This window comes from Molossus molossus, unplaced genomic scaffold (genome assembly GCF_014108415.1).
Source record: "Molossus molossus isolate mMolMol1 unplaced genomic scaffold, mMolMol1.p scaffold_m16_p_15, whole genome shotgun sequence".
Taxonomy (NCBI): domain Eukaryota; kingdom Metazoa; phylum Chordata; class Mammalia; order Chiroptera; family Molossidae; genus Molossus; species Molossus molossus.
The window spans coordinates 69,355,102-69,427,190 of record NW_023425350.1 but is presented as its reverse complement, the minus strand read 5'-3'; the positions used below and the strand labels follow the sequence as shown (position 1 = coordinate 69,427,190).

The 72,089-nt window shown below is 41.4% G+C and overlaps 1 protein-coding gene across 2 annotated transcripts; it reads left to right on the top strand.

The window, feature by feature from the left end:
• The first annotated feature begins 24,709 nt into the window (after nucleotides 1-24,709).
• On the top strand, nucleotides 24,710-71,786 carry TMEM87B (transmembrane protein 87B). Of its 2 annotated transcripts, XM_036263178.1 has the most exons (19): nucleotides 24,710-24,841; nucleotides 28,153-28,213; nucleotides 32,749-32,840; nucleotides 36,461-36,583; nucleotides 37,401-37,454; nucleotides 40,176-40,266; nucleotides 41,882-41,943; nucleotides 42,166-42,349; nucleotides 45,612-45,711; nucleotides 48,353-48,446; nucleotides 49,954-50,025; nucleotides 55,417-55,525; nucleotides 55,608-55,666; nucleotides 57,397-57,500; nucleotides 58,562-58,635; nucleotides 60,382-60,455; nucleotides 69,012-69,064; nucleotides 69,789-69,819; nucleotides 70,887-71,786. In XM_036263178.1, exons 1-19 carry the CDS (start codon nucleotides 24,710-24,712, stop codon nucleotides 70,944-70,946), a joined length of 1,629 nt encoding a protein of 542 aa, XP_036119071.1. In that variant the 3' UTR covers nucleotides 70,947-71,786. The 2 variants fall into 2 exon arrangements, with proteins under 2 accessions (XP_036119071.1, XP_036119072.1); XM_036263179.1 differs by lacking the exons at nucleotides 24,710-24,841; nucleotides 49,954-50,025 and adding an exon at nucleotides 53,395-53,466 and having other exon boundaries at nucleotides 70,887-71,782.
• Nucleotides 71,787-72,089: the final 303 nt, after the last annotated feature.

Sequence of the window (72,089 nt, the reverse complement as noted above, 5' to 3'; positions counted from 1 at the left end):
TATTCTACAAAATAACTGGCCTAAAGTCATCAAAAATGTCAAGGTAAAAAACAAAAACAAGCCCTGGCCGGTTTGGCTCAGCGGTTAGAGCATCGGCCTGCGGTCCTGAGAGACCCAGATTCGGTTCCCATTAAGGGCATGTACCTCGGCTGCAGTTTGTCCCCGGCCCTGGTTGGTTGTGTGGGTGGCAGCCGCTCGATGTGTCCCTTTCACATCGATGTTTCTCTCTCTTTTCCTCTCTCCCCCTGCCACTCTACCTGAACAAAAAATAGAAAAATGTCCTCGGGTAAGGATAAAAAACAAAAACAAATAAAGCTGAAGGGCTGCTTCAGATTAAAGGAGAAAAGAAACATAACTATATACAATGTGTGATCTTGGATTGAAACCTGGAACAAGAAACATTAATTACATCGATGTTCAATTTTGCCAGGTTTTTTTTGTTTGTTTGTTTTTTTATTTTTATTCCTCACCCAAGGATACTTTTCTATTTATCATCAGATAGAGTGGGAAGGAGGGAGAGAGAGAGAGACAGAGAGAAACATCAATGTGATAGAGCCACATCCACTGGTTGCCTCCCACATGACCCGAACAGGGCTGGGGATGAACTGCAACCGAAGTATGTGCCCTTGATTGGACTCAAACCCACAACTTATTGGTCCATGAGCCGATGCTCTAACTGCTGAGACAAACCGGCCAGGGCCAATTTTGCCAGTTTTGATCATTGTATACAATATGGTTAAGAGAATTTCTGTGTTCTTCCATAATACATACTAACATATTTAGCAATAGTAACATATTTAGGAATAATAGGCACAATGTCTCCAACTTATTTCAAATGGTTCAGGAAAAAAATGCAGATATATATTTATACATATATACATATGCATATATACATATATACACATACACACGATACATAGAATGGTAAAGCAAATTAAGAAAAATTATAAACAATTGGTGAATCTGAGTAAAGGGTATACAGGAAATATTGGTCCTATTGCAACTTTTTATCAATTGGAAATATCAAAATAAAAATTTACAAAGTAAAAAAATTCAAAAACTAAAAAACCTCTTAATCTACTTATCGAAATATATGTCAAATGCAATACATTTCAATATACTGAAAGCAAACAAGTGATATCTGCCATACTGTTGAATGAGGGCACCAGTTTCTGTACTATCACCCAGGAAGCTTAATTTCTTATTTTGATGTTAAAAGTTGAAACAGAAGTTTTAACATTTTCTTCCTGTACCCCAGTATTGTTTTTTATAAGCTCAACCCAAAATCCACTTTGGCCATCACTATTCTACAATCGTACAGTAACAAAGATAGGAACTCTTGTTGCTTACTAAGCATTAGGAACTGATTCAAGTCCTTTACATATGATTCCTTCAATGACAATTCTATGAGGTAGGTGACAGTACTACTCCACTGGGAAGACCGAGGCACAGAGATACTCAGTAAATTATTCTTATTCATGAACTAGTAAGTGCTAGAAACAGAAGTTGGAAAGTCAGTACTTTCGGCCATCATAACACCTTGTTTCTTCAATGTTCTGTTCTGTACACCAGGGCAGACCCGATGCCATTCATCTTTGCATCCTCAGCCTTCAGCACGCCGTGTAACACAAAGTCGTCGCAACAAATATTTGTGGCACTTAACTACCACTCATTTTATGTCCTATGACCTTATGTCTTATGACCTTTTATTGTTATTTACAACAATAGTGTGTGGTATGTACCATTACATATACAAATCTCATCCCCCAACTGTGTCTGTTTCCTCAGTGGGAGTCCTGAACTAGAGAAGTAACCCTGAGATCATTCTGGAGAATAACCTTCTGTCTTTCTACAACCTTCATTGTTGACCTTGCATCCATCTTCGGCCAATGAATCCTGATTGCCCGCGGACCGCTGCCTCGACAGACATGGCCCTCGCCTCCCTCTGCCTTGGCCCTCGGAACCATAGCCTTCTACCCATCAGCAGTCTGAGAAGTCTATTCAGAGCACACACGTCTTTAATATCATAAAAACAACTTGACAAATAATATCTATGTACAGAGTATGTCCTCAAAGAAACAGTTCACATTGTTCACTGGTAATACTTTCAAGTCCTGATTTGATTTCAAACATATTTCATTCAACAACACTGCAGCAATATACTAAATACTATTTCAAAGTCTGGCTGTTAAAAAAAAAAAAAAAAGATTGATTACTTTCTAGATAAGAACTTGCTTATTATCCTTACTATTCAGATGTGATGTGCTAAGAAAGCCTATTCTCTCTAAACAGTACTGGATATTTATGTATGGTAGTAATGATCATCAATATGAATGAGAAAACCAATGAGTTTCCTTCTAAATTAAAATCGGAGAAGTTTAGCCCTTCAGTGCAAACCAAAAAATCAAAAATTATGCATGGAAGTAAGCAAAGAGCCTCGTCCTGTCATACAACTTTCAGTGTTTTTCTTATTTTGCCAATATGTACACATTTTTTAATTTAAAAAGCTAAAACAAAAAGTATTAAGGATCAGATTCAGTCAGGGAAATACAGTAATTCTTTTATTTCAGAAGACCATGCTGTTACAGTGCATTTTCTGAAGCATTTTGCCCCTGGAGATGCTTAAAATCAAACATAATAAACAAATGTTAGTCATCCTGTCTGAAGTAGGAGACGTTAAGTCCTGCCCGGAGGAACTTTGCAATTGAAAACGACTAGCTGGAAGTGTACTCATACATATGCATTTCTTTCATAAGTGATTTGAGGTCAGTGTCACTCTTAGAACTAGGGTCTGAGCAGGTAGACACAGTCCCTACCCACAGAAATGTGTAGATCTAGCCAAGAGTCTGACAAAAAGTTAGACCTAGACTAAAGGTTACAATTAGAGACATGAAAAAAAATGTTATTCTTAGGCTGAGAAATCCATCTGAAAGCAGCAGCAGAATAAAAGGACTTGCAGCCCTGGCCGGTTTGGCTCAGCGGTTAGAGCGTCGGCCTGCGGTCCTGAGAGACCCGGGTTCGGTTCCCGCTAAGGGCGTGTACCTCGGTTGCAGTTTGTCCCTGGCCCTGGTCGGTCGTGCGGGTGGCAGCCACTCGATGTGTTCCTTTCACATCGATGTTTCTCTCTCTCTCTCTCCCTCCCACTCTATCTGAGCAAAAAAATGGAAAAATGTCCTCGGGTGAGGATAAAAAAAGAAAAAAAAGGACTTGCAGAACAGGCTCTGCCAAGTTCGTGAGGCAGGGCGTCCCTCCAAGCTGGAAAGGAGCTTGAGATGAAATGTGCCCCAGGGCCAAGTTTCAGGCAGGTCTGTGGTTCGCACAAGGAAGAGTAAACAGCAGTTTCTGGTGGCCTGTTCCTAGACTGTCCTAGGGACAGGACATGCTATTCCAGAGAAACACACATTCAAGGCAAGGGCGCCTTTGCTGGGACCAAGGTATGACCCACACACTGAAGAACTGTCACGAAGGATAGAGGCTGGAGCCCAGTTCCCATGGAACTATGTCACCAGCACAGCATGATGAGGGGCAAGTCAGGGCTAAGTGAGTTATGGGCAGCACTGCAGTTAGACTGACTAACCAGGTTGATGTGACCTCAGCCAGGAGTGTTCAGGAACCATGAGACAGACAGAAGAGCTCAGCAATTAACCCTACAGCCATGTCTGAGGGACACTGATGGCCCAAACGGCAGGGCAGTAGCAGCCTCCCTTTCTCTCTCGCTCCCCTTCCCAGGCTGGAATTGGCTCTTACTGTAGCCCTCATTCCTCCAATATTAAAATATGATTTCTGTCCATTTTACCCAGCAGACTGTAAGCTTAGTAAGAGCTGGGTCAATGTCTATTATGCCAAGTATTGAATCTTAAACATCAGGTGCATGAATCAATAGATGAGTGAACTTCATCCTGGCCGGTCACACAGGAGCGCTGTTCCCTGCACTAATAAGGAAGACAGGGAAGCCCTTGGTTGAGGCCAAATGGTTCAGAAAGATGCCCTTGCCTACTGCTGGTGCTCTGAACACATGTCTGGTCTCCTTATCTGGATTCCTGACCCTCCTACCTTAAATTAGTTGGGTTGATTCCTGGCCTTTGGAGCCCAACAGGCCATTCAAAGCTTGTTTGAAGCCCTGGAGTCTGCTCCTATGGATTTCTCCAGCATTCCATTCGTCCCTGAAGTGCCCCTGCCACACAGATGTGCACCTACTGATTTACTAATCTAGATATGTCCAACTGCAGACACCTCATGTCCTTCCCGGGCAGTAGCAGTTCAGCCACCGGTTTGAGACAATATCAAAAGTTCTGGCCCTATCCAGTGTCTATCCAGTCCTTATCTACTGTCCTATTCCAGCAGCCACCAGTATGTCAACTAGGCAGGTTGATAGTCAACAGATGTGATCAAGGCTACCGTTAAGAACTTTCTCACTGCTGTTAAAACACTTTGTTCTTCTAGGTACCAAAATAAAAAGCAAACACTGGAACACCTAGAGTTAATATTTTAGTAAATGGATAGTATATATGTACACATAGCCACATGCACACATATAAACATACAGTATATGTTAATGAAAACCTTAAAGTGTAAATGTTTCTACACAATGTTTCTTAACTGCATTTGAGATCCTCAGCCAAATGATTTGGAAGTGGTCAAATGTTTAGCTGCCATTTGCAGCAATTTGGAGGTCCAAAATTCTATGCCGCCACACTTTAGGGGAATTTTATGCTGGTATCTTGGGGCTATTCAAGGTAACATAACCGTACAATTCTTCAGCACACATTTACCCATAATGATGGAGGCACCCTGAGCAGTTACATGTGGGCACTGGCATGCTCGGTGTACAGGAGATCTTACCCAGTGTAGGGAGAACAGACCACAGGAGACAGCTTGCAAACTTGTTCACGTTGCTGTAGAAAGACTGTGTTGGCAGGACACAGAACCATGAAAGGAATACCTGCACCACGCACATCTATAACTGAAGTTCTATCAATTGCACACTCACCCGGATCATTCTCCATCATCTTAAAGGAGAAGCAGCTCCTAGAATGCAGGTCAGCCAATGTGAACAAGAGTGACTATATTGCTCATGCCCTGACCCATGGAAGCAATGTTGGAGCTCTCCCAAGAGGATACAGTCACAGAGCAGAGATGCTGGTGCACTAGGATCGAATTGCTCAGCCATTGCTTACAGTATGAGTCACGTGCACACCTTCACTTGGTAAAATCGAATTAGATCCTCTCAACTCTCAGCCTGCCTGCTATCATAGTTGAGTCCCAGCATTGTTGTCCCAGTTCTCCAAAAGAGATCTTTCAGGCCACAGTTGCAGTGGCAGCTATTGTTGCTGTAGCTCCAACATGCACCATTGGCACCAGGTTTTCCCATCTGTCCAGCACTGCTGTTCCATCTAAAGCAGAATCTCATTTGCCCAGCTCACTGCCAAAGCCACTGTCGTCCACTTGGAACGGAGCAGCCCTGCAGATGGCTGCACTTTCTTCATGGAGAGGCCCTTGCACAGACTCTCAAGGCAACTATACTTAGGGTGCGGCTCTTCCAGGCCCCCATGGCAGGCCCACCTTCAGAGCACGGCCTCCTGGGGCTCAGGAACTTGTCCTCCCCTCATCCTCAGCCTCCAGTCTCAGCCTTAATTACATGATGACTGGACTGCCCTTTTCTTTTCTTTTCTTTTTTTTTTTATCCTCACCCGAGGACATTTTCCCATTTTTTTGTTCCGGTAGAGTGGGAGGGAGAGAGAGGAACAGAGAGAGAGAGAGAAACATCGATGTGAAAGGAACACATCGAGTGGCTGCCACCCGCACGACCGACCAGGGCCGGGGACAAACTGCAACCAAGGAACATGCCCTTAGCGGGAACTGAACCCAGGTCTCTCAGGACTGCAGGTCAATGCTCTAACCGCTGAGCCAAACCGGCCATGGACTGCCCTTTTCTTCAACCCCAATCACAATGTCTCCCTTTCCCTCTCCCTCAGACTATCCAGTTTAATTGCTCCAGAGGACTTTTATTTTGGGGCCTCTTTAACTTGACCTCTCAACAGCTTTTAACTGAAACTGGTCACATCCTCTTGATTACATCACATTTGCTTTCAGCTCCACTGGTGCCACTCTCTTGGTTTTCCTTCTGCCTCAGTGGCTCCTCTTTCTCGGTCTCCATTGCCCCCTCTCTAAGTGTTGGGATTCATATTTATTTAGTCACTTTAATAAACACTTAAAGAGCATGCATCATTAATACTAGCTAAATAACATTTGTTCTAAGGGACTTGAAGATGTACTTTTCCAAGTCTCAGTTTTTAACTTTCTAGGTTCTCTCTCCCAATCTCATGGCCTTAAATACCATCTACTCACTGACATCTCCCAATTTATGTCTCTGGCCCTAGTCTTTCCCTGAATTCCAGAACTCCCTGCTCAACATTTCCACTTGCACATCTGATAGGAATGGCCAACAACTTGTTTTGTCCCAAATGAAACTGTTCCCCGGCCCAGATATTCCACCGCCCCACCGTCACTAAGTCTCCTACAAAGGCAAATGGCAAATCCATTCATTCTAAGTTGCTTAAGCCAAAATACTGCAGTCATGTTTGATTCCTTTCTCTCTTAACCCAGAACTAAGTCATCATCATATGCTTTTGGATCTATCTTTGTCCAGGAGTGTACTCTGACTTCTTCTCACCTCTGCCATTTTAGTCTAAACCAACATCTCTCATGTGGATAAACGGAAGAGTCTTCCAGTTGTCCATTCTCCACACAGAAGCCAGGGGGATCAAAAAGCTTTCACTGGCTCCTCATCATACATTAATATACCCAAAGCCTTTCCACAGCTTAACGGCCATCAGGGATTTAACACCAATGATCTCCCTGGCCTCGTCCTCTACTTCTCTCCACCCCTCCCCAGTCCCTCTGACCTACCTTCTACTCCCCAAGTAGGCCTTGGCTCATGTCCTTCCCTCTGCTTAGAATGTTCTTTTCCAAGACCTTCGCATGGTTCCCTCCATTTCATTCAGTCACTGCTTGATTATTTCCTCAGAGGCTCATTGACACCTAAGACGGCAGCTCCCTTCACACTACTTACTTTCCCCCTTCACTCGCTGTTCCCTGATTTCAGCTTTCTTTGCCTCAGTACCTCAGATACAGGTACTGATCCTACCTATGTGTTGTGTATGAATCATCTTGATTCTCCCAGTGGGTTATATGACATTCTACCTTATTTACTGTCTTATCCTCAGTGTCCAGAAGAGATCTTGGTATCTAGAAGTAAGTTACTATTTACTGATGAATTCATTTCCCTTTTTGGCTTAAGCCAGTTGGAATTAAATTTCTGTTACCAGAAACAATAGATTTGACCTAGAAAATAAATATATGCTAGTTTTTGTTATTTATGTTGCTTAACCTCATGAAGAACAAGAATCCTTACCCGGTTATAACTCCAGTAACACACAGGGACCATGCTAGGGAGTCTCTTCCCAACAGATAGTACTTTATTGAATCATAAATTGACGCATAAAACAAAAATTCAAGTATAGTGGGTCCTCAAATAACGTCTTTTTGTTCAACGTCATTTCATTATAACATTGATAAGAAGCCATAGGAACTTAATTCTTGTTTATATCAATTAACCTATGGTAACCTTGCTTTCATTACAATTGTTTTGCTTAAAGTCTCAGATCCTATTGATCATGTCAAATGAGAACTTATATAATTTTGGGGGGGAAAAATGAAACCATGTAAGTGACTTCCAATTCAGAACTCTCCCTCCAATACAGTAATTGGTTACTATTTCTCAACATGAAGTTCCAGTTTTTCCAACATTTTTACTTTTGATTTTATGATTACAAAAGGGACAGGGAGACAGATTGCAGTTCACCACGAGTTGAAATGGGCCACTTCTATTATGTGATTCTCTAGGATACCAGATTGTCAAGAAACTATCATTCATTTATTTGACACATATTTAATACCTTGGAGTTGGTGTTCAACTCATCCTAGTTTGCCTGAGACTTTCCTGTTTTAGCACTGAATGCCCTGTCTTGCGGAAACTCTCCATCAAACCCTAGAATAATTACTCTTAGGATTTGGGCCTGAACAACAAGATATATGTTAGAGTCATTCACTGAGATAGAAATAATCAGGGGAGGAACAGGTAGAACAATGTAATTAAGGTTTCATTTCTGAAGACTATAATTTCAGAGATCATTCTATAGTTTGTTACTAGAGAGGTTTCTTTGTATAGAGCATGCAAAATGACGAGGAGACATAAAAAAAAAAAAATTCTTTTTTGATATCCAAGTAGTAGGTGGTTAAATTAGGCCAAACTTGAGAATAGGTCAGCTACAGAGTTGTAATTTTTGGACCCATTATATTGGGTCCAAAGAAAGACAGCTCTTTTAAGGAATTTTGTTATAAAAGAAATTCTCAAAAAAGTAGCTGCCTGAGCACACTCACTGAATAGCTGTTACATGTGATGACCTGGATAATTGAAATAGGCTTCAGGTGGTGGGAAAAGCCATTTTATAAAATGTGGTAAAGGCTTTTTCTCTTAAGAAATATCATATCCAAGCCAGCATCCCCAATTCTAGTTTTTAACCCAGTCAAGTCCAATTTTCTAAATAAACGCCATGGTTCTGGTTCAAAATGGTCTCTGACTAGAAAATTCAATATAATCTCAATCAATCAATCACTAAGATATCTGACTTCCGGTCAAGATGGCGGCGTAGGTAAACGCGGTATCGCGTCCTCCCACAACCACATCAAAGTTACAACTAAACTACAGAACAACCATCATTCAAAACCACCTGAAATCAAGCTGAATGGAAGTCGTACAACTACGGAACTAAGAAAAAAAAAGCATCCAGACTGGTAGGACAGGCGGCAGCGCGAGGGGGGGCGGGCGGTGGCGCAGCGGCAAGACGGGCTGGTCCCACACCCAAGCTTGGTGGATAAAAATCAGGAGGCTCCCGTGGCTGGGAAGGTCCTTCCTGAGGACTGAGGGGTCCCTGTCCCACACCAGGTGCCCCGTTCAGGGTTCCAGTGCCAGGAAGAGAAGTCCCCATAACTTCTGGCTGGAAAAACCAGCGGAAACTGAGGCTCAGGAAAGCTGACGCGGCTGGAGCCCCAGGCAGCTCCTTAAAGGGCCCGCGCACGGACTTATCAGACTCTCTCCCTCTAAGCTCGGAGGGGAGGCAGCTCGAGGGGCGCCAGAGACATACAGGGAAGAACTGAGCTGTTTAGCACTGGAGCGAGCGCTGGAGAGGGGGCTTCCCCAGGGACAAACGTGCTGTCAGAGGCCTTTGTTCCTTTGGTGAGCCCTTCCCGGGGGCGGCAGACAGAAGCCATATCTGGGACTCCAGCAACCTGGCTCACACTGGTAGCCCCGCCCTGGTGACTCCCTGAGGCCCTGCCCCGCCCCACACAACTTTCAAGCCCACCCAAGCTGTTGCCACTTGCTTAACCATAGGATTGGCCTGTCTTGGATCCTGCTTCAGGTTTTTCCTAAATTCTTTCAAACGAACAGCACTGGGTCTCAGTGAGCCCCATACCTCTCATTAAGTAATACACAGAAACAAACACAGGGAGGCAGCCAAAATGAGGATACAAAGAAACAGGTCCCAAATGAAAGAACAGAACAAAACCCCAATAAAAGGACTAAGCGAAAGGGAGATAAGCAACCTAACAGATACTGAGTTCAAAATACTGCTTATAAGGATGCTCAATGAACTTAGTGAGAACCTCAGTGAACTTAGGGAGGGCCTCAAGAGCATAAAAAAGGACCAGTTAGAAATCATGGATACACAGTTAGAATTAAAGGAGGCATTAACTGAAATAAAGAATAATTTACACAGCTTCAATAATAGAGTATGTAAATCCAAGGAGCAAACCATCGATTTGGTATATAAGGAAGCAAAAAATCCCCAATCAGAACAGCAAAAAGAAAAAAGAATCCAAAAAAATGAGGATAGTGTAAGGAGCCTCTGGGACAACTTCAAGCGTGCCAACATTCGCATCTTGGGGGTGCCCGAAGGAGAAGAGAGAGAACAAGAAATCGAAAACCTGTTTGAAACAATAATGGCAGAAAACTTTCCTAACTTGGTGAAGGAAACAGACATACAAGTCCAGGAAGCACAGAGAGTCCCAAACAAGATGAACCCCAAGAGGCACACACCAAGACACATCATCATCAAAATGCAAAAGGTTCAAGACAAAGAGAGAATCTTAAAAGCAGCAAGAGAAAGGCAGCTAGTTACCTACAAGGGAGTTCCCATTAGGCTGTCAGCTGATTTCTCAAAAGAAACTCTGCAGGCCAGAAGGGAGTGGCAAGAAATATTCAGAGTGATGAAAACCAAGAACCGACAACCAAAATTACTCTATCCTGCAAAGCTGTCATTTAGAATCGATGGCCATATAAAAACTTTCCCAGACAAGAAAAAGTTAAAGGAGTTCATCACTACCAAACCGTTATTATATGAAATGATGAAGGGTCTTTTTGAAGAAAAAGATAAAGTGTATGAACAAACAAAATGGCAATGAAAACATATCTATCAACAATGGAATCTACAAACAAAATGAACAGGAAGAACAGAAACATTCTCATAGATACAGAGAACATTTTGTTGGTTGCCAGTTGGGAAGGGGGTTGGGGGAATGGGTGAAAAAGGTGAAGGGATTAAGAAGCACAAATTCATTGCTAGACTGACAAACCTCAAAGGGAAAGGGGTTGGGGGGGTGGGAAGAAATAAACCAAAGAACTTATATGCATAACCAATGGACACAGACAATAGTGTGGGAAAAGGTGGGAGGGGGGCAGGAGTGGGGAGGAGGGGGTCAATGGGGGAAAAATGTGGAACATCTGTAATACATTTTACATCCAACAATAAAGATTTGGAAAAAAAAAAAATCACTAAGATATCCATAAAGGCAATTTTTAAAAGCGATTCACCACAACTTTGGAAACCAAGACTGTCAGAAAACATAAAAATATAATACGAGAGGGACTGACACTAATTATTAAGGGGACAGAACTAGAGTAGGAAAAGCTCATGTTACTTTTGCTCCATTCTGAACTCTTACGGAAACTGCGGGATAATTTTTATTTCAGACGTTAAGGCCAAAAGGAGGAAGAGAAGACCAAAAAACAAAAATCAGAACAGCAGCACAATGTTTTCAATTGAAATGTAAATAGAAAAAAGCCAGTTTACCTACCACACACCAACGCGCTGGATCCCAAAGCAGTCCTAGGGGAAGCTGAGAAACAGCCCAATTTATACCACAGGCATTAACAGGTGATAGTCCTGACATAGCAGCAGTGCACCTGGTGTCTCTGAGGTAGAGGTGGAGGTGGGGCTACAAGGAAGAGCATTCATGAGGTTTGTTCAAGAAGCTGCTAGTGCCCCACCCCCTGCCCCAGGCAACTGGATGCCTTCCCCTCCCAGTCCTGGCAGCAGAGGGAAAATTGGTTCTCTCTAGACAGTGACACAGACATTCTTCAGACCAGGGAAAGTCACACACGGTTCAGGGTAGAGGTACCATACTGACCGCAGGTGAATTAAATGAATATTTACATCCAGAATGTAGAGTCCACTTCTAATGCCTATGTACCCCTTTCTAAATGTAAGAACTAAAACTATAAAAGCTTTAGATAAAAGCATGGGTGTAGATCTTTATCACTTTGGATTAGACAACAATTTCTTAGATAGGACACTATATGCACAAGTAATTAAAAAAATAGATAAACTGAACTTAAAACTCAGAGGTCATTATCAACAAGGTTTTTAAAAATGCAATAAGTGTGAGAGAAAATGTTGGCGTGTCACATATCTGAAAAGGGTCCAGTATAAATGACATATTACAATCACAACCCAATAATAGAAAAACTAATAACCCAATTTTAAAATGGGCAAAGGATTTCAACATACACTTCTTCAAAGAAGATATGCAAATCACATGAAAAGATGCTCAACACTATTAATCATTAGGGAAATGTTAATCAAAACCACAATGAGATGCCCACTAGGAAAGCTATTTTCAAAAGAAACAACAGGAGAAACTGGAGCCCTCAAACACTGCTGGTGGGGATGCAAAGTGGTGCAGCTGCTTTGAACGCGGTTTGGCATTTATTCGAAGTGTTGAGCATGAAGTTATCAGATAAGGCAGCTATTTCACTCCTAGGTATATAGCCAAGAGAAATGAATATATATGTCCACACAAAAACTTGTACTGAAATGTTCATAACAGCATTATGCATTATAACCAGAAACTGGGACTAACCCAAATGTCTATCAGCTGATGAATGGATAAACAGAATGTGCATATTCACACAATGGAATATTTCTCAACTATGGAAAGGAATGATGTTCTGATATAGACTCCAACGTGGATGAACCTTAATAACATATACTAAGTAAAAGAAGCCACAAAAAACTATTATTATATGATTCCATTGATATAAATGTCCAGAATAAGTAACTCTGTAGAGACAGAAAGCAGATTGGTGGTCAGGGCTAGGGAAAATAGGGCATTGGGTGTGACTAATAGAGATGGGGTTTCTTTGGGAGATGATAAAAATGTTCTGGAATTTGATAGAGGTGATCAATATACAACTCTGTGAATATACTAAAAACTACAGAACTGTACACTTAAAGAGTGAACTATGTAACTTATGTCTCAATAAAGATGTTATTTTTAAAAACAAAGACAAATTTATAAAAAAGAATTTTGATCAAAAAAATCTCCCAAACAACTAACATTCCATGGAGGTCAATAAAGTCAAATTGCGTTAAGCTTCTCACATATACATTAGTATTTCCCTTTTGATTTTGACACTAGGAGAAATAAAGAGAGCTTTTGTAAAACATAAATATAAGAAGATATAAGCCAAAGAAAATATAACAGTATAGGAAAATACAGAAAATTTGTTCTAAAAGCAAAACAAAATTAAATTTTAAAAAAGGAAGACTAGCCCTGCCAGTTTAACTCAGCAGTTAGAACATTGGCCCACGGACCAGAGTCCCAGGTTTGGTTCCTGCTAAGGGCATGTACCTCAGTTGCAGTTTGCCCCTGGCCCCAGTTGGGGTCATGTGTGTGGCAACCACTCAATATGTTTCTCTCACATCAATGTTTCTCTCTCTATCTCTTTCCCCCTCTCTCCCTCCAGCTCTATCTGAAGATAAAAATGCAAAAAAAAAAAAAAAAAAAAAAATGTCCTCGAGTGAGGATTTAAAAAAAAGGAAGACTAAAACAAATATACCAGTAATCCCAATATGTCTAAATGTGTTCAATGCCTCTACTACAGACAAAAATTTTCAAATTGGACCAAGTCAAAACCCAATTATATGTTGTTTATTATTATAGAGACCTAACATTCAAGTAGAAATGAAATAAACTTTCCTAAAGAGCAGGGGATTTCAACTCCATTTTATCTCCCTCTTTTCCTTTTCCTACTGAGAAATCTTCATTCTCAGAACTATCTTAGGAACACTGTCTATTCTTTTTTTTTTTTTTTTTAATCCTCACCCGAGGATATTTTTCTATTTGTCTTCGAAAAGAGTTGGGGGGTGGGGGGGATGACATTGATTGGTTGCCTCCCGCACAACCCCAACCAGGGTTGGGGACCAAACCGCAACCGAGGTACCTGCCCTTGACTGGGATTGAACCCACAAATCTTTGGTCTGAAGGCTGACACTCTAATCGCTGAGCCAAACTGGCCAGGGCCACTGTCTATTCTTTATCCATAGTTCACTCTAGACTTCCTGATGGGAAATGAATGTTCCTAGTGGTAGACACCACTGACTGCTTAAATAGCAACTGTTCCTCTTCTTCCTTGACAACCCACCCCTGATTAGGCCCCTCCTCCTCCCCTAAAGTGGGGAATCCTGATCATTCTAAGCCAATAAATGTAGCCAATTCCCTTTGTCAGTGACTGCTTTAGTTGCAAGAAGGGAGAAGATCCAGAGTTCTCAGTGGTTAACATTTACCTCCTCAGTTTTTTTCATTCTCTCATTCTGTGTGTGTATTGCTTCTTTCTGAACCATGGAAGGGTAAATTCAGATAAGATGCCCCATTACCCCTGGACACTGCAGTGTGTATTTCCCAAGAATGAGGACATTCTCTCACAGTGTGGTAACAGTGCAGTGTTCACATTCAGCGAATTGAAATTGATAGAAAATTATTTTCTATTGTATAATCCTTATTCAAATTCCTTAATTGTCCTAATAATTTCCTTTATATAAAAACAATTTATTTTTCTGGTTCAGGATGCAATCTAAGATCACAAGTTGCATTTATTGATCATCTCTCTCTCTCTCTCTCTCTCTTGGTAATTCTTACCTGAGGATATGTTTTTATCAATTTTTAGAGAGAGGGGAAGGGGGAGAGAGAGAGAAACATCAATGTGAGAGAAAAATATTGATCAGTTGCCTCCCAGATGCTCCTTGACTGGGGATCGAACCTGAAACCTAGGTATGTGCCCTGACTGGGAATCCAACCCGCCACCTTTTGGTGTAGGTGACAACGCTCCAACAAATTGAGCCACCTGACCAGGGCAGTGATCATGTCTCCTTAGTCTCCTTAGTCTGTAAGTGTTTCTCAGAGTCTGTTCCATGACCTTGATAATTTTTAGGAGTACCAGATAGTTACTTATATAAGTTACCAAAGGATTTTCAAACTCTGTCATTCCTTCTATATTTATTTGTTGGTGTTCTACTATAAGGACAAGGATTTCTTCCTTTCCTATTTATATATTTAATCATTTACTTATTTATATCAATGTAAATGGATTCTTACTTGATTCAATGAGTTATAATCCATTGCTATCATTATTTATTTTGTTGCCCAAATTGCCCCAGATCTGGTCAGTGGGAGGGAGTCCCTTCAAGCTGGTGCCTGTGTTCTTCTCACATGTCCTTATCATTGACCACTTCCTTACTTTCTGGCAAAACAAGATGCTCCAAGTTTATCATGACCTTCCCTATCCCATTTCCGGAATTAGTCTCTTCTCCAAGGAGCCCTTGTTTATTTTAGTGGGGAGTGGTATTTATAAACCAAGACCTAGTGCTAGATGTGCTCACTGCTACTGAGGAATCACTAGATCACATCAGTGATAAAAGCAAGGAAATATAAATGAATGTACATACACTTCTACATCCATTTATATATCTAACTCTAAAAGACGATTCCATATATATGCACTGTTGTGGGAATACAGATTGGTGCAGCCACTGTGGAAAGCAGTATGGAGTTACCTCAAAAAATTAAAGATGGAACTGCCTTATGACCCAGCGATTCCACTTCTGGGAACATATCCAAAGAAACCTGAAACACTAATTTGAAAGAATATGTGCTCCCCAATGTTCACTGCAGCGTTATTTACGATAGCCAAGATTTGGAAGCAGCCCAAGTGTACATCAGTAGATGAGTGGATAAAAAAGGTGTAGTACCTTTAAAAAACGGAATACTACTCAGCCATAAATAGAAGAAAATCTTGCCCTTTGTGACAGTGTGGATGGACTTGGAGAGCATTATGCTAAGTGAATTAAGCCACTCAGAAAAACAAGGACCATATGATTTCACTCATGTGTGGAAGCTAATGAACAAAATAGAAACAAACTCACAGATAGAAAACAGACTGACAGCTATCAGAGGGGAGGGGCTTTGCAGGGCTAGGTGAAAAATGTGAAGGGATTAAGCAAAAATAAAAACAAAAAACTCATAGACACAGACAACAGTATGGTGATTACCAGAGCGAAAGAGGGGTGGAGTGGGTAGAAGAGGGTATAGAGGGTGTAAATGGTGATGGAAGACTTGACTTGGGTTGGTGAACAGACAATACAATATACAGATGATATATTATAGAATTGTACACCTGAAACCTATATAATTTTATTAACCAACATCACTCCAATAATTCAACTAAAGACACCCACATTTTCTTGAGATTATTTTTCCCCTTGAGTGTGTTATGTTATTAATTTGAAAATTGTTTATTTGTTTCTAATTTTATTCCATTTAGTTCCTCTATTGATTTTATTCTAATTCTTTGAGTATGTAAAAATTAACAAGATTCAAAAGTTGACCCGTCCCGCAGGTCGAGCAACGAGGACTCTAGAGGGGGAGTGAGGATGAGGAGGGACAAGAGACACGAGAAATGGAGACAAGACAGGGCTCTGATCAAGTCTCGTTTATTCTGGGGAGATCCACAGTATATATAGGGCAAGAAGCAGAAAAACAAGAACATTTGTTGCCAAGCATGTCTGTGGTGACCACCCCGAAGCAATTTCAAGTAAACATCATGTAAATATCACAGGTGGAACAAAAGACAAACAGCATAACTGGCTGAGTAAATGGTTACTTAAAGGAATGCAGAAACATTGTATGCAGAGATGCAGACAGAGATATCCTGCCTTGGGGCAGGAGATGGCAGAGCAGATTTTTGCAAAATGGATGCCATGCAAACCGTCTCCCACAGGTCCCCCTTTTTTTAAATTTTTTTTTTTTTTTTTTTTTTTTAAGGCCGAAATAATACCTTGAGGGGACTGTGCCTGTCTTAGGTCAGGAAACTTGCACACGGTGCCAACCTGTCCTTACCCGTCATTGGAAAGCAAGGCAGCATAAGGCCTTGTTCCTGTCTTAGGCGGTGGTTGGCGACGCGTGTGAGTTCCAGTTGCCCGTCTCTGGCTAACCAGCCCAGCGCACCAAGGTGACGAGGTTTTTGAGCTTATTGACTCACAGCTAGAGTGAGCTTCTCTGTCGGCCATTTCAAGTCTATGATAGTGGTGGACCTGTATAGATTGCATCTTAATGGCATCTATCTGCTGCTTGATGAAAGCCATCACCTTATTGAAGAGGAAGGGTCTTAGTGACACAATCAGTAAAAGGCCAAGTAAGGAGCCCAACAGAGGGAGAAGATACACCCCATTTAGCCCGCTCCAAAGGGGGTTATGGAAAAGTTCTTTTAAGCAGCAGCATTCCTGCAAGGCAGTCGCATGGGGGGCCAAATAAGGTCCTCAGGAGCTCGTCAGGGTGTGGAGGAGGCCCCAAACCTCCTTCCACAAGCAGGCAAAGATGCAGTAGTATCCCTAGCAGTAAGATTTCAGCCTTCCGGTCCATTCCTGAAAAGAAAAAACAGGAAAAGCCTCTCAGGGCGAATTTTCGTCCCTGGAGTTATCTATATGGTTATCTGTTATTCCTTTAACTTGATCAATCTGTTTAACCAAACGCTCTGGTAGCCATCTGGCAGATTTCATTTTCTTAGAGTAAATGCATACAGAACCTCGGCCCCAGATGAGGGCTGGGTCTGGGCCATGCCAAGAGTTGGTTAGCGGATCTTTCCATAGTACTGAGGCAAATTGTTTTTGGGTTTCTGTATGCCAAAAGCGATTAGCAGCAGATTGCCCATTAGTGTCCAAATTTTAAAAATTGAGAATATTTCTGGGTGACCCCCTCATGGGGTACCATTCCCCCTTTTTTATTTTATTAATGGTGATCTTTAAAGACAGATATGCTCTCTCTACAATCCCTTGGCCCTGAGGGTTGTAAGGTATACCTGTTATGTTTTGAATATTGAGGTGTTTGCAAAATTCGGAGAAGGCTGAACTTGTATAGCCTGGGCCGTTATCGGTTTTCAATTGCTGTGGGCATCCCAGAACTGTAAATGTGGTTAGCATGTGACTGATCACATGTTTTGTGGCTTCACCAGTTTGGAGGGAAGCATAAATGAATCCACTAAAGGTATCTATGATAACATGTACATATTTAAGATTTCCAAATTCAGAGATGTGAGTAACATCCATCTGCCATAATGCATTAGGGATTAGTCCCCTAGCAACTTTTGAAAATCATTTAGGGTTTTAAGCTTGTCTAATTTTAGTTCTAATTTTTGACAGGAAATTAGGGACCCTCGCATTTGAAAACCAAGATATGTATAAGGGTCTGCGAGATGGACCTTGTCAGGGGCTATTTCCAGGCCTTTGTCTCGTAAGGCAACGCGCATCATCTCATAGCATTTCAAAACCTCGCTCCCCTCTTCTCCGGCTATGAGGATATCATCCATGTAATGTATAATGTACATATTTGGCCAATTGTCTCTAACTGATTGTAAGGCTGAGGCTACAAAGGATTGGCATAGGGTAGGGCTATTAGCCATTCCCTGTGGCAGAACACGCCATTGGAATCTTTTCATAGGTGCTTTGAAATTTATAGCTGGTAAGCTGAATGCAAATCGCCTCTGATCATCTGGATGCAGAGGAATCGTGAAAAAACAATCCTTTAGATCAACAATGACTTTGAAATAACCCAAAGGTATGGCAACAGGTGAGGGAAGTCCTGGTTGTAAGGCTCCCATTAGTGCCATAGTCTTATTTACAGCTCTTAAGTCTTGCAATAGCCGCCATTTACCAGATTTCTTTTTAATGACAAAAATAGGCGTATTCCAAGGGGAGTTACTAGGGACAATGTGGCCAGCATCAAGCTGCTCCTGTACCAGCTGTTGTGCAGCCATCAGTTTTTCTGCTGTTAGAGGCCATTGATCAACCCACACCGGCTTGGAGTCTGAGTTTTTGAGTTATTAGTGGGATTTCCTTTACAATTCCTTGCGAAATGGCCAGTTTCCCCACAGTTAAAACATTTACTATTGTTTTGTTGAGATAAGAATTGTCTGACTGTATACCCTTGCAAGGCAGCAGCCATGGCAAGGCCCTGTTGATAGGCAGTCCCAATATCAGAGCATAGGCGAATATAACCAGTTAAATCAGTCTTTTTCTTATAAGGTCTAATAGCGGCTTGACAGGCGGCATTAGCGTTTTCAAAAGCCAATTGTTTAACAAAATCCGTACCCGCGTCTGCATTACCGAAAATTCTGCCTGCTGCAGTAATTAAGCGGTGAACAAAATCTGCAAAAGGCTCATCAGGTCCTTGTTTAATGTTAGTAAGGGAGGAGCTCATGTCACCTTTGGTGGGCAGTTTCCTCCATGCCCTAGTGCCTGCAGCCTGAACTTGTGCAAAAAGACCTGCATCATATTGCATTTGGGCATCACTATTAGAATAATTTCCTTCTCCTATTAGCATATCGAAATTCCATCCATTACCAGCCTGCACATTGCGTTTAGCAATGTCCCTGCAGTTCTCTACATATTCTGATTTCCATAGGAGATAGTCTCCTCCAGCAAGTGTCGCTCGGGCTAACGTCTGCCAATCCCCAGGCGTAAGCCAATTCTCGGCTACTGATTCTAAAATTGCCATAGTATACGGGGCTGTGGCTCCGTATTGTGCTACAGCAGTTTTCAACTCCTTTATTAATTTAAAATCAAACCCACTTAAGAAAAAGCAGTTACCGGGACCTTCTCGGGTCCATAAGTCTTATAGTAATCTCTAAGAGCATCACGAACTATTTTCCATCGTTTTTGATCTATAATTCCCTCTGTACCAAACCAAGGACAAACTTCTTTAATATACACAAATGCTTAATTTTCACCTTTACTCCTCGTGCCTTTATAGCCTTTCCTAGTCCTTCAACGACATCTTATCTTGGCTCAATGCTTGCCCCATAATCACCGTTCACTTACCCGAGGGGTGCAGACGCAGCAGGTTCCCACCTCGTTCCCTCTTTTCTTTTCCTTTCTGCCTGCCACTCGAACGGCGTCCTTCACTGGATCCCCCGTGCTGGAGCCCCACGTTGGGCGCCACTTGACCCGTCCCGCAGGTCGAGCAACGAGGACTCTAGAGGGGGAGTGAGGATGAGGAGGGACAAGAGACACGAGAAATGGAGACAAGACAGGGCTCTGATCAAGTCTCGTTTATTCTGGGGAGATCCACAGTATATATAGGGCAAGAAGCAGAAAAACAAGAACATTTGTTGCCAAGCATGTCTGTGGTGACCACCCCGAAGCAATTTCAAGTAAACATCATGTAAATATCACAGGTGGAACAAAAGACAAACAGCATAACTGGCTGAGTAAATGGTTACTTAAAGGAATGCAGAAACATTGTATGCAGAGATGCAGACAGAGATATCCTGCCTTGGGGCAGGAGATGGCAGAGCAGATTTTTGCAAAATGGATGCCATGCAAACCGTCTCCCACAAAAAGTCAGAACTATACAAAAAACTATACTAGAAGTGACCCTTATATTTCCAACCCTTGCATCCTCTATATCGCTAATCTCACTATTTCAGTTTTATTTGTCCTTTGTTTATTTTTGCAAACATAGGCAGATGCATATATTTTCTTTTACCTCTTCTATTCTACATTTTCAATCTTAACAAGAGCTTTCTTGTGACACTGTCATTTTCCTTCCAGTTCATGCCTGAGTCCCCTTCGATTTCTGCCCTAACATTCTCTTGCAGGGGTTGACAGAGTTCCCCATCTGTTAAATTCAATGCATGTTCATTTCTTCCCAGACCTCTTACTGTGTTTCCCCTCAGCCTCTCCTAGTTTCCCTCGTAGGAGTTCTCAACACTGGCTGCACATTGCAATTTCCAAGAGAGATTTATTTTTAAAAAAATTACCAAAGCCTGAGTCCCAAGATAAGGATGTCATTGATTTGGGGAAGGGCACAACCATGGGTATGTTTACAGTAAATTTTAAGTAAAGATAACATGCATTTAGAAAAGTGCATACCTCAGTCAGTAGCCCCCCCCCCCCCCACCAGGGGGCATTTGCTAGATCTGAGTTACAGAACCCCAAAGGCCCCCAGCAGTACTCATTGGAAAGTACAGCAGGCCAATATGAGAACAGTGGCTCAAACTGGGAGAGGACCTGCAGAATCCAACTCACTGGATAGCATTCTGGCTTCTAACACCGTAGATTGGTTTTGCATGTTTGTGAACTTTTTGTAAGTAAATGGAACCATAACCATATCATATGTATCCTTATGTGTTTGGCTTCTTCAGCCCAGTGTTGTTTTGTGAGACTCAATCATGTGATTGTTGTTGGTTCATTCTCATTGCTGTATTCAGTTGGATGAATAGTTTTTCCATTCCATTGCTGATGGACATTTGGGTCGTTGCCAGTTTGGGGCTAATACAAATAACACTATTAGCAACATTTTTGTACATGGCTTGTGGATAAATTTTTTAAAAACCTTAGAGCTCATTTTCTTTCATAGTGTATCTTAAGGGTGTTATTTCATTATCTTCTGGTACAAGAAATTATCAAAGTTTTTTTTTTTATAACAATCTGGTCTTTTTTTCATATAAAAACTCATTTTTTTACGTGAATGCACAATGGATCTTCTCTTTTATAAAAGTCTTATAGCCCTGGCCAGTGTGGCTCTGCAATAAAGCATCAGTCAGAGGACGGAAGGATCGTTGATTTGATTTCTGGTCAAGGGCACAAGCGATGTTTTTCTCCCCTCCCACTCTCTCTAGGAAAATAAAATAAATAAGTAAATAAATAAATAAATGGAAAAAATATCCTTGGGTGAGGATTAACAACAAAAAGTCTCATAGTTTTTACTTGAGTATATTTTATTTTGTTGGTCAATTTCACCCCCCACCTCAATGTGCCCTTCATTATGTAGATCATTTATTATTTCAAGAATGTTTTCTTGAATTATACTTTTTACTATTTGTTCTATTGCATTGCTTAATTCAGTCTCCTATTTTATTAATGTTGGTTTTGCTTTATCTATCTTCTAGATTTAAAATGTCCTCATGAATTCTTATATCACCTACATTTACTTCAGATTTTAATATTTATCTTTTACTTTTTTATTTTTAATATTTGTTTTTATTCACCCTTGTTTTCTAGTTTATTCTTTATTTCTGAAATGCTTTTTATCTAATTCTTTCCTATTCTTTATTTCTGAAATGCTTTTTATCTCTAATTCTTTCCTAAATTCTATCACCTTTTCCTCTGCATTAGAAAACTCATAGCTCCTATCATTTTACTAATTTCTTTTAACTCATTATGACATAGTAGGTTGCAGTTTCAGCTCTTTTGTGGGCACCTCCTTCTGGCACACATTTCTTCTCTGAAGGGATGTATTTTGTTCCATATTCTCTTTCACCCTATAACTGTATGTGTGTATGTATATACATACATATATATTATATATAACTTCACTTGTATTTTATATGAAATTAATTTTCATGAACTTTTAGGAAGTACTGAATTGAATACAAGTTCTAGCTTCATCTTTACAGTGCCCTCTTGTTTTTATGAACTACTTTAAGAAAATGGCCTTGAACTTGCTCAGATCTCTTGGCTCTGTTCAACTCACCCACTTCTATCTGAACTTTTTCTTTCTTTCTCTCATACTGTGCCTGTCCTGCTTTGACCCGTCCCGCAGGTCGAGCAACGAGGACTCTAGAGGGGGAGTGAGGATGAGGAGGGACAAGAGACATGAGAAATGGAGACAAGACAGGGCTCTGATCAAGTCTCGTTTATTCTGGGGAGATCCACAGTATATATATAGGGCAAGAAGCAGAAAAACAAGAACATTTGTTGCCAAGCGGTAAGTTTGTGGTAACCACCCTGAAGCAATTTCAAGTAAATATCACGTAAATATCCCGGGTGGAACAAATGATAAACAGAGCATAACAGGCTGAGTAAATGGTTACTTAAAGGAATGCAGAAACATTGTATACAGAGGTATCCTGCCTTGGGGCAGGAGATGGCAGAGCAGATTTTAGCAAAATGGATGCCATGCAAACAGTCTCCCACACTGCTTAATCTAAATTCTGCTTCAATAGTTTCTCTTCATTGTGGAACACTGTTTAGGATGAAAGCATCCATTTGTTAGATTCAAGAATGTGCAAGACCCAGACTCCTGACTTTGCAAATCTCTGCCCTCACTTGCAAATCTCATTCTACACAGCTCCCTCTCTGCTCCAGCTCTGTTCTTGGATTTCCAGTGAGCACCTGCTGGGGATTTGGTATTTTCCTCTCTCAGGTCCTTCTGATATCCCATTGTTCCCCCAGCTTCCTCCCGTCCAGATGTTGATAGTGCCTACTTATACTTGGAGTTTTGTGGGGATATTTCATCCTGATTGTGTTGTGCACATTGCCTGTGGATTTGGGGTTATATTATTTTAGGGGAAGATTATGGGAAAATCCAGGTAGACTAAAAACTACACCATTCCACCGTCTTTCCAGAATTGGCGACTGGGTATTTTGTAAAGCTCCTCAGCGACCTTCCTACACAGCTAGAACTGAATCTCATTGCTCTGATTACTTCTTTCATGGCTCTATTCCTCAGGATTCAGCCCCCACTTCTCTCCTCCCGCTGTTCTGGTCTCTCTCGTCAGTCTCGCCCTCCTCAAACTCCATCTACATGACCACAAAATTCCAATTGCTTTTCCTGACTCATACCCACTATATTGCTCCACTTGGACATCCCTGGGGGAGGTTAGACCTAACTTATTCACATTTTCTCCTCCTCAGGATGTTCCACAGCTCACTTGTTTCAGCCAGAAACCTTGGTACCAGCCTCAACTCCTCTCCTTCCTAAGCCCCAGTATCTAAAGAATCACCAGGCTTTCTTATTTCAAATCTCCACCCTCCACGTGTGTGGAATCCCTCCAAATCTCCATCCTCGGGGCTACTTCTGTGGTTGAGACCACTGTCTCTAAAAGTGACTTATTCATAACTGGTCATAAAAATGTTTAAATATTCTTAATTAGTCACCCTATTGCCCACCTGAACAGTTTTCATATGACAAAAATGACCCTTCTGGTCACCTCATCCTCCTTGCTTAAAAACTAGACTGCCTGTCTGATGTTCTTGGACTAAAGCACTGTCTTCTTGATATGGTTTAGGAGGACTTGTGTGATCTGGTTCTGTTGAAATATTCTTTCTCTCACACCAAAATCTAGTCATCTGGAAGATCTTTCAACTCCCTCAGGCCTTGGTACAGGCTGTTCTTAACTAAAACACCTTGCAAACCTACCCCTGACTCTCACGGCTAACTCACCTTTAACTGCTGTAGGTTTCCAATGTCATTTCATGTCCTCTCTTTCCACCTGGCCTACCTTGTAAATCTGTGGTGGACATTCCTCTGACACTGTTACTGCCACAGTCATGGAAATAAATGATCGCACTGCTTGCTGGAAAAGGCAGATCACATGCAATCTCAAGTACACACTAGACCCTCAGTAACTACCGGCTGCAAATGGTTGGGGTGATTGATAAGGCAGCCAGGGTCTTAGTTTGCGTTAATGACAATGTTAATGACAATGTTAACCTAGGATTGTCTTCTTCCTCGTGATTATTTGCATTCGATAATAATAATTTTTTAAAAAATAATTATCTTTGCCAATAAGACATCTGAAGATCCTGGTCAAAGTATCCAAACCCTGCCCCATGAACTTTAAAGTGATGACGCAACTTCATGCGTTCTGAAAATTATTAACTGTTCACATCACAGTGCCTTGGGTTCCACCGACCCAGACCTCAAAGCACTTTTTCACGCTCAAAGGATTCAAGAAACTGAAACAGCGCAGAACCTGAACTCCGAACTCCTTTCCCGGCTGTTCACATCTCCAGCCCTAACACACAGCAAGGCGGGGCCTGGGACCCGAGTCTTCCTGCGGGCCCGCCCCGCCCCCGCCTGGCCCCGCCCAGGACACGCCCACGCCGGCCACGCCCAGGGCCCGCCCCGCTTCCCGCGCTCCTGCGCATCCTCCGGCTGGGCTGCCCGGTTCGAACACACTGGCCTCCGGGCGGAGCGGCACAGGTGCGGCCGGCGAGCGGGCGTCCCGCACCCAGGTGGCTTCCGCGTCAAGATGGCTGCTGCGCGCCGCCGCCCGCCGGCCGGGGCTCCGCTGCTGCGCGCCACGCTCTGCCTGCTGTGCTGGGCCCCGGCGGCCGTGCGCGCGGTCCCCGAGCCCGGGCGCTGGAAAGCGACGGTCAGCAACGTAAGTGGCGCCTCTCGGCCTGGCGTCCCCGGGCAGGCTCTGCCCCGCGGGTGCTCCTCCTCAGCCGGCCAGGGAGTGACAGCGACGGGGCAGGCGGCTGCTCGGTGGCCCCGTCAGGCCTCGTTTGAGGACCGAGCCCGCCTCGGCACTCAGCGGCGTCCCGGGCCACACCGCGAGGCCACGCGGAGGACTCCCACTTAGTTCCGGCAGAAAGGAGCAAGCGCGGACGCCGCTTCCGCTTTCTCGTGCATGGGAAGGGGGCTTGCTGGGGCCACCCACCCCTCCCCCCTTGGCCCCCGAGGTCCGGAGCTGGGAGCGGACGTGTGGCGGCGGAGCGTGTGGGCTGGTGTGCAGGCCGCGGCCCGGGACCTGCCTCCGGACGGGCCGTCTGAGCACGCGTCCGGTGGTTACTCGCACGATGTGGGGAAGTGCAGGGGTCGCGTTTTGGAAAGTCTTGCTGAAGAGGGACAGGAAATCGAGAAGAGGCGATATCTGTTTAACATAAGTCTTTTTCACACCCATGGAAGTGATGTCCAGTTTCTAAAGACAAAACATTTTTATTTTCCCAACCAGAGAAACAGCATAGAACCAGAGGCTGTGCTTCCTACAACATAAAAACTGCACAGAGGAATGGAAGTGGCTGTCTTTATGAATCTTTCCCACCCAGGGCAACCATTTCTTCTAGGACCCTGTGCCCCCATATGTGCGGCAGTGATAAAGCCTGCCCATTTCTATTATTGAATTTCTCTGATCAGTAAGAAGCAGAATCCAGGGCTCCTGTAGTGAATGGACTGTGTCATAAACTAAGTCAATAAATAGTATTGGAAGTGAAACAGCTGCATACAGATCCGTAAAGATCTTTGCCAAGTATACTTTGGATAGTGAGACTCCAAAGGCCATTGGGAAAGAATGACTTTGCTTCCTGCCTGAAGAAGAGACATATTCCTTGGGTCCCACATAATGTGTAGTGCTGTGTGACTCCGGGGAGGAGCAGTCCAGAAAGTCCTTTGCAAAGAATAGGCTGATCCTTCCCCCATTTCAAGTTGTCAGAACTTGTCCTTCAGAACAGGAGAGTGGGGCTTTCTTTCATTTGTACTACAACTGTATCGTTTTAAAAAATATGTTTCTATTGATTTTTAAGAGAGAGGAAAGGAGAAAGAGAGAAACACCAGTGTGAGAGAGACACATCAATTGATTGCCTCCCGCATGACCCTGACCAGGGCCGGGGATTGAACTTCAACTGAGGTATGTGCTCTTGACTGGAATCGAACCCATGACTGTGATCCGCCGGCTAACGCTCTAACTGTTGAGCCAAACTGGCCAGGGCAAGAGAGGTTGTTTTGATTGTAAAGGTTAGCAAATAGTTCGAGTACCTACTGTGCACCATGCACTGTACTGGCCATTTCTGTTGCAAAGGTGAATTTCAGACAACAGCCCTTTCAAGAAGCTCACACAGTAGGGACAGCAGATTCTTGAGTAGTAATTACATACATGGTAACATTCTGGGCATCTTACTGGAGCACTGTGGAGTCACCTAAACCTGCTGTCTGGGGTCATTGGCTGGCTGGGTCCTAAAAGATGAGTAGCCGTTACCTAGGTGAAGAAGGAGGAGGGAGAGAGCAGCAGCAGTGAAGGAAGTCAGTAGTGTTTCTGCTGAGTGGTGTTCTGTTAAGAGTGTCACAGGGGACTCAGGCCACCATAAGCCTCCTATGTCTGAACTTAGCCTTGAGCCTGATGCCAGGGGTCTAAACTCAAGGACCTGTGGGGTCTGAGGCAAGTCGTAGATCAGTGAGTGAAGTGAGCTGGGTTCAGGACTGGAGGGGATGGTGGAGGGTGCAGTGGACTACAGAGCACATGCTCCTTATGAAGAGCATAGCTGTCATTTGGCTCTGCTCGTAGATACTATATGGCAGGCTGGGCACAGAAACGCCAGGTCTACTTTTTAAAAGTCAGAATCTTTTTTTTTTTATTATGTCAGATGGCATCACCTACAACCAAGGTGGACAGTACAGGAAGAGTTGGTGAGGAGCAGAGAGGCACGGGTCTGGTTTAGGAAAGATTGGTATGGAATGTGTACTGGACATCCCAGTGGACATGACCTGTATGTAGGTGGTTGGATATGTGGATCTGGCGCTCAAAGAAGGGATCTGGGCTGTGGGTTTATTGTTGATCAAGGCTAGGGATTCTATTATTTATAGTTATTGTTGAAACTATGTGGGGGAGGGGGGAGGGGTTTTTAGGAAAGAGCTGCCTGTCCTATCTGTTTTTCATTCATTCCTAACCCCTTGTTTGTTTAACACAGTCCCTTTTCACAGCATTCTTATTCTTGGTGTGGGCAGACATCTAATAACTAATACATTATTTTGTTTTAATTGTGGGAAGGGTTGAGAAGAAGATTGGGTCCCAGAGACCTCATAAGGGAGGGTCTGGCCTGGTGTGGGGTATGGTGGAAGACTTCTGAGTAAGGACTTTTGAACTAGGCTTTGAATAGTAGGAAGGAATTGATGAGTTGAAGAAAGAATGACAGGGAAGGGCTTTTTTTTGTTTTTTTTAATATCCTCGCCCGAAGACTTTTTTTTTCTATTTTTTGTTCAGATAGAATGGAAGAGAGAGAGAAAGCGAAGCATCAACGTGAAAGGGACACATCAAGCGGCTGCCACCCACACGACCAACCAGGGCCAGGGACAAACTGCAACCGAGGTACATGCCCTTAGCGGGAACTGAACCCAGGTATCTCTGGACCGCAGGCCGATGCTCTAACCACTGAGCAAAACCAGCCAGAGTGGGAAGGGCTTTTAAATAAGTTTATAGGTGGAAGGAATATCATGAGGGCAGGAAGGAGTACCATGCTTTGGCAGAACTGAAAGAAAGGTTCCAAGAGGTGGGTGGTCCTGTGAGCTGCAGTGAGAATGGTCTGCTGTAAGTCACGGTGGTGAACCATCACAGTGTAGGGAGAGGGCTGGCTGTTCTATCGGAAGTACCTTCACAGAGATACCAACTGCAGGTGCACAGGCAGGTCCTGTGTCGGAGCAGCATAGTGGTGCAGTGGCAACAGCCCTCACCTCCTAGGTGTTACTGGCCCTGGCTGGGACTCTGGTGGCAGGGACATCCTGGAGCCTCATATCAGCTGCAGGGAGGAGATCCATAGGCAAGGGTTTAAGCAAATGAGTTCTGTTTTTAAAAAGTAATGACTCTGGTCATAGGAAGGACGGCAATGATTAGAACTATATGTTTTCCAGGGTAAAGCAATACTGTTAAACAGGAAAGGAAAAAAATTTAACATGATTTTTCTATATTGTTTCTCATTTTAGAAATCAGGACCTTTGATATTTCGAAAAATTATGTTTAACTGTACTGATATCAAGTTTTCTGGTAAGTCTTATAAACTAATGTAATCCTAATATAACAATATATCATAAATGAGTAACATTATGTAGTATATTATAAAGTAATGCATTAATTTAATGTAGGCTAATAATAACAGTATTATATTTTATACACTAGGCAAACACTTTGTTTTTAAGTGGTTCTGACATTTTAAGGGTTTCTTTTGTTTCTGTCAACTCTTGCTCATTTTCAAGAATAGATTTTTCTGTTCAGAAAATGTAATGATCATTTCTTAAAAATTATAATTAAAGTCTAATAAAGTTGGTTTTGGCAAAAAAGTATTTGACTTCTGTGAAATTTAACCCTAGATCTCAGCTTTTAAACCAGATAAATTCCTTTTATGAATACATGAATTGTCATGATTGTGATAAAACCTTTATGATCCTCAAAATTTTCTAAATATACGTATGATGAATAGTATAAATAAAAATTACAAGATGTTGTCCTGGCCGGTTTGGCTCAGCAGTTAAAGCATCAGCCTGCGGACCAGAGTCCCAGGTTTGGTTCCTGCTAGGGGCACATACTTCAGTTGCAGTTTTTCCCCAACCAATCAATGTGTCTCTCTCACATCGATCCTCCCCCCCCCCCCCCCCCGCTCTATCTGAAGATAAATGCAAAAATGTCCTTGGGTGAGGATTAAAAAAAAAATTACAAGATGTTAATATTTTAGGGCTCATGAAAGTAAAAATATCTGTTAGGGACTGTGTTGCCCATGTAAATACTGCTGTGTGAGGATGACCCAAGTCATTGATCTAGAGGTTTTCAATGTCTTTAATGGGTTTACATTGGACTGTACTTACTGTGGTCCAACTCCTCTTAGTGTTTCCAGTAACCTGACTGGGTAAGTTGTTTGCCAGGGTTAAACTTTTGGGATAAAGAGTAATTTTTTGTTGGGTAACAGATTAGCTTCCTGGGGATCCAAAGCTATGACCCTTTTCTCTGTCACCCTCTGCTCTAATCATTTGTTGGGGGAGTTTGCCACATGTGGGTCTTTGCTAAGGGAAGTGGGCCAGCCATCCGCTAGAAAGCAGAGGTGTTCAAAGCAGCTCGGGTATATCAGATCATCAGTGGTGATAAGAGCTTGGTAAGAGGAAATTGAAGTCCAAGGTGGGTGAGGAAAAAATGTTGGCAGCTGATTGCTTTAATGAATTCATGTCTCAGTGTCCAGACAAATAAGATTTAAAAGACTGGTACAGGCGAAGAAGTTACGTGGCAGGGAAAGTTATATGTACCAGTGAAACACAGAATTTGATTTAAAAACAAGTCAATATATAATGTCAGAGATCAGCCTAAGAGTAGACCACAGTTAAGACATCTAAAGAAAGAACGAGCAGCAGCAGGAGTTAGGAGTTAGGAGCAAACACATAAGAAAGTGAGGGTTTAGTCAGGTAAAAGCTGACTGTCTGCTCTGGCCAGTTTGGCTCAGTGGTTAGAGCGTCGGCCCATGGACCGGAGAGTCCTGGGTTTGGTTCCTGCTAAGGGGCACATACCTTGTTTGCAGTTTGTCCCTGGCCCCGGTTGGGGTCATGTGGATGGCACCCAGTTGATGTGTCTCAACATCGTTGTTTCTCTCTCTCTCTCCTTCCCTCTCTCCCTCCTACTCTATCTGAAGATAAATGCAAAAATGTCCTTGGGTGAGGATAAAAAAAAAGCTGGCTGTGTCCAATGGTATGGACCGAAAGAGGTGTTGGTGAACTCTGCCTGTAGCTGTGACATGTGGCTGGCAGGTGTGGATCTAGCATCCATCTGAGACTTCTTGTTCTGGTGCCATGTTCACCCAGCAGCCTTCTTGTCACCATTGAACACCTAGGAAGGCATGCTGGAGGGAGAGCACTAGTTGATTATTACCCATCACCCATTTTCAGTTACTGTGCATTTTAAATGAGTAATTGGGCATTCTAGTTTATACATCTACATCAGTGGTGTGCTAAAGGCATGAGACTGAGTTTCTGCGTTTTCACAGAGCCAGATTTTAGTGCCTGCAAGCTAAGAATTGGTTCCTTGGGTATTTGGCCATGCTGCTTGGTGGATCAGATGTCTCACTTCCCTTAGGTGACCGTTCTTGCTGCCTCATTCAAGATGCAGTCATGTGGAACCACTGTTGAAAATATCTCAGTGCAATTCACCATAAAAGAAATATACTATATAATCATCTCATTATATTAGGAAAAACTCAACACCCATTTATCATAAACACTCTCAGAAAGAAAAACTTCCTCAATCTGATAAGGGGCTTCTATGAAAAGTCTATAGCTAACATACTGTCAGATGGAGCTGTAAATTCAGTTAATTCCAATAGAAATCAAAGTTGTCTTTTATGTAGAAATTAATTAGCTGTTTCCAAAATTTGTATGTAAGTACAACTGGCCTAGAATAGCCAAAACAATTTTGAAAAAGAGCAAAGTTGAAGGGAATTTTACTATCTGATTTTAAAATTTACATAAAGCTGCAGTGGTCATAACAGTGCAGTGGCATAAGGATAGACATCCAGAACAAGGAATCAGACTCAAGGGCCAGAAATAAACCCACATGCATATATGGTTAATTGATTTTCAACAGGAGCAAAGGTAATTCATTAGAGAAAAGACAGTCTTTTCCACAAATGATGCTGGAACAACTGGATATCCACACTGAAGCACATCTCAACTCTGACCTTGGGCCATGGAAGCTCTATCCCCATCTCTGCCCTCCCCTCCCCTCCGGGGGCCCTATTTATGTATGTATACTGCTGATACTGTCTCACAGGTCACTGAGGCCCTGCTAATTTTTTCAGTCTCTTTTCTTTCCGTGCTTCATTTTTGTTATTTCTAGTTTCAGTGATCTTTTTCTTCTGCAGTATCTAATCTGCTCTTAATCTCATAAAATGAACTTTTTATTTTGGATGTTGTATTTTTCAATCTCTAGAAGTTTGGCTCTTTTTTAAATATCCTAGTTCTCTTATCAATCAGTATTTTCATATTTTTCTTTACATATTTGAGCATATGGAACATATTTATAATAGCTGTTTTTACATTTTTATCTGCTAATTCTGTCATTTCCATCATCTTTTTCATATTGACTGATTCAAATAATGGCTTTAAGTGAAATTGTCCTGCTTTTATATATAGTGTTTTTGTTTGGATGGTGTATATTGTGAATTTTGCATTTTTGAGTGTTGTAGTGATACATTCCTTTAACAACTTTGTTCTGGCAGACAGTTAAGTTTCTTTTCGGTCAGTTCTATCCTTTCCAGTTTTATTTGTAATTCTTTTAGGATGGATCTGGAGTAGTTTTTACTCCAGGCCTGATTTAGCATCACTTCTAAGGTGTGACACTTCTATGTCTCTCCCCAGTGCTTGGCATATTGAATGAGACATCTGACCTCTGGGTTGTGGAAACACAAACAATTCCAGACTTGTGTGAACTGAGACTTGTGAGGCTTCTCTCTGTGCATGGGCAGGCTGCTGTGTAGCCAGAGACTCAAGGGGATATCTGTGCAGAGGTCTTTTACTCTTTCTCTGTGTAGCTACGAACTCTTGGGTGCTCTGCCCCAGACATTCTACCAACCTCAGCCTCTGGACATCAGTTTCTGGTCTTAGTTTGGGTTCCCTTAAGTTACCTTCAGGATGGCTCACAATGGTCCCTGCCTCCTGGTGTTCATGACCTGTGTGGTCCCCTGCATTATTATCTCAAGGTTATTATCTCAAGGTTGATCTGAACAATAGAATATGGCAGAAGTAATGGCATAAAAGACACTGTGGCTTCTTTGCCCACTCTCTCTGGTGACTTGCTGCCATGTTGTGACAGTACTCCCAAAAGAGCTTTGTTTTATTCTAGACTTAATTCTTTTCAGTCTGTTTAATCTTGTTACCCTCCTACCTGAAACATTTGGTGTTTCTTTTGTAATATTCAAAACAAACGAAAACTCTCTAGCAGAGTATAAGATACCTTATAAATTTTCTCCAGCTTCCCCAATCTATGTTCTAGGCATAGCACACTATTTTCAGATGGGCCTACTCCTGCCTTGTACTCTCCCACCTTCCTCCTCACCTGGCTAAGTCCTTCACTTTACAGGCCTTCTCCTCCAGCAAGCCTGCCAGCACCCCATTCTTCATGCTCTCCTGGGGCCTGTTTAATTGTTAACCCTCTGTTTCCCGGATACCTCTTATGTAAAGGACAGGGACTATTCTAGATTCCCATTATGTTCCTTTTTAGAATGAGTAAGTCAGTGAAGAGAAAACACCTTAGAGTGAAGTAAGCAGTGTCAATATGTCTGGTCACTCAGTTGATTTTAACACTGGACTTAACATATAGATGAAATGAACAGTAATATAGCAACATTTGATTAACTGCGATAATTTAATTTAATGAATTTACCTGTCTCGTTTTGCAGTGACTTTTGGAGAAATTATGTAATGTTTTACTCATTATTTCATTAAAGTAGCCTATTTTTAATTGCATTCTTAACACCTGAAGTTTATATTGGAGTATATATATCTTACCATTATTGAAAAATGAGACTTATTTTTTATTTTGAACAGTTAAGTCATTCCATTGTTCTGAACCTGTGAAGTTTACCATAGAGTGGTATTTGAAGCATTATACCTGCCAAAATGAATATTCTAAGCTGGATGTAAGTAAAACATTTTTTTAAATTATATTTATCGAGGTAATAACTGGTGGTTATATAATAATGACATAAATTTCATGTGTACAACATTATAATTTGATATCTAGTACTCTACTGCATGTTCACCACTCAGAGTCTGGTCTTCTTTCAGCATCATATATTTGACCCTCTTTACCCAATTTGCCCTCCTGCCACCCTCCTTCCCCTCTGGTAACCACCATACTGTTGTCTGTGAGTTTGTATGTGTTTGTTTTGTTAGTTCATTTGTTATTCTTTGTTTTTTATTCCACATATGAGTAAAATCATATAATTTTTGTCTGACATATTTCATTTAGCATAATACTGTCAAGATCCATCCATGTTGTTGCAAATGGCTATATTTCATTGTTTTTTATGGTTGAGTAGTATTCCATTGTGTATATAAACCACATCTTCTTTATCAAATTATTTATCAAAGGACACTAGGTTATTTCTATATTTTGGCTATTGTGAATAATAGTGCAGTGAACACAGGGGTGCATATATCTTTATGAACTAGTGTTTTCATAATTTTTGGATAAATTACCCAGAAGTGGAATTGCTGAGTCATACAGGAGTTCTATTCTTTTTTTTTAATCCTCACCTGAGAATATTTTTCCATTGATTTTTTTTTTTTTTTTTTCTTAGATAGAGTGGGAAAGAGGGAGGGGGAGAGAGAGAGAGGCACATTACTTGGTTGCCTTCTGCACGTACCCTGACCAGGGCTGGGGATGGAACCTGCAACCCAGTTATGTGCCCTTGACCAGGAATCAAACCCGTGACCCTCCAGTGCCTGGGCTGACACTCTAACCACTGGGCCACACCAGCCAGGGTTATTCTCAATTTTTTTTATTTTTTTATCCTCACCCAAGGACATTTTTCCATTTTTTGTTCAGATAGAGTGGGGGAGAGAGAGAGGAAGAGAGAGAGAGAAACATCGACGTGAAAGGGACACATCAAGTGGCTGCCACCCGCATGACCAACCAGGGCCGGGGACAAACTGCAACCGAGGTACGCGCCCTTAGCGGAACCGAACTTGGGTCTCTCTGGACCGCAGGCTGACGCTCTAACCGCTGAGCCAAACCAGCCAGGGCATATTCTTAATGTTTTGAGGAACCTCCATAGTGTTTTCCATAGTGGCTGTACCAGTTTAACCCCACCAACAATGCATGAGGGTTCCCTTTTCTCCACATCCTCACCAACACTTGTGTCTTATCTTTTTTTTTTTTTTTTTTTAATTTTTTCTCTTTATTGATTTTAGAGCTAGAGGAGGGGAGAGGGAGAGAGTGATAGAAACATCAGTGAGAGAGAACATTGATTTGGCCACCTCCTGTATGCCCCCCACTGGGAATCGGGCCCACAACCTGGGCTTGTGCCCTGACCTGGGGAATCAAACTGGCGACCTCTTGTCTTGGTGCGTGGATGGACACTCAACCACTGAGCCACACCAGCCATGCGTGTCTCATCTTTTTTATAATAGCCATTCTAACAGGTATGAGGTGATACCTCAACACAAATTCTTAATGTATGTAAAGCTATGAAGGAAAATTATGAGAATGAAGATTTATTAGCTCATCAGACGAGGAGGCTAGAAATATAGATTATAGTCTTTGAAGTGCCACAGATTTATTTTGGGCCTTAGGTAATACATGCTGTAATTCTACCAAAGTATATGCTTTCTGAGAAGAATACAAATCTTCTAGTTTCCTTGTATCTTATGAAAAATATTCGTAAATGTTTAAATCATACATATTGGAATCATTAATGAAAGGACTGTGGATTACATGTAAACAAAAATCAATTTAAGAAAGACATATAAATAAATTTTATTTTATTTAAAAATTAGTAATCGGAAACCTAGAACTTATGTGAGTATAGGTAGATTTAATATGAGCAGATCTCAGAACGAGGTGAAGAGGGGAAGTGGGGGGCGGGGGACCTGTGTAAGAGAGGAAGGGAGGCCGGTGGGCTTTGTGCTGCCCCTGGGCCCCTGGGCCCTCATCCTGCTGCTTTTCTCAGTGATGCCGTCAAGTCCTTTACAGCTGATCTTTGATCTCCTGGCTTCTAATTTGAATGATGTGTGGGTTTCCATATTTTAGTTATACTGTCTTTCCAGTGGGGGTGAAAGATGTCATTTTCCTCGAATACTGCCTTTTTGACTCTATCCCTAAATATTTTACCCTTTTGCACTAAATATTTTAGTGTGTATTTCTTAAGAACAATGATATTTATTTAGATTGCGAGTACATTTACAAAATTCAGGAAATTTAGCATTGATAACAATACTATTATCTAAACAGACCTTATTAAAATTTTCCCAATAACATCATTTTTATCAGTTTTGGGTTTTTTTTCCTAGTACAGAAGCCAATCTAGGATTGCATTGCATTTTTTTAACTTTTTTTTTTCTTTTTTTGGTCTATCATGACATGACATTGATGTAATTGAAGTGTACGAGCCATTTATTTTTACAAAATGCCCTTCAATTTGAGTATTTCTGATATTTCCTCATGATTAGATTCAGATTATATTGGGCAGGCATACCAGAAAATCCTAGTTTGTCCCATTTTTGATCAGTTGGTTAGGGAAGCCAGCCTTCTCCACTGTAAACTTACTACTTTTCTCTTTGTTATTAACAGTAATTTGTGAAGAAATACTTTATATTTGTATGTAAATAAATATCCCATTTCCTCATCAGTCCTTGTTTTCACATCCTCTGATTCTTGCCCAGTGAATCAGTTATTACTCTGATGTTGGCTACATGGCAATTTTCTGATCCATGTTTTCTTCTACAATTATTAACATTCTACTCTGAGAATGAGCTCTCTCCTTTCTTCTATCTTACTTATCTGCCAGTCAGTCATTAGTATGGACTCATTGGTTTTACTTTCTTACGGGTTATAACTTATTATTGTTTTTACTTATTCTGCTCAAATTGTCCCATATTTGGTTAGCAGAAGCCACTTTCTTTTTTTTTTTTTTTTTATCCTCACCCGAGGATATTTTTCCATTTTTTGTACAGATAGAGTGGGAGAGAGAGAGAGAAACATCGACGTGAAGGGACACATCGAGTGGCTGCCACCCGCACGACCAACCAGGGCCGGGGACAAACTGCAACCGCACTTTCTTGATGACTAGAAGCTGCCATTAGGTTTTATTCCTACATCTAGGAGGGAAGAACCCCATGTCCTGATACATAAATGAGTGTGTCCCCTACACTCACCTTTGCTCTGTGTTGCTAAGTGTCTGGTTTGTCTTTCCTCCTGGTTAATAATGCTTTCCTTAAGATCTTTTATACTTGGGATGAGATAGAAGTAGCCCCAGCACAAAGCATTGTGTATTTCAAAACATCTTAATCGCTTTCTTACTGTAAGATTATGGCTGTATTATATATTACTATCTGAGCACATTAGAATGGCAAAAATACTATGATCCTTCAATTTTACTTAAAATTATATTCAAATCTTTTTTCTATATTTTGTTCTACATGTTTTCAAGTGTTCCAAACTGAATAAAAGTTTAGTGTTATTTAGATATTAAGTTGTATTTATCTTCTTGGATAAGAAGTGTGGAAATAAATTGTAACAAAATTTTACCTTGGGTAGGAGCAGCCTAAAAGTGTTGATGAAGACTTTTGCAGTAATTATTTCAAGAACATTGAATGTTGGACAATAAAAAATGAAAATCTAGAATGCAACAGTGATTTGCAGGTGTTTCCCTCATTATACGTGAGTATCTTATCTTGCCATGCTGAAACAGAACTTCCTCCCAGTGCATGCAAGTATCTGCTTGAATTCTGTTTTACCAAAATTTTTATTAAGGTGCTTAACTTGTACATTTTTAGGCTTAGATCTTTGTGAATGTGGTATTACATAATCAGTAAGATGTTGGTACCATTGTTGTTTCTTTGTACCCCTTTTTGGCAACGTCCTTTCATGATCTGCTTTTAGTTCATCTTCTGTTCTCTCTGCTCCATCGTTCCACCAAAACAGTGCCAGTCAAGGTTGCCAGTGACCACGTTGTTCAGTCCAGCAATCTGCTCCTCTTACCAGTCTGTCAGAATTTAACACACATGAACACTCTCCTTCTCTTTGCACTTGTTCCCTCCCAGCGTGGAAGATCAGATTCTAAAATGTTACCAGCAGTCATCCCTGGGTAGTGAGGCTATGGGTCATTCTAACTTACTTTTTGTTCTACAAATTCTGAAATGAAAATATGTCTTTAGTAAAAATTTTAAAGGGATTACTTAAAAAATGTATGAAGTGTAATAAACATACTGAAGAGAGCATATCAGAAATATATAGCTTGATGAATATTTTAGCACCTGGAGCTCCTTCTAACTTCCTAGTACCCTCCCCACCAACCATCACCACTATCCTGATTAAGGAAGTAATTTTTTCAAAGCAGGATTTTGTTACTCATGTTTGGGATGCAGCTTTCAAATTTTTACTGTTTTCACAATACATTTTTTCTTAATTGTTAAAATTATTTATCCCCATTGAAATGCAGCAATATAAAATGGAATTATTTTATTCTTTTTGCCAGAATAAAGAACTAATTACAAATATCAGAAATGTTTCAAACCAGGAAGACTCAATGGTAAGTAATTTTATTTGTCTGTAAATCAAATATATACAAGCTATAGTAAGACTGAAAGAATCTCCTGATGGATAGAGCACTTGGAGAGTGATATAAAGTAGGGTTATTAGAATTGAAGGTGGGGGGAGAACCTTTATTTAAAGCAGTATATTTCCTTACATATGTCTATATCAGTTTTGTATAGATTTGTTTCTGTTTTTGTTTAAAAATCTCTTTAAAGTTATAATTTAAGGTTAACTTCCGTGCAGTCTTTATTTTCTTTAAAAAATAAAATTTGTGCCCTGGCCAGTTTGGCTCAGCGGTTGAGCATCGGCCTGTGGACCAGAGAGTCCCAGGTTCGGTTTCCGCTAGGGGCATGTACCACAAAAAAATAAATAAATAAATAAAATAAAATAAAATAAAATTTGTGCCCTGGCCAGTTTGGTTCAGTGGTTAGAGCATTGGCCTGCAGACTGAAGGGTCTTGGGTTCAATTCCCAGTCAAGGCATGTACCTGGGTTGTAGGTTCGATCCCTGTACTGGTTGGGGATGCATGGGAGGCAACCAGTCGATGTGTGTCTCTCACACTGATGCCCCCCACCCCCAACTCTCCCTAAAAATCAATGGGAAAAGATTCTTGGGTGAGGATTAACCAAAAAGTTTATTTATTTATTTAATTAAATTAAAAATAAAAGCATTTAAAAATAAATAAAATTTGCTTTCACATGCACAAGACAGCATAACAGTAGGCTGGTATGTATCATCATTAAGGATGTGAGGAAATAGGTAGAAACATGGAAGGGAGAGAAAATTTGTTATTTTGGAGAATTACTGAAAGTCAGAAGACCAAGAGGCTGAGAGGGTTAGAGGAGTTGTGTGTAGGAACAGAGCAGATTTAGAAGAGCTTAATGTTTGCTTTTACACTGTGACTTCATGTTTTTTATTTTCTTGCACCTTTTTAAAGAATAGCCTGATAGTGGAAAGGCATTCACTCTGTGGGAACAGGGGCACGGGGCTGGCACAGACGCTTTCGACAAACTGTCGCAGGTGGGGGAGGAGGAAATGAAAGGGAAGGACAGGAAATATTCAGCAAGGAGGAATATGAGAAGTTTGGCCCAGTTGTGTGGGGCCTTGAAGGGGTCATAGACATGATAGCAGCAGTTCTAGTCCCCAGTGGGACTCCTAGTAACTTAGTACCTTGAAGAATTTAAATAATTTAACCTATATACGAAATCTGAGTCATTTCTCACAATGTTTTCTGACTTCTTCCTCCCACAGTTAAAGTAAAAAACAGAATGAAAAACTGAACACTTGATGATGTTTGGATAAAATAAAGGAAGATAAACTATTAGAATGGTGATAGTAAATAAAACAGAATGGTAACATTAAGGAAAAGTCTGTAGAAATATAAAAAGTAGAAAACATTAAAGAGTGAAAAGGGCTTCTCTTTTCTTCCTCCATCCCTTTGAGTCTGGAAGGATGGAGGTAAAAAACAGGGAGAATTGCCCTGGCCAGAGTGGCTCAGTTGGTTGGAGCATTGTCCCATACACCAAAAGGTGGCAGGTTCGATTCCTGGTCAGGGTATGTGTGGGAGGCAACCAACTGATGTTTCTCTCTCTCAAATCAACTTTTTTTTTAAAAGTGTGGGGATAAATCCTCGCACTGCCCACCATTCCTTTTCTCTGTTACCTGTTTGTGGTTTGTTGTTTTTTTAAAATCCTCACCCAAGGGTATTTTCCATTTGTCTTCAGATAGAGGGCGGGGGGGGGGGACGGGAGGGCATCGATTTGAGAGAGACACACATTGATTGGTTGCCTCCTGCACAATCCTGACCAGGGCTGGGGACTGAACTGCAACCAAGGTACAACCAAACCCAAGATTTTGTGGTCCTCAGGCCGATGCTCTAACCGCTGAGCCTAATTGGCCACGGCTGTTTGTGGTTTTTAAAAGTAACCTGATTTACTTATTAAAACTTGTTTTAAAATGTGGTAAACAGCCCTAGCCAGTTTGGCTCAGCAGTTGGAGCGTTGGCCCACAGACCGAAGAGTTAAGGGCATGTACCTCAGTTGCAGGTTTGATCCCCAGTCCCAGTCAGGCTCGTGCAGGAGGCAACCAGTCAGTGTTTCTCTCTGTCTCATTCTATCTGAAAAATGAATGAAAAAATATCTTTGGGTGAGGATCCAAAAGAAAAAATGTGGTAAACAATTGTTTATCTCTGTCTTATATACCAATTTAAAAAAATAACATAAGCGCCCTGGCCAGTTTGGCTCAGCGGTTAGAGCGTTGGCCCTTGGACCAGAGAGTCCTGGGTTCGGTTCCCGCTAAGGGCATGTACCTCAGTTGCAGTTTGTACCCGCCCCGCTTGGTGACCACTCGATGTGTCTCTCTCACGTTGATGTTTCTCTCTCTCTCTCTTCCCCCTTTCTCTCCTGCTCTTTCTGAAGATAAATGCAAAAATGTTCTCTGGTGAGGAAAAAATAAATAACATAAGCCCTGGCCGGGTTAGCTCAGCAGTTAGAGCGACAGCACATGGACCAGAGAGACCCAGGTTCAGTTCCCACTGAGGGCACATACCTTGGTTGTAGTCACTCGATGTGTGTCTCTCACATTGATGTGTCTCTCTCTCTCTTCCTTCTTTCTCCTTCCCATTTTATCTGAGGATAAATGCAAAAATGTCCTCGGGTGAGGATTAAATAAATAAATAAAATTTAAAAATAACATAGTATTTTTTTTCATGTTTCAGGATATTGTTGCAAGAACACAGAGAGATGGGTTTCACCTCCTTATTGTTTCTATTAAAACGGAAAAAAATGATGCAAACTGGAATTTGAATGGTACACTTAAATTGCATGCATGTTTATTGTCTGCTTACTGTGTTTTGTATTTCTGTTATTGCCCCAAAACTACATTCTCTGTTAAAACACATCATTCAAAAATGAATTTCTCTTAAACACAAAAATGTTTATTTGAGGGATTTAAAACTTTATACTTAATGTATAAAGTATATGGTAAATTTTTAATTACGTTAAATTTTTTAAAATTTAAGTTTCATAGTGGGATAAAAACTTCTTAATCCTTCCAGACCTAAAAAAAAAAAAAAATAACAGGCAGGCAACATTTTAATTGTATTTGAAGTAGATTCTATTCTGTTCCTTGAAAGTGGCCATCATCAGGATTTAAAAATGGTTGTGCTTTGAAAAGTTTTTTTTTTTTAATATGTTTTTATTGATTTTAGAGAGAGAGGAAGGGAGACGGGGAGAGAGAGAGAAACATCAATGTGAGAAGGAAGCATCAATCAACTGCCTCCTGCACACCCCCTACTGGGAGGTCCAGCCTGCAACCCAGGCATGTGTGCTGACCAGGAATCAAAAAAGTGACTTTTTGGTGCACAGTTCGATGCTCAACCAACTGAGTCACATCAGCAAGGGCAAAAAGTTTTTTAAAACATCAGTTTTTAGCTTAGGAGTAGAAATAGCACATCTGGCAACTATGGCTTCTGGGGTTTATAAGCTCCCCTGCCTCCTACAAGGTAGTCCCTCTGTGGCTCATTAAACCATAGTTCTTAGTGCCAAGGGCAAGAGCGTCCTTGCAACAAGCAGTTTTCAAGGGAATGGAGGCCTTCACACATCCCAGAATTCCTTTGGCTGTCATTTTCCAGAGTGGGCATGTGCTGGGCTGACTAGTAGCCAGCAGCATGTGAGGGTCCTGAGCTTTTGCATTCTGGTCTGGTTTATCCACTTGAGACACAGGACAGGAGGCAGAAAGCAGTGGGGTGAACAGGCATCACTGCAGAGAGGCATAGAGCTTATGTCTGGTGGAGGAAACTGGTGTCCTATGGGGAACCTGGTGGAGTTGGCTCATCTGGAGGAATGTGAAGTAGGGCTTCCTCCCACAGGTGAGATGTAGGCCAGGCCATGAGAGCAGGGACCTTGATGCCATTCTGCTACCTTGCTGGTGCCCCCTTCCTTCCACCTTAGCAGGCAGGATTGAGCCCCTGCTAGCCAGAAACTGAAGCAGTTGCTGAGCCCAGTGAGTTCTGCACTGTTTTGTACACTGTTTATTGTCACTGTTTTAAACAACAACCCAGATTAGGCACTTGAGGTCAGCCATTCATCCCAGTTACATGAAGGGAGACAAAGTCCTCAGGAGGTTGGTGACTCAGCAGGGTCCAGCTCATGGCCAGTGCGACTCTGCTGTCTGCATGAGGTGAGATTTGGCCCAGGTTTTACAACCAAGTGTGTACTAGCAAAGGTATCTTGATAAGGTCACATAATAAAATGACTAGTAACTATCCAATATCTGTGTGAGCTAGGTAAAAATTCAGCATTTATTAGCTTGCTTTGTATTCTTGGAGCCTTCTGGGAAATGAGCTTACATTTAAAACTTTAGAGAAAGCTAATTGTTAATTTAACTCTTTACTTTCTTTATCCCCACCCTCCCTTTCACCAGTGTCTCTTTCTATGGTGGGGCCGAAAGGCTATCTCTCTGCATCAGACTGGCCGCTCATGATTGTGAGTATGTTTTATCATTTTTAAAAAATGAATTTTGTATCATAATTGGAAAATTAAAAATTCTAAGAGCTCAGTGATGGTAATTCTTTAGTAGCTAGGGCTCTGACATGCCCTCTATTTCCATAGTGACTGGAAAATAAAGGATTGATAGCTAAATGTAGAAATGTCAGTTTTACAGTAATAGAAAGGCTTATGTGATTAAAATTGCTTCTCTCCCTACAGTATTACATGGTGATGTGCATTGTCTATATTTTATATGGCGTGCTCTGGCTGATGTGGTCTGCCTGTTATTGGAAAGATATATTAAGAATCCAATTCTGGATTGCAGCTGTCATTTTCCTGGGAATGCTTGAAAAAGCAGTTTTTTATGCTGAATACCAAAACATCAACAGCACTGGGCTAACGAGTAAGTTGTGTGTGAGTTTCCCCATTAGCACGGTACAATCACAGGCCTCGGTGTCTGAGCAGAGCTGTGGAATCAGCCACATTGTAGATGAAGGGAAGGAAGGCCATGAAGCGACTGAGTGAAACTCTGATCTGAACCAGCATGTGTGTCGTCTTTATTTTTCATTTTGCTTCTTGCTAGCTTTCCCTCACTTTCCTCCTGGGCAGAAGAAAATCCTATTCCTGAGGTTCAGCCACCATGGCTGGATTAATACAACACAACGTCTGGATGGGCGCGTTAGGTGCTGCCACTTTTGTAATATATTTCTCTGTTTTCCCCCCAACCCCTTCTTCTTTCTCCTCCAAAAGAGAAAAGAAAATTTGTTCATGGGGAGTAAAATTGGTGGTGCCTGTGGCCTTCTTGCATTGCCCCACCTCTTCTCTCATGCAGACGTCTTCATGAGAAGTTTATGTGCAAAGCAGGGGGGTGTGGGGTTGGGTATCCGCAGTGTGCGCCCACACTTCTAGAAGGTAGATGTCAAGAAGCCAAAGAAGGTAGATATCAGTTGCTGAACTTCAGAAGGGAGAGAGCCCAGGAGGGCTGAACGCACTCAGGAACATGCTTCTGAGGGGTTATTTACAATGAGCTTGGCTCAGATTGTCCAGGGGGGAGCTTGTGTCTGCTGTTTATTTAAAATACTTCAGGGGGAAAAGACTGAGTTGGAATATAGATGAAACAGACTTGGCATAATGCTGGTAATTACCCAAGCTGAGTATAGTTCATGGAATTTCATTTACTGCCTTCTTCGTGCTGGGGAATGCTGGTCCTTTCCCCAAATAAAAAGTTTAAAAGGACTCGTACAGAAGAATAAAGAAAGGACAAGAATCCAGGGAGGCACGTGAGAGGTGTTATTACTCTATAAGGAGTTTTAGTGACATTGTGTTTGTGCTCTGACCAAATAAGGAAGGAAGGCTGAGGCTGTTGCTGATGGCTGGGATTGGCGTGTTCTCAAATGTTGGAGGAGGCGGTTCAGTCCCTTTGCTTTCAGAGGCGGTCATCTCTTATCTGAGAGGGTCAGAGGTGCTGTGGACTCCGGCAGCCAGAACCTGTGATCCATCTGCTGTCCTCAGGGGCTTCAAACACTCTATCTGGGATGACACCAGCAGGGCTTGGGAGACAGAGCCCAGACTGATGTCAGTGTCCAAGGAGTCCTGTGGAAGAGGAGAGGTACCAGGAGACTGGGCAGGGGCTGATGTGTGATTTTCTTAGGTGGGAATTCTGTCACCTAGGCTGTCTTGCTCAGCATTGATCCTGGAAGGAGAGATGTTAGAGGGGTGGGAGCAGTGATTGTTAAAGCCCAAGATGGGCACATTAAGAATAGGTCATATCAGGTTGACTTCCTTCTGTTGTGCTTCTAGATTAGTCAGGGGGAAACATAGCGAACTGCGTCTCTCTACCTATTCAAGGTACTTGACAGTTCTCTTGTGATTTCTTGTGGACAAGGTAGAGAAAGGAGCTAAAACAAGAATAATGCGGTGGATTCACACCTGGTTTCTGAATACTTTCTAATTCTCTCCATGTCTCTTGCCAGCACTCTCATCTCTTCTAGATTTCTGGAATAGCCCCCAAGCATTTCCTCACCTGTAGTCCAGGTCCTGTCCCAGCCACTAAGTGGAACAGTCCTGTACTGAAAAGTCAAATAAAGCCCTGGTCGGTTTGGCTCAGCGGTAGACCGAAGGGTTTCAGTTTTGATTCCCGGTCAATGACAAGTACCTAGGTTGCAGGTTAGATACCAGGCCCCAGTCAGGGTCATGTGACAGGCAACCAATTGATGTGTCTTTCTCACATCGATGTTTTTCTCTCTCTCCCTCCCTTCCTCTCTTCCACTGTATCCAAAAATCAATGGCGCCCTGGCTGGTTTGGTTTAGCGATTAGAGTGTCGACCCACGGACCAGAGAGTCCCAGGTTCAGTTCCTGCTAAGGGCACATACCTTGTTTGCAATTTGTCCCCAGCCCCAGTTGGGGTTGTGTGGGTGGCGACCACTCAATGTGTCTCTCTCACGTCAGTGTTTCTCTCTCTCTCTTCTTCCCTCTCTCCCTCCTGCTCTATCTGAAGATATATGCAAAAATGTCTTCAGGTGGGAATAAAAATAAATAAATAAAAAATAATAATAATAATAAAAATCAATGGAAAAATATTCTTGGGTAAGGATTAACAACAACAATAAAGTAAAATAAATCTGTCCATTCTACTTCAAGAGTCAGCAGACTCTTTCTGCCAGATAGTAAATAGCTGAGGGTTTGCAGGCTGTACAATCTCTGTTGCAGATACTCAACTCTACCCTTTAACAGGGAAGCAGCCACAAACAAGTGGGCGTGGCTGTGTTCCAATAAAACTTTATTTACAAAAACAAGCCTAGGGGCAGATTTGGCCCATGGGCTATAGTTGACTGGTTTCTCTTTTACTTCCTTGTTTACTGTCTGACTACCCACTGCCCTTAGCTTCAAGTCCAGACTCAAAACATGGCCTACAACCCTATGTGATTATTCCTCCTCTGTCCCAGCCTCTTTCCTTGGCCCCCTCCTGACGCTCTGCTGCAGACATGCTGGATTTCACTTCTTGGAGCCCATTTTGCTTTTCTTGTCTCCTCTCTGCCTGCATTTCTTTTGCTTTCCCCTGTCTCTTCCCCCAGGTAGTCCACTTTGCTTCACCTTCAGATCCTGATTTAGATGTCACTTCCTCTGAGAAACCTATCTGGACCCACGTCTCTCCCCACATGTGGATTGGGTGGGCTTCTCAATCAAGGGAGAGACTGTGTTGCCTCTGTCACTTAGCAGGCTGGGTTTCACCTGTTGACTTGTCCTAACCAGAGGACAGGCTCCACGAGGAGGGACGTGGTGCTCTACTACTGCCACACAGCAGGAGCACAAATGAATGAATGATAAAGGCATCCTGACAAAAGACTCTAGGGAACATTGTGGGTTTTAGATGTTTATAGGACATGGGGAAAGATTGACCATGGAGGGAAATTCAGGTAAGCAGATTTCATGCTGATACAAGAAAGCTGTGCCCAACAGAGCCGATGGCATATGGAGTGAATTCTTTAGCAGGTCATGAATCCCCATTCACTGAGGTTTTTAACATCAGTTGGATTAGATGCCTTTGAAATCAAATATGGCTAATCCACCTGAGGTCAGATGATGTACATGGTACATGTTTAGAATTGGTGGCAGGCGGCTGCAAGATGTACACACAGTGAGCTGATTTCTTTCTTTTCCTCAGCCCAAAGTTTGTTGATATTTGCGGAGTTGATATCTGCGATTAAAAGGACACTGGCCCGCCTTCTGGTCATCATCATGAGCCTGGGATATGGCATTGTGAAGTAAGTCCTGCTGTGCTGGGAAGTCGCAGCATCTTTAGTCCTTCGACCGTCCGTCTTCACTGTGACCTCTGTGAGGCTGGACATTTCTCACTATCATTATACAAACCCCATAGGGAAGTATCTGTGAGAATGTGTTCCTAAGGGATGTCCATGCACTGACTATTTGATATGGTCCTCAAATCAAGGTCCTGAATTGGTATTCTAGTAGCTTTTTATAGTTCGATGAATAATCTGCCTTAATGATACAGAAATTTTTAAATGACCCTTGAAGTTCAAACCATTTTGTTTTCTAAACACCATAATTTTGCTTTTATGACTATTTGGTTATTATAAGAGAAGGAGGGTCATACCACCAAGTCAGCAAGATTCCTGTCTGAAATCTTGTCCCCTCAGCACGAACTTCTCCCCAACCCTTTCAAACATCCTTATGAGTCATGGGGCCTGAATGTGAAGGATCGTCTCCTCTTTATCCTCATCAGACCTTTATTCCTTATTCCCTAAACCCCTCTGACTCCCAGAGCTCAGGCCTTCAGGCTAGACTGCCTGCTCCATCTCCTGTGGCCCCTGTCACCGTCCAGTTTCTCCCCTCCTCCCTTCACTCTCTGAGCACTTGCTTCCCTTCTCCACCAGAATCCCGTGTGTTCAGGATTCCTGCAGCTGATCCTTTAAGTAACCTGATCTCACCTCTGTTGTCTTGCCCTTCTTGCCTCAGCAGGGATTCAAGGACATTTTCTAGACTTTCTGACTCTGTGCAGCTGTGCCCTCTTCATCATCACAGTTTTAAGCAATCTGCTTTTCAGCTGTCACTGCCTCTTTCCTGTTCCCTTTCTCTGATATGTCAGCTCCAGTCACCCTTTGACCCTGGTTAGGCCTCTGGCCTTTTGACCCTCACCTTCCCTAGCCCTCCCCTCTCACATGCTCACCTCTTCCTTCAGCGTGCATTCCAGATCCTGCAGGGTACTGACATCCTTGCAAATCCCTGGGCCCTTTGCCTGGTTCCCCTGCCTCTGCCCTGGTCACCTGTCAGTCTGTTCAGACAGCAGCAGCTAAGGTGATCCTCTTAAAATTTAACTCAGATCTCATTACTCTTCTCTTCATTTTACCCAATAAAACCCAAAGTGGCTTTCTGATGGCTGGCCTCCTCTCCTGCCTTCTCCCTTTTAAACACTGCTCCTTCCTGGCTGGCTTGCTATTGCTATTCCTTACACGCAACACACGTCCTTGCAGTGGAGGCCTCTTCCCCAGACCCGGGCATGGTGTGCCCCCTCCTTTCTCTCAGTCTCGCTCCTCTGTCATCTCCCCAGGAAGCTAGCCCTGCCAGAATTCCTAACGTGGTACATGGCACTCACCCTTTGACACAGAGCCGCATCCTCTCTACAAGGCCACTCGATGCATGCGTTAGCATCGTTGTCTCCCCCAGAGTGGAGTAGGAGTTTTGCCTGTTTTGTGTCCTGTGTACCCTAAGGCCCCAGTGCCCGCCTTGGCACAGTAAAGAGCACTGATGCACACATACATGCATGTGAGCTCAGGGTTGGTATACTTAGCAAGATTTTAGCAAGGAGAACTTCTTTTCATTGGACTTTTGTTGAGATTCCTTCTCAGATGCTTTGCTTTGGGGTTGAGGGCTTGATACAATATACAGAGCCCTTTGGTGGCATTTCGTGTGTTCCTGGTTCTAGTTATGACCACCAGGTGCTTCAGTGTGGGGTGTGTTGCTGCAAGGGGACGGAAGAGTGAGCTGGTGTGCAGGGCACAGCCATTTGAGAGCATACCGCTCACTGTCAGTCTGTTGTGGCAGCTCACAGAGCGAGGACAGTGACACTTCTGGCTGTGGAAGGGTTCCAGTTAACTCGCCTTAATGAGTCAGAGTTCAGATTAACTAGATTAGATAACGTCATAAATATGAGCTATGGATATTAGTTCAATTTTTACTTAGATTTTGTTTTAAAATGACAATCGTGTTTTTTCAAAACCATTTTTTCTTCTAATTAACTCTGAGACAAGGGTTTTTGAGCTAAAGTGTATGTACAATAAATTCTGACTTGTAAATGTCATGAAATTTCAGTTCTATTTTCACATTATTAATTGCAGATATCACTATCTTTGCATTTTCCCAACTTATTTGTATTTTGAAAGACTAAAATTGTTGAGTCTTTTGAACTCTTTTGAATTTAAAAAATGGAAACTAAAGTCTTAGCATTCTGGTTTCAGGAATTGAGAAAACGAAGGTAATGGAATTTGATCTCCTAATATCCTGCCCTTTTTCTGCCCAAGTTATAAATCAGCAGATTATCTCTAACAAAACATATCCCAGACAGTTTTTCATTAATGTTAGTAAAAGTTAAATTATTATTTCTGCCAGTGACACTCAGGAGTTGGCCTTTAGCTTCCTGGGTTTCTTCAGTCTGCTCTTCCCTTCTGTGAAATCGTACCCGGGCGGTGTGATGATGCGGATCGTGTGCCAGTACCTCAGCTGCAAAACCCTCTGCTGCTTCCAGTGCCAGAGAAAGGGGCCTGTTTTCTGAGCCTATTGGGGTCACTTCTCTGGTATTGAAATGAGGCCATTGACTATGTAGATGCATCTGACTTACCTGTGCTTTTTTTTTTTTCCTTTTTTTCCATTTTCTTTTCCCCGTTCCAGGCCTCGCTTAGGGACAGTCATGCACCGGGTGATCGGATTGGGGCTTCTCTACTTTATCTTCGCAGCCGTCGAAGGCGTGATGAGAATCATTGGGGTAAAAACTGCATACTTCACTACCACCCCTTTTGTTGTTCCTAGGACTTCATATCTCCTGAGATGAATTTTTAAAGGTTGGAAATTTATGAAAAGGCCCAATTTGAGCTTTATTTCCTATGGAATATTTCCCTTTTTAATAATTCCTGAAAGTAAAAGGCAAGGCAGAGTGCTTCCAGAAATGATGTGGTTGACTGTGGTTGATTAGAGTAAGTGGCAGCACTTGCTGTCAGTCCAGGAACTGGCTGGATCTCAAAGATGTTTATAGTTATTCCTTAGGAAGAACATTTGTCTCTGTCACTGTCCAGTCTGTACGCACTCATTTCTTCCTTACAGTTTGGCTTAAACATGTATCAAGTTCGGAGAAAGTCAATTGTCCCCTTTACACGTGGAGACATATCTCACTCTTAAGCCACATTTGGTTGTAAGTTTTCTCTAACTCAGCAGATGCAGGATTTGGGGATTCAGCAGAGCCCACTCCTTGAAAAAATAGGAGCAGCTAGTGTTCAAGAGGAATGACTGGGATGCAGCAACACTTTCCTCTCTAAGGAAGAGTCAGAATATTTATGCCTGTGAAAAACCTTAGATTTTTAGCTCTCAGTTTTTCTTAATAATATGACTGATGACTGAGTGATTAAGAAACTTACTATTTTTTACTTGATTTAAAGAACCTTGTGATTTTTGCCTACAATATCTCGGCTTAGGTGGAGAAGTTGAGTTACTGCACAGAGCTGTTCATCTGTACATTGCCTGAATTCATGTCACATGTTTGCTCTGACCCTTAAAGCAGGACTTTATATTTCCCATTGCATAATGTTAAAAAGCCTCATTCTTCTTCCTGGTGTCTTGATACATCTGCATTCTGTGTTAGGTACACCTGCTGTTTTCATCTTTGACTCTTGAAAGGGGTATTTATTTTTACCTTTACATAATAATGAAGAACTCTGCATTTTTATATCCTTCACAGGAAACTAATCTCTACAGAAAAAACAAATGAGAAATAGTCCACATGTAGGGTATATACATTATATTTCCTTCAAATTTGCATAGTCAGCATTGTAGATAACATGTTTCACATACACTTCTCTGCCAGTTCTTGATTAGAGTAAGTGGCTAATCTACGGTTTGTTTTCCCTCTACTCAGTTCCTTATCCTGATTTTACTTTTCCACGTCTTTTGCATGCAGTAGGAAAGACAAGGGTCCGTTTCACTGTAGCTGTGGCTGTAGGTTGGGTGTGGAGAGGGGAGGTTAACACAGTTGCCCTGGGAGGGCAGGGGGGTGGTGCCTGTTATTTGCCATTCCATAGTTCAGTGGACCTTGTCTTCAGACGAGCAGTCGACAAAACATCATTTCCATGTGCTTAAAGACGGTTCTGATAGGAAGTAAAATCTTTGATGTGGCCTTAGTAAAGTGATACTGTGAACTAAATTGTTTTTCTTCATCAGATAATTCCTGTACTATAATGAAACTTTTACTTTCAGAGTTTTTTCCCACTTTTATCTTTCAGGGTTCTAACCATTTAGCTGTTGTTTTTGATGAGATTATTTTAGCAGTTTTCAACTCCATTTTTGTATGGTTCATATCCTTTACTATGTCTTTCTAAAGTTGTTTATTATAGCATTAAAATCATATTGCTTTTAACTGGTAGTAATAGAAATAAATACAATTTTACATTATTGTTACCTCAACATAGGAATTTGGTGGAAGGTGAAAAAGTAAATACTCCTCAAACAAGGAATATCTTTGTTTTTTTCTATTTAGTTCAGCAAACTAAGTAATTACTATAAGCCCTGTACTGAGGAGGCATGGAAGAAAAATGTATTGTCTTTGCGTTTAAGGAATCCATGGTCTGGTAGGGGAGACAAACAACGTAACTCCGAGGGATATAGCAATAGTTGTTGCCATGTAGAGAGGTGCCATGCAGAGGAAAGAGAAGGTAACTCTTGCTTGAAATCAGGAAAGACTTTATAGAGATGGTGACATTTAAATTGAGACTAAGATTTAGAAGGAAGAGAATCAAGATCAGGGAAGAGACACTGTGGGAAGAACGGAAGGGAACACAGAGTTGGAAGCATGAAGTACAGGGCCAGTGGCAGTGTCCCAGAGGAGCTGCCTGTAGGGGAACGTGTGTGGGAGCGCCACGGAAGGTGGGAGAGGGAAGGATAGAATGACACGCTCAAGCGTTCAGAGTTCCTCCAGAAGGTAGAAAGTAGAGGAAATTGAAGCTGACTGGGTGAAAAATAGGAAATCTGTGTTGGAAAGGTCACAAGGATGACATAAAAAGATGACTTGGAAAATGAGAGACTGGAGACAGGAAGTCTAGTAAGAAGTCATTTGCAGTGGTCTAAGGAAGAGATGGTGAGGTGTAAAAATAGTGCAGAGGAAATAAAGAAAAAACTCCACGTGATAGACTTGCTAGAAACGGTGGCAGAAGAAGGAGGAGAAGTCTCCAGAGAAGTCCCACAAGTCTTATTTGGGTGGCTGGGCAGAATTGCCATTCTCAAGGCGGTAACCTTGGAGAAGAGACCGTGATGGATGAGGTTTGAGCTGCTAAGGAATTAGTATGGGGAAGGAAGAGAGTTTGAAATCTCAGCCTGGGTTTGTAAGAAGAGACAGAACTGGTGGTGAAGGTTGGAGATCATCTTTTTACAGGAGAAGGTCGCAGCCGTGGAAGTGGCCCCAGGAGAACACACACCAGCGAGAGGAGAGGAGCCAGGATGGGCTGGTGGGCAGATCGTGCTTGGAAGGAGCACCGGGGGTGAAGGGGGAGGTGGGAGAACCAGAAATTGTTACGGAGTGAAGAATTAGGGAGCTTCAGTAAGGAAGGTGGTCAACAGTGGCCAGTGCTGCAGAGAGGACTTTCCAAGGCACACTGTTTTCTGTCGTGCAGAGGGCACAGTGGGACAGCAGGAGAGCAGGTTTGGCAATGGTGGGGGCAGGAGATGTAGTACAGCGAAGTTTTAGGGCAGTGGGGGTTGATCCTTGAGGACGCCCCTCACTGATTCAGGACTCATTTGAGTCTGGGAATCCTCAGTATGTTTTCCTGTCTGGTGGGGCATTGAACATCATTCACAGAAGTCGAGGAATTCTAGAGAAACTGTGGCCTGGTCAGAGCAGAAGGTAGGGTTCTGCAGATCCCAGAACAGTGTTCCAGTTCTTTCTTCTGCAATTGTTCTCTCTGAAATTCTTTCCCATAGATACGTTCTATTTTTACCAAGGTTTTTTGTTTATTTCCATTGTCTTTGATACTTGTATTTTAGCTTTTAACATTAAATGTACTTTTGTTTCCCTGTATTTCTCTTCATTTTCTCATCTCCACCTCCCAGGAAGGGCTGGAGGGCTTGACTGCCTGTGTCCCTCTGCCTGTGTCCCTCTGCCTGTGTCCCTCTGCCTGTGTCCCTTCTGCACAGGAAGCGGACGTGGCACTGAGGCTCTTCTCAGTCCCTCGGTGAGGTTTCTTCTAGGCCTGTTCTTCAACCTCCCTTTGTGAATTCCCAATTTGCTTCCAAGTTATAACAAAACCAAACCTTTAAATGTATTCTCCTTATTTTCTATGGTCCTCAGTCTTGCTTGAGTACTGAAACCAGATGCCTTTGAAAGTCATGAGGCCCAGAGCCTCTCTGCACCAATTAGAGAGTGCTCCCCACCCACACAGGTGTTGCCCACAGTGGGGGCCTCAAAACTTTCAAGTTACATTCATGGATCCCCTAGTGTCTAAGGGGTGTCCAGTTAAGAAATAATACTTGAGATTTAAGGAGTGGAGTTGTTTCTGACTGAACTTGATGGAAAATAGTATTCTACTTCTGTCTGGAACTACTAGTTTGGAATCCAAATTTATTGAATAAGTTATAATGGAATAAATCTATCCTCTCTGACAGTGGTATAAACATCTTACTTGTAATTTTCATATTCTCTGCATCAAAACAGATTTGAAGATGTTTGGTTGTTAAAAAGGTGAAGTACATTCCTCAGTTCTTCTGCATGTGAACTGTGTTTCAGCTAAGGGCTGCAGGTCCTGTTCTGGCAGGTGCACCGCTGCAGGGGCCGCTCACCTGCCCTAGGAGAGGGGCAGGCAGTGTGAGCATCTGTAGTGGGGAGAGGCAGACCTGCAGCTCTGAATGCTCTAATTCCATCTGGATTTGAATGAGAGTAACCTCTCACCTTTAAGGACGCCATTGGCTGTTGTCTGTTCCAACACAGAAGGAGCCATATTGGGGTGGAGGGATAAGGAAAACAACGTGAAAGATTAGTAAGGTACCATATTAGTTGTTAATTTTTTTTTTTTATCCTCACCCGAGGGCATTTTTTCATTTTTTGTTCAAATGGAGTGGGAGGGAGGGAGAGAGAGAGAAGCATTGACGTGAAACGGACACATCAAGTGGTTGCTACCCATACGACCCAACCAGGGCCGGGGACAAACTGCAACCGAAGTATGTGTCCTTAGTGGCAACCGAACCCGGGTCTCTCTGGACCGCAGGCTGACGCTCTAACTGCTGAGCCAAACTGGCCAGGGCGAGTTGTTAATATTTTTAATAAAGATGTTTGAGACAGATGTCATGAAGAAATCCAGAAATAAAAAACCTTTTTGGTTAGTGTTTCATGTTGAGAGAAGGAAATTTAGTATCCATTTCTGCTTGAACCTGAACCCCTGGTGCTTGCTTTTAGATTGCTGTGTAGTAATTTTTATTACTGAAGTGAAATGTACAAAAAGAAAGTGGGTTTCCTAAATGATACAGATGAGAGCAAAGAAGCAGGACTGCCTGGAGAACTGAGTGCTCGCATAAGGACCTAGCTTCCTTTGCTTTTGGTGAACTCATTGCAGCTAATACTGTACAAATCTAATCCTAACGTAGTAGAAATAGCCTAAAAAAGTCAAAGCCACAACCTTTCTCATGAATCCCACTCCTGTTTTTCCTGCTTATTTTATTTTTTTGCTGTTTTGCTGCAGGCCAATGACTCTGACTTTGTGCTTCTGGCCAGCCTCCCTCTGTCTCTTCTTGATTCTGGCTTGTGCTGGTGGATATCCTTTCCTGCGGCAGCGGGGTCCTGTGGACTCACCCAGGATGGTGGGCCGTCCGCCTTCCTAACACTTGCCTGTAATGTAAGAAACGATGTATGCTTTCCCTGCATTAGCAGTATAAGTGCAGGCTTAGGCAGTTCGAGCTTGCTGTTGATCTTTTTAATCCTTGGCTTTTAAAAAACACTCTTGAATAATTAAATGACACCAGGTTTTTAACATAGAAAATTGGTTTTAATCAAGAATTTCTAAAAGTATTTGTCTTGGTAATGTTCAAGGAATGCAGCATATTGAATTTTTGTAAATTCTGATAGTAGCCTTAATTGGTTGGATAGTGTCATTTTAGACATTGATCTTTTGCAACTTTTTGCTCATTTAGAAAAATTAAAAATTAGTTTTGGTATTTTTAGCTGCTAAAAAGTTTTTGATTAGTAAGTAATCGATATTTAAAATAGGAGCATAAATAGAAAACTTTCCACTTGTATCCTTTTTTTGTGTGTTGTTAATCCTCACCCAAGGATATTTTTTCCATTGATTTTTAGAGAGTAGAAGGGAGGGGGGAGCTGGAAAGAGAGATAAATTGATGTGAGAGACATATCCATTGGTTGCCGCCTGCATGTTCCCTGACCAGGGCCGGGGATCTAACCTGCTATCAGAATATGTGCCTTTGACTGGGAATCAAACCCGAGACCCTTGATGCGTGGGCCAAAGCTCCAACCACTGAGCCAGGCAGGCCTGGGCTCCAGCTGCATTCTTTTGCTCAGCTCTGTCATTTCCGTGTGCTGATGCTGTGCTCCGAAAGGAGCAACCCCCATTTCTAGACAGAGCTCTGGCTGCATCTCAGCCTAGCTGCTGCGGGGCCTGTGAGAAGGCCCTTCTGTACTTCATACCTGACAGTGTTGGACTTCAGTGAAGCCTGTGCTCCTGGTGAGCCACTGTGGGGAGGAAAGCCCACCCTCTAGCCTTCTGGGGAAGACTTACTACAGAGAACCCCTTCTTCTGTAGGACTTAGATGAGACTCCCCACGCCCCCGCAGTTTACCTGTCCACCCTCTAGCCTTCTGGGGAAGGCTTACTACAGAGAACCCCTTCTTTTGTAGGACTTAGATGAGACTCCCCACACCCCCACAGTTTACCTGTGATAAGGCCAGACTCAGACCTAGGTCCCTCCTGACTGATCTGGACCATACTAAGTTGTCTCCTTCCCCCAGGTTACTGAGCTTTCCTCCGCCCAGGCTCCTCCTGGGAATCTGCAGACCACAGGAAAGTCATTCCCTGATTGACTGTCCTGTCATGCCACCCACTCCCCACACCTGAGCTTTCTAGTCCTGTTTCCTTCTCTCTGTAAAAGCCCCTTTCCTGTGTGACTATTGGGACTTCTAAAAATCTTACAGTTGGAGCTTTCTCCCTTTTGCAATCATCTTTTGAATGAAGTCTGTTCTTACCTAAGTCCAGATTTGTTTTATTTGACATATTTCAGTTTTTAATGGATAAAATGGAACTGATAGATGATTTAATTCCTTAATTATGGTCAGAAAATAGACTACAGGAAAAAAAAAAGAAAAACAAAATAAGAAAGAAATTGAAAAGCACAAGCCAAGTGGGATCTCACAGTGGGACCTGCAGAGTGTCTGGCCTGGGGCTGGCAGGTCGTGTGCTGTTCTCTCTCTGGTTTGGGAGCTCAGCAGTGAAGAGCACATTGTGGGGCTTCTTGCTTGTGTGTTTTCCTCCAATTCCATTTAGATTACACAGCAGTAGATTGTAAAGCAAAGTCTGCAATAAATCAGTATCATGATTACCCAGTACTGGCTAAAATTACATTTTCCGTGTTTCTATTAGACCTTTAAGTTCATGGAACTATATTTAGCAGTACCAGTTTTGGAAATTGTAGAAGATTCTCATTTTTATTTTAATTGTTTATTACTATTTAAAATGTTTTCCTTAACTTTTTCACATTTTTATAAGTTTGGCACAAACTATGAAGACTCTGAGGCTAAGAAAGAACATGGTGAAATTTTCTTTATATAGACACTTTACAAATACTCTGATCTTTGCTGTGCTGGGTAAGTAATGAACCTTCCTTATTACAGTAAATTATTTCAGGATCACATTTCCTTCAAAGGTGACTTTTTTGGTGTGTTTCAGCTTCTGTTGTGTTTGTGGCGTGGACAACTAAGACATTTAGATTTGCAAAATGTCGATCAGTGAGTATAATCTATTTAAAATAGTTACCATTTTTAATTATACTATTTTGTGTAATTTTGAAGAATTTAATTTGTAAATCAAGGTAATTCTAGATTTTCTGTTTACCTTGGATTATTTTATGTAGTATTATAAGAACTTTTACCTCCTTTAATGAATCTGAAAAAGTTTCTCCTAAATCTGCTTTTCTGGTTATGCCCTTTATTTCAACTTCCTTTTGCAGATTTTGAAAAATAATTCTCTCCTATATAATTTAAGGTAGCAGGAGATTCTTTTCTTCCTGCATACCATGAACATGGCTATTCTGTATCTAGTGGGATTGTAAACCTTAAGTCGGACATGTTTCTTGGGTGGCACACCCACTATCCACAATCAGAAGATGCTCACCATGGGTTCTCGAGTTAGAAGTTTAGAGTTTTTTAGACTGAAACTCTAAAAGGCCCTCTTTTGGGGTGTCATGCTTCGGAACTTGTCTCTAGTTTTGAATGAACAGTTATAAACAGCCCTCTGACAGTCCTGGACCGTGGACTTCTGCTGCCTTAGGGATGAGTTAAGAGACTGACTTTCTGGAATTTCTTTTCTTTCCTTCCCTCACCTAAGTATTTTTCACCTGGTTTCTAAGGATATCTTTTGGATTTTTACTTCTGTTTTCCAAATCTTTCTGTTAACCCTAAAATTTTATGGAAGGGAATCTTTATACTGATAAACAGCCCTTTAGAAACATTTCAAACAACATATAATAAAATCTGTCTCACTAAAAGCAGAACAACCTATTAGGAGAAATACAGCATTGAGATTTTTGCATCAGAGATTCTAATGTCAAAAATACAGCAGCACGACCTTCAGTGCACACCTGAAACTGTGGGTAGTACCAAACCCTGTATGTACAGTGTACTATGTTTTCTCCTATACATATGTACCTGTGATAAAGTTTAGTTTATAAATTAGGCACAGTAAGAGATTAACAAAAATAATTAATAAAATAGAACAGTTATAATAACATATGATAGTAAAGGTTATGTGAACATGGCCTGTCTGTCTCAGAATTGATTTTGGATTGTTTATTTCTGCCATTTAGTATTTTAGGACTGGGTAACGAAAACCACGGAAAGCAAAACCCTGGATAAGAGGGAACTACTACTGTACCCATTGTCAACTTGATTCTAATTCTGCTGTTAACTTGCTTCATGTCTGTTCTCATATAGAAAATACATTATGTACTCTCTGAAGTACCTTTAAACAAATTCTTTTTAAATATGTTTTCATTGATTTTGGAGAGAGGAAGGGAAAGAAGGCAGAGAGAGATAGAAACATCAATGAGAGGGAAACCTCAACATTGATGGGCTGCCTTCTGCACGCCCCCTGCTGGGGATCTTGCTGGAAACCCAGGCATGTGCCCTGACTGGGAATCGAACTGTGACCTCTTGATACACAAGTCTGTTCAACCACTGAGACACACCAGCCAGGCTAAACTAATTATTTTTATGATACTGTACAATATAATTTATGTTAGGATTTTATTCATCTGATTGGTCATAAAGCTGAAGTAAGCATTAATGTTGATTTTGTAAAGGTAGCATTTCTTTAAAAACTGTATACTTGTTTATTTGGAAAACTTAACTGGTTGAAAAGATTTCATTAGGACTTATCATTGTATACTATTTGAATTGGAAACCTATGTTTATATTTATCAAAAAAATAACTTTTCATGTTTGAATTGTCCTTATTATAGGATTGGATGGAAACCTGGGTTGATGAAGCATTTTGGAGCTTCCTTTTTTCAGTTATCCTTATGGTAATAATGTTTTTGTGGAGACCATCAGCAAATAATCAAAGGTACCTAACACAGGAAAATCCAAGTTTGGCAAGCACTCGTTGATCACCTGCTACAGGGTTAACACGTCTATAGAGACTGGGGAAGTAGTCCATGCTTTTCAGGAGAAAACAGTCAGGTAGGGAGACACACATCACAGATGCAAGACAGTGAAATTAGTCAAGTGACCAGGGGCCAGTGGAGAGGGTGAGGAAGATCCATTTATGTTTTCCTTAAGGAAAGGAGCCAGGGCAGTGAAAGGCTGAGCTGGGAAAGAGTGTACATTTCCAGGGTAGAGGGGAAACCAGGAATGCTTTGTGGATCATCAAGGCATGCAGATTGGTTCATGCTACTTACACTGGAGAGAGGTAAAGAGCTTGAATGCTAAGTTCAGAAGGTTGTGCTTTAGACCACATGTGATGGGGAGCCCTGCCTTCCCTTGCTTCATCCCTCTTCCCCAAGAAAAGCACTGTGAGGAAAAAGTGTACAAGTATATACAAGTGTATGTGTTTCTCTCTTTTTAAAATTACACAGTGCACAGTGTAGAACTACTACATTGCTTTAATGGCTATATGGCATTTTATATTACGAATGTAGCATAATTTATGTAAGCAATCCCTGAATATTAGACACTTTGTTTCTAGGTTTTTTGCTATTATCGGCAACGTTTTCTGAATGCTCTTGGACCTAGTAAATGTGGCTCAGTAGCATGCTTTATTTTCACCAGTCAGATTAGCAATTTCTCTTTTGTTAGGGCATAAATTAAAAGATGTGCGCAAGGAGGGAGACCTGGCATGGGGAAGAGTCAGCAGGCTGTCTCCTCCCTGAACATGACATGTTGCAGAACTGCTCTCCAGACAGATCTCACTCATTTCTGCTCTTACCAGCAGGGGGCTCAGGTTCACAATTTCTTCACAATAATAACCTTTCTAATTTGAGAGTAAAATAATGAAATTATTATTTTAATTTATGAGAACCTTTAAAACTTGTAGCTATTTTTGTATGCAATTACTCTTTTAGCTCTAAGCTGAGAATTGAACAGGCTTAAACACACTGGTAGTAAAGCTTCCTGTTTTTGACATAGGTATGCCTTCATGCCCTTAATAGATGATTCTGATGATGAGGTTGAAGAATTCATGGTAACATCTGATCATTTAAGTAAGTGATAAGTTTTCTTATATAATGACTATTGTATATATTGTAAGAAGAAAGTATTTTTTGTACCTTTACCTGTGATGCAAGGTCAGATACTTTTTTTTTCTCCTATAAAATATTTTTTATTTTTTTATTTTATTTATTTATTTATTTTTTATCCTTACCCGAGGACATTTTTCCATTTTTTGTTCAAGTAGAGTGGGAGGGAGAGAGAGGAACAGAGAGAGAGAGAGAAACATCTGCCACCCGCACAACCGACCAGGGCCAGGGACAAACTGCAACCGAGGTACGCGCCCTTAGCAGGAACCGAACCCGGGTCTCTCAGGACCGCAGGCTGACGCTCTAACCGCTGAGCCAAACCGGCCAGGGCACTATAAAATATTTTTTAAACTATCTATAGAAACCTCTGTTATGCTAGATACTTATAAGAAGTCAGTAATGAAATTTTCTTTTTTTTATCCTCACCCGAGGACATTTTTCCATTTTTTGTTCAGATAGAGTGGGAGGGAGGGAGAGGAAGAGAGAGAAACATCGACATGAAAGGAAGACATTGAGTGGCTGCCACCCGCACGACCCAACCAGGGCCAGGGACAAACTGCAACCGAGGTACATGCCCTTAGCGGGAACTGAACCCAGGTCTCTCGGGACCCCAGGCCGACGCTCTACTGCTGAGCCAAACCGGCCAGGGCAGTAATGAAATTTTCAAGATTATTACTATAGTTTGAGCTTTTGTTACTGATTTGCTCTAAGTATTGAGGAAGGTATGCTGCTTTTCACAAGAATGATTTGGTGTATTTTCATCTTCTTGGTGAATACTCACTTTCTTTGAGTCACCTCCTCCTACTCTTTAAAATTAGGCTCGTCTGTATTCTCCTGGTCATGCCCAAAGCATTTCTGATTATGATTATGATTCTAGTACTAATTTCATCTTTCTATTAATTTCTACATAGCATTTTATCATTTTATTAATTTACTGTACTACTCTAATCAATAATTTGTATGTGTGCTGGAATACAATGTAACACTTCCCAAAGGAAGATGAGAGAAACCAGAGTCTGTATGATACATTGTTAGCATCCATTATGCAATGATAAATTACTAGATGTGGAATGAAACTGGGAACTGTGACCGTAGTTAATGAAATGATCGATCAATAGACATCTAGAGATGGCACAGATATTACACTTGGCAAGAAAGACTAAAAATAATTATTACAAATGTATTAGAGAATCTACAGGAATGGATTCATGAAGACAAGGTAAATTTCAGGAGAGAGAGAACTTTTTAAAAAAAAGGGAAGAGGAGGAGGAGAAGGAAGAAGACCAAATAGAAATACTATTAACTCTTTAAAAAAAAATATATATATATATATATATATATGCCCTGGTTTGGCTCAGCAGTTAGAGCACTGGCCCACAGACTGAAGGGTTATGGGTTAGATTCCCTGTCGGGCACATACCTGGCTTGCAGGTTCGATCCCCGGCCCCTGTCGAGGTCATGTGTCAGGCAACCAATCAAGGTGTGTGTCTCACATCAATGTTTCTCTTTCTCTCCCTCCCTCCGTCCTTCCACTCTATCTAAAAATCAGTGGAAAAATATTCTTGGGTAGAATTAACCAAAAACAATGAATGAATGAATGAATGAATACAAAAAAACATATTATTTCTTATTGGGTTATTAAATATGAGGCTATGAAGGAAAATATTTTATTATTTTATATATTTATCTCTGTAATGTTTCTCATTACAGCTGAAGGAATAAAATTAAGAACTTCAAAAACAGTTTCCAATGGAACAGCTAAACCTGCTACTTCTGATAATTTTGTGAGTAACATACATGTTTAATAGTCTCTGTCTTTAAAACTTTAGAAATTTATATGAATGTCACATTTACTGACCATTAGGAGAATGTTTTTTACTAAAAGTTTTTTTGTGTGAAAAGAAAAGTTAGCAAGTAACAGCAGTACAGGTTAAGTCTGTAACTGTAACTGCTTCAGATCCTGCTTCTTGTGTGCTGTTCTTCGACCAGCGACAGCACAAGCAGCACCTGGGAACCTTTAGTAATGCAGACTCTCAGGCCTAACCCAGACCTGCTGGTCAGAATCGGCTTTTCCACAGGGTTCCATAGATGATTCCTGGCACCTAAGATAGAGAAGCTTTGTTAGAGTAACAGCTTGTGTTAATTTTTCAGCATTTGAAAGTGATTTTGATCACATTTGTTAACTTTTGGGAAAGGACTTTACTGAATGTATTATCTGTGCAGTTAACAAAATTAGCATATTTTTAAAAACTGGAAGCTTGAATAAAATGGTAAAATATAGGGTAGAGAAGAGTTTTGAAGTAGTTTATGCATATTATATGTGCATAAAAGTGATAATTATGAAAGTAATTAATCAAAATGGAAATGCCTACCATACTTTTTTTTTTTATCCTCACCTGAAGATATGTTTTTATTGATATTAGAGAGGAAGTGGGAGAAAGAGAAGTACTCATGTGAGAGGGAAACATCGATCAGTTGCCTCTCATATGCACCCCAACTGGGGATCAAACCCACAACGTAGATATGTGCCCTGACCGGGACTCAAACCCTCTACCTTTTGATGCACAGGATGATGCTCCAACCAACAGAGCCACCTGGCCAGGGCTATCATACAGTTTTTTTGTGGCTTTCTTACAATTATGTTAGACTAATACAATGTAAAATTTTGTGTATACATGTAAATTCTGACAGGACAGATGATATATGAGAACAATTTTATTTGCTGGATTTAGTATATTCTCTAAGTTTTATTTCTTATGTATACTTTGAGTAATTTTGTGGTAATTTAAATAAACTTTAAAAATTACAGCAGTTGTGATTATCTGGTGTTACAGCTTTTTTTTTTTTTTTTTTTTTTTATCCTCACCCGAGGATATTTTTCCATTTTTTGTACAGATAGAGTGGGAGGGAGAGAGAGGAAGGGAGAGAGAGTGAGAAACATCGACGTGAAGGGACACATCGAGTGGCTGCCACCCGCACAACCAACCAGGGCCGGGGACAAACTGCAACCGAAGTACGTGCCCTTAGCGGGAACCGAACCCGGGTCTCTCCGGACCGCAGGCCGACACTCTAACCGCTGAGCCAAACCGGCAAGGGCAGCTTTTTTTTTTTTTTTTTTTTTTTTTTTTTTTTTTTTAATTAATTAATTTTTGTTACAGATGTTTCTCCTTTTTCCCCCTCCTCCTCGCTCCCTACACTTTCCCCAGTTTGTTGTCCATGTCCACTGTTCATACATACATGCATATAAGTTCTGTGGTTTATCTCTCCCCTACCACCCCCCTCTTTAGGGGATTGTCAGTCTGTACCCCACTTTCACATCTCTGGGACTACCCCATTCCTCAGACTGTCATGTTCATTATATTCCACAAATAAGTGAGATCATATGAAACTTGTCTTTCTCTGTTTGACTTGTTTCACTTAGGATGATACTTTCCAGGTCCCTCCATGTAGTCTCAAAGGATAAGAGATCTTTCTTACAGCTGCGTAGTACTCCATTGTGTATATGTACCACAGCTTTTTTATCCATTTGTCTACTGATGGACACTTGGGCTGTTTCCAGATCTTAGCTATTATAAATAGTGCTGCTACAAACATGGGGGTACATATATTCTTTCTGATTGGTGTTTCAGGCTTCTTAGGGTATATTCCTAGAAGTGGGATCACTGGGTCAAATGGAAGTGCAATTTTTAATTTTTTGAGGTAACACCATATTGTTTTCCATAGTGGCTGCACCAGTCTGCATTCCCACCAGCAGTGCACTAGAGTCCCCTTTTCTCCACACCCTAGCCCAACACTTGTTGTTTGATGATTTGTTGATGGCAGCCATTCTGACAGGTGTGAGGTGATACTTCATTGTTGTTTTAATTTGCATCTCTCTGATGATTAGTGATGATGAGCATTTCTTCATATGTTTCTTAGCCATTTGTATGTCCTGTTTGGAGAGGTGTCTATTTAGTTCCTCTGCCCATTTTTTAATTGGGTTCTTTGTCTTCCTTTTGTGGAGTTGTATGAGCACTCTATATTTATTGGAAATTAACCCCTTATCTGATAGCATTTCTTCATATGTTTCTTAGCCATTTGTATGTTCTGTTTGGAGAGGTGTCTATTTAGTTCCTCTGCCCATTTTTTAATTGGGTTCTTTGTCTTCCATTTGTGGAGTTGTATGAGCACTCTATATGTATTGGAAATTAACCCCTTATCTGATATATCATTGGCAATTATGCTCTCCCATACAGTGGGTAGCCTTTCCGTTTTGATGATTGTATCTTTCGCTGTGCAGAAGCTTTTGAGTTTGATGTAGTCCCATGTGTTCATTTTCTCCTTTGTTTCTATTGCCTTAGGTGATGTATCAGTAAAAATTCTGCGTATGATGTCTGAGATTTTGTTGCCCACAGTCTCCTCTAGGATTTTTATGGATTCATGAGTTACATTTAAGTCTTTTATCCATTTTGAGTTTATTTTCGTGTAGGGTGTAAGTTGATGGTCTAGTTTCATTTTGCTGCAAGTAGCTGTCCAATTTTCCCAGCACCATTTATTAAAGAGGCTGTCCTTACTCCACTGTATGCTCTTGCCACCTTTGTCAAATATTAATTGAGCGTATTGCCTTGGGGTCCATTTCTGGGTTCTCTGTTCTGTTCCACTGTCTATATGCCTGTTCTTGTGCCAGTACCAGGCTGTTTTGATTACAGTGGCTTTGTAATATAACCTGAAATCTGGTATTGTGATCCCTCCAACTTTGTTCTTCCTTTGCAAGATTGCTGTGGCTATTCGAGGCCTTTTTTGGTTCCATGTGAACTTTTGAAATAATTGTTTTAATTCTGTGAAGTATGTCATTGGTATTTTGATGGGGATTGCGTTGAATCTATAGATTGCTCTGGGTATTCTGGACATTTTAATGATGTTAATCCTCCCAATCCATGAACAGGGTATGTGCTTCCACTTTTTTATATCTTCCTCTATTTCTTTTTTCAATGACCTGTAGTTTTCTGCGAATAAGTACTTTATTTCTTTGGTTAAGTTTATTCCTAGGTATCTTAATTTTTTTGCCGCAATGGTAAATGGGATTTTTTTTCTTAGTTTCTTTTTCTGTGAGTTCATCATTGGTGTATAAGAATGCCATCCATTTCTTGACATTAATTTTGTATCCTGCTACTTTGCCAAATTCATTTATTAAGTCTAGTAAACTTTTGGTGGAGTCTTTGGGGTTTTCTATGTACAGTATCATGTCATCTGCAAATAATGACAATTTCACTTCTTCCTTTCCAATTTGGATCCCTTTTATTTTTTCTTCCTGTCTGATTGCTGTGGCTAAGACTTCCAGTACATGTTAAATAGGAGTGGCGAAAGTGGGCATCCTTGCTTTGTTCCTGTTCTTAAGGGAAATGCTTTTAATTTTTGCCCATTGAGTATGATGTTGGCTGTAGGTCTTTCATATATGGCCTTTATTATGTCGAGATATTATCCCTCTATTCCCACACTGCTGAGCGTTTTCATCAGAAATGGATGCTGGATTTTGTCAAAGGCTTTTTCAGCATCTATTGATATAATCATGTGGTTTTTATTCTTCATTTTATTTATGTGGTGTATCACATTTATTTATTTGCGAATATTGTACCAGCTTTGCATCCCTGGGATGAATCCCACTTGGTCATGATGGATAATTTTTTTGGTGTAGTGCTGGTTCGATTTGCTAGTCTTTTGTTCAGGATTTTGGCATCTATGTTCATCAGGGGTATTGGCCTGTAGTTTTCTTTCTTTGTTGTGTCTTTTTCTGGTTTCGGAATTACAATTATGCTGGCTTCATAAAACAAGTTTGGAAGTCTTCCTTGTTCTTGAATTTTTTGAAATAGTTTGAGGAGAATGGGTATTAGTTCTTTGAATATTTGGTAGAACTGCCCCGTGAAGCCATCCGGGCCTGGGCTTTTGTTTGCTGGGAGAGTCTTGATTACATCTTCAGTTTCTTCTGTTTTTATTGGTCTGTTCAAGTTTTCTATCTCTTCCTGATCCAGTTTTGGGAGACTATGTGTTTCTAGAAATTTGTCCATTTCGCTTAGATTGTCAAATTTGTTGCCATATAATTGTTCATAGTAGTTGTTAACGATCTTTTGTATTTCCGTGGTGTTGGTTGTTACTTCTCCTCTTTCATTTCTGATTTTGTGTATTTGGGTTCTCTCTCTTTGTTTCTTGGTGAGTCTAGCGAAGGGTCCATCAATCTTGTGTATCTTCGAAAAACCAGCTGTTTGTTTTATTGATCCTTTGAATTGTTTTTTTGGTTTCTATGTCTTATTTCTGCTCTGGTCTTTACTGTTTCCTTCCTTCTACTTGCTCTGGGGTTTTCTTTTTGTTTGCTCTCTAGTTCTTTAAGTTGTGAGGTTAGATAATCTATTAGAGATTTTTCTTCTTTTTTGAGGTAGGCCTGTAGGCTATGAACTTCCCTCTCAGAACTGCTGTCGCAGCATCCCATAGATTTTGTGTTATGTGTTCATTTTCATTGGTTTCCAGGAAGTTTTTGATTTCTTCCTTGATCTCCTCGGTGACCCATTCATTGTTTAATAACATGCTAATTAGCTTCCATGTGTTCAAATGTCTTTGTATGTTCTTCTTGCTGTTGATTTCTAGTTTCATGCCATTGTGATCTGAGAAGATGCTTGATATGATTTCAGTCTTCTTAAACTTGTAGAGACTTAGTTTGTGCCCTAACATGTGGTCTATCTTTGCAAGTGTCCCATGTGCACTTGAGAACAATATGAATTCTGTAGTTTGGGGTGTAATTCTGTGTAGATATCTATTAAATCCATTTGGTCTAGTGCTTCATTTAGAGTCTCTGTTTCCTTGCTAATTTTTTGCCTAGAGGATCTATCCAGTGATGTCAGCGGGGTGTTGAAGTCCCCTGCTATGATTGTATTGCTATCGATTTCTCCTTTGAAGTCCTCCAGAAGTTTTTGAATATATTTTGGTGCTCCTATATTGGGTGCATATATGTTTATCAAGGTTATATCTTCCTGTTGGATAGATCCTTTCAATATTATATAGTGGCCTTCTTGTCTCTAGTTATGGCCCTCATTCTGAAATCTATTTTATCAGATATGAGTATTGCTACCCCAGCTTTTTTTTCTTTTCTGTTTGCTTGGAAGATTTTTTTCCATCCCTTCACTTTCAATCTATGTGAGTCTTTTGTTGTGAGGTGAGTCTCTTGTAAACAACATATAGATGAGTCATGTTTTCTTACCCAATCAGCTACTCTGTGTCTTTTTATGGGAGCATTCAATCCATTTACATTTAAGGTGATTATTGATATGTACTTATTTATTGCCATTTTTGTTTAGTGTGGTTCTATTTCTCTTCCTTTTTCTCCTGCTAATTACAGCAGTCCTTTTAACATTTCTTGCAGTTCTGGTTTGGTGCTAATGTATTCCCTTAGCCTCCCAAAGCAGATGCTTTGTCTGGGAAGCTCTTTATTTGACCTTCTATTTTGAATGATAGCCTTGCCGGGTAGAGTAGTCTTGGATTCAGATCCTTGTTTTTCATGACCTTGATTACTTCATGCCATTCCCTTCTGGCCTGTAGTGTTTCTTGTGAGAAGTCAGCTGAGAGCCTAATGGGGTTTCCTTTGTAGGGGTAACCTGTTGCTTATCTCTTGCTGCTTTGTCCCACAGTTCTCTTAAGCTGTCTTCCTGTTTTTCAATCGTTTTTTTCCTTTTGGTTTTCTGATTGGTTGATTGGTTGATTTTTTCTACCCTATCTTCTACTTTACTGATCCGGTCCTCAGCTTCCCCTACTCTGCTTTTTAGACCTTCCAATGTGTTTTTCATTTCTGATATGTCATTCTTCATTTCTTCTTGTTGGTTTTTAATTTCCAACTGGTTGATTGTCAACATTTCTATGTCTTTACTCATGGTGCTCGTGTCGTTACACATGCTGTTGAGCTTCCTCAACATCAGGCTCTAAATTCTAGTTCTGTTAACTGCTTAACTGCACCTCATTTATCTCATCTTCAGTAGAGGTCTCATGTTCTTTCATTTGGCTTTTGTTTCTGTTTTTCACCATTTTGGCTATCACAGTGGGCTTTGGAGTCTGCCAAATTTTCCCTGTGGGTGTTGGTGTTCGGCTGTTTGTGGCTCCCTCTCCTGGGTTTGGATGAGGCAGGGAGGACCCACTTTAAACACCATCGTCAAGTCTTAGCTCTTCTGGTTAGTGTTGCTAGTACAGGGAATGGTAGTTATCCTCTAGCTTTTTTTTGCCTGGAGGCTATTAGTAGAGGTCACCTGAAGACCCTTGGTTTCTGAGTTGCCTGAAAAACTCCCTCAGGTGCTCAGTATAAGAGGATTTCCTGAGGGTGGTGCAGATGCTGGTGGTTAATGGGCCTCAGTTAGCATTTCAATGGCCACCAGGTGGGGTTGAATCTCTGAGGGAGGGGCCTCGCCTCTCCCCTTGGCCCTGGGAAGGAGTAAGATGACCACAGTCCTGCATGGCTGCACTCAGCAAAAGTTGTTAGCACCCTCCAAATCCTAAGTGTCCCCACACAGTTCCAGTCCAGTCTGCCTTCCCTCTGCACAAGCCCAAGGTGAGTGGCTGCTGCCAATTTTGCCTCTGTCTAGACTCTGCGTCGTGGAGCCTCCTGGGACTTTTAACCCGAGGACGCTGCTTCCAGCCAAGGGAGGCCGTGGCTGTGGCACCAGCCGAGGGCGTAGCACTCAGCAAAAGCCCCTGGACTAAGCCACGGTAGCAGGACGCTGCCGAGGTGGCAGCAGCTTCCAGCAGAGTCCCCTGGTCATAGCCAGTTCGTGCCAGTCAGTGCGGCACCAGCTGAGGGCTTAGCAGGCAGCCGAGTTCGCAGGACTCAGGCGGGGTCGCAGCCGAGGCAGCAGCAACTTTGCCGAATCCCCTGGTCCCCGCCCAGGCCGCTGCGGACCGTGGGCTCCAGACCCCCTCTCGCGTCCTTGCAAGCCTACCAGGATTGAGTCGGTGTCCCTGGTTATGTGGTCCTCGAAAGTGTCTTTCGGTTGCCCCTTCCTGACGATTTGCCTTTATTTTCGTTGTAAATCCAGTTTGGTCCTGGGAGATGGTCTGTGTAGCTCCATTCACTCCGCCGCCATTTTTCCTATCTGGTGTTACAGCTTTTAAACTTTCAATATGTTAAGGTAGTTTCTTCTTCCTTTAGGAATATACTGCAAGTTTTTTTGTTTGTTTGTTTGTTTGTTTGTTTTGTTTTGTTTTTTAATCCTCACTGAGGATATTTTTCTATTTATCTTCAGATAGGATGTGTGGGGGGAGAAAGAGAGAGAAACATCAATGTGAGAGAGACACATTGCCTCCTGCACAACCCAGACTAGGGCTAGGGTCCCAACCGCAACCTAGGTATGTGCCCTTGAACGGAACTGAACCCGAGACTCTTTGGTCCAGCGGCTGGTGCTCTAAATGCTGAGCCAAGCCAGCCAGGGCCACAGTTGTGTTTTAAAGCTCAGTATTTGCAAACACATCAATGGAAAGCTTTTCATTTTTCCAAAGTAAGCATAGTCAGCTCTTAATCAGAAGCTGGGGGCCTACTCTCTCATTGACTTATTTACATTTGAGACTCAGAGAATTGGAGTTTCTATTAATACTGACTCAGTTGCTTTGTCTCTCTCTCTCTCTCTAGGTAAGCAAGATAGTATTAATGCTAGAAGCAGAGTATTTCATGTAATTAATACTAGAACCAGTGTATTTCATGTATCCAGGTAGATCACAGTGAAACATTTTGATTTATTTTACATTATAAACCAAAATACTCATTATACTTTTTATTTTTTCTTTCTCCCAGTGAGGTAAATATAAGCAAGATACCCTAAATGACCTCCTTTCCTATTCTTATCTATAGAGAAGAAAGCATACGTACAAGTGATAGAAATAGGCTTTGTAAAGTTAGAATATTTGTATCATCCTCTTTTTCTGTTGAAAAATTAAAGACTCATGATGTAAAAACTTGAACAAATTGGAGGGATATGAATGCTGGGAGCAAAAAAAAATCAATACAAATCAATATTTTTGCTATTTTTTATTGTGTAAACAACTCTTTGTAAAATTTTTATGTGGTTTTTTTCTTCAGGACAAAAAGTAACACCTGCACAGCCAACCAAAATCAAGACTACAAAAATTAAAAATCTAAAATTTTGTTTCCCTGTTTAAGAAAATACTGATATAATTTTTTGTGACATTAGTGCCAACATCTTAGGATATGTAGAAATTAAAAGAATGTCATCCACTTGAATTTAAATGCCTAAATTTTGTATGCATTTTATTTTAAAATTCTGCTTTCAAGTAATATTAAGCAAAGGTTAATATGTAAATATTTATTTCTACAGGATGAAGATTTGAAGTGGGTGGAAGAAAATATTCCCTCTTCATTCGCAGACGTGTAAATATCCTGTCAGGAGCTTGAATCTAAATTTAGGGTCGAGTGTAAAGGATGAGCTTATACTTTGTCATGTGCTTTTCAGACCTCACAGCTCCATGCTTTTACCGCCCCCTTCACTAGTGACTGCCTGACTTTCCCGACAGCGAACGCAAAGCAAATGCAGCCCTGCCTCGATCCGTCTTTCCTCCCTTTTTTACTGCACAACTCTTTTCATACTTGTGCCTTATTACCAGCTCTAGCCTTTTCTAAGTTTATAGAATCAATATAATTTTATTTTCTTTTAGCTTTTTATTATGGAGAAGTTTAAACACGTGTAAAACACTTTTCTTGAACACGTGTAACTACACCATCGTGTATTGATGAGGAAGCTTTTGGAGGAAAAACGTGAGCATAGGAAAAATAGGGTGCAGAGGAAGCCACTCTGAGAACTTGGAGCTATTCAGGATCTTCTTTATCTGTGTCTGTTTGACACTAGAATTCCAGAGCCATTTCCACGCTGGAAAACAGTCAGGCTGTAGAGTATTCCAGTGTATGACTATACCAGTTTACCCGTTTGGGGCTGTTAAAAATAACACTATAAAAATTCTCTGTTGGTGTGCCCAGGTATTCCTCTCTGTGGGATAAGAATTGGTAGGGTGTAGCATGTACTCATATTCAGCTTTATTAGGGACACCAGCCTTTTAATGACATTGTCAACTTTTTTTTTCTTTCTTTTTTTTTTCAGAGCTCTTCCAGTGTTGGTAGACTCAGATGAGGTAAAATATATTTTTGCTAACTTTGTTGGGGCTACTATTTTCACAAAGTTGAAATACGTTTCAGCTGAAAGTTACGTTTTAAAATGATTACAGATTGAGCAGGCTGAAAGACACTGCGTTGACTTGTGGGTAATGTTTAAAGGAACTGGATTCTCATTGAAAACAGGAGTGAGATAAATGCTTGGTGTAAAAGTAGGGAAGAACTATTTTATGAGATTTTGAGTCTTTGATTTTCTACACCTTCTATACAAGTAGAGCTTAGAAGATGACAGTTTGTCTGAATTAATCTCATACTTGTAGATATTTTGCTGGGGTGTTAGAATTTCTAACCAGTTTTTATTTACTAAGGAAATTTGAGTAGAGGATGAAGATTTAGGAAGGTTTTTTGAGGGAAAAGTTTGTTAGGAATCATCTGGACATCGGAAGGTGGCCCAAGACAGGCAGGAGTGTGAGGTATAAGAATTAAAGGAGGGATGTAGGGACATTAGCTTATGTAAAGAAGCGTCGAGGGCAGTCAGGGGTGCTGAGGGGTGACTTGTGTGGTGGCTGTGGAATGAGGGGAGCTGCAGTCTGTTCACCAAGAGGAAGGGCCAGTGACTTTGGCATCAGCCTGGTGACTGACTGTCGTGGGGTGGGGAGCTTTGAAAACCCAGATGCAAAACAGACTTCAGGATTTATAACTCTACCATGTAATTGTTCTTAAAAGAGCATTTATAGTACTCATTTGATAAGTCATTGATTTCTAATTCAAAAGTACATTAATTGGTAAAGTGAAGCCAATGCCCAGATGAACTGTCCCTGCCTCCCCCTGGTGACTCGAACTTGAGATGTGTTCTAGTTAGCAGGACTTTAATGTTTCCAGAACTTCTCAGCAGGTAATTGACTCTACATACTGGAAAGGATGGGTTATATGGTTTTATTTTCCGTACCTAACAGAAAATAAATTGTATATAGTAGAATATACTTAGTTCCCCACAAAAATCATGACTATTGAAAAATTAGAGAATTTTGTTAGGTTATTGAAAAAGCATCAACATTTTGATGAATATCTTTTTTCTCCCCCTTAGGAAATTATGACCAGATCTGAAATGGCAGAAAAAATGTTCTCTTCAGAAAAGATAATGTGATTGGAACCACATACATGAAACCTAGTTAACAGTGAAGGACTCCCTAGGACTAAAGAGGTCATGCAACAAGTTTTTATTGCATTATCTTGGAAATATATGTATTACAGTGACAAATTCAGTGGGTGGATGGGTTCTAGACTCCTTTTAAGCTGGCTCTTGAATGTCAGTTATGTCCGTTAAATTGCCTGGACTTGGAAATAATCTGAGGAAAGTATTATGATAAAGTATATACCCAAATGCCCCGAGCAGATGGGTAGCAGACATGTGAGTTGGGCTGTCTTTTTTCTGGCAAATATGGCAATTCCAGATCTAACATTATTTTTACATAAACACTCTTCCTGTTCTTCCACAGACCTTTGAGGTAGATGACACATGATCACACACTATCTCCATCTCTTGGGTTTATAGTCACTAGATGCAATAATAATTTCCTTTGACTTTTATACTGAAGTGATTTGATAGTGAGTAGAACTTGATTAACATTGGAACATAGGACATGTATGTGGCTGGGTGCTGTGTGTGTAACAGTGCACATGTTTGCACAGCCCTGTTTGTCATGATCACAGTGCACATCAAATCATGGACATCTTCACTCTCTGAGCTCAATGGACACAAGTACTTGGAGAGAGAGGTCTTGAGGGTCACTTTTAAAGATTTGCTCTGCCACTGTCCCCTCACTCAGGTTGTATGGGCATGTGTTGCTGCCGACCCTGCCTGGGGCAGGTGGTGGACACCTGGCCATGTGGCTCCCCCAGAGCACTTCCCGGCCCCCTGGGTAGCCCTGGAGGAAACCAGAGCCTTTTGTGTCATATTATTTAATGGTACAGTACATCACTGTTAATCTGGTCATTTCTTTTTATTTTTTATTTTCTCTTAACTTTAAAAAAAAATCCCCACCAGAGGATATTTTTCCATTATCTTCAGATAGGGAGGGTGGGAGATAGAGGGAAACATCAATGTGAGAGAGACACATCGACTAGTTGCCTCCTACACAAACCTGACTAGGGCTGGGCATGAACTGCAACCAAGGTACGTGCCCTTGGCCGGAATCAAACCTGCAACACTTTGGTCCGTGGGCTGACACTAACCGCTGAGCCAAACCTGCCAGGGCAACCTTGTAATTTATACATTATTATGTATGAC

What these genes read in the sequence shown, in the direction of transcription:
- TMEM87B (XM_036263178.1), top strand. Translation starts at nt 24,710, where the DNA reads ATGGCTGCTGCGCGCCGCCGCCCGCCGGCCGGGGCTCCGCTGCTGCGC. An exon ending in GGAAAGCGACGGTCAGCAAC is followed by an intron (nt 24,842 to 28,152) that starts GTAAGTGGCGCC and finishes TTCTCATTTTAG; the next exon opens with AAATCAGGACCTTTGATATT. An exon ending in CAGACTGGCCGCTCATGATT is followed by an intron (nt 41,944 to 42,165) that starts GTGAGTATGTTT and finishes CTCTCCCTACAG; the next exon opens with TATTACATGGTGATGTGCAT.